The 71,259-nt window shown below is 52.0% G+C and overlaps 2 pseudogenes; both read left to right on the top strand.

The window, feature by feature from the left end:
- The first annotated feature begins 12,935 nt into the window (after window positions 1-12,935).
- Window positions 12,936-14,792, top strand: LOC132319396 (feather keratin Cos2-3-like; annotated as a pseudogene).
- Window positions 14,793-28,373: 13,581 nt separating this feature from the next.
- On the top strand, window positions 28,374-62,486 carry LOC132319395 (feather keratin Cos1-1/Cos1-3/Cos2-1-like; annotated as a pseudogene).
- The last annotated feature ends 8,773 nt before the right edge of the window (window positions 62,487-71,259 follow it).

Genomic DNA, 71,259 nt, shown 5'->3' with positions numbered 1-71,259 from the left:
ATATGGGGACAGTGCATTCCAGTACTTGTGAAGTTTCAGGGTCAAAAAAAAGTGAAAAGTAAAAAGAGATTCCTATATCTAAATAGAATTTCCCAGGTTCCAAATTGTCTATGTTGCCTCTCATCCTACTACAGTGCACTTTGTGAAGAGCCTGTATCCATCTTTTCCACATCCTCGGAGCACGCAGTTGTAGACACCCGTAATGTCTCCCTTGAGCTTTTTTTTCCTAAGGGCATGTTTCCTCAGGCTCTGAGTGTGTCATGTCCTCAAGCCCCCTGAATGCCTTGGGGGTGTCCGCTAGACTCACTCCCACATGTCAGTACCTTTCCTACATACCAAGGAGCCCCAAACTGAACACAGGACCCCAGGCATGCTCTCCAGAGTGCCAAATAGAGGAGAAGGAGCACTTCCCTGGGCATGCTGGCTACACTTCTGCTAAGACATCTCAGAGGGCACTAGGTCTGCTTTGCCACAAGGCCACGCTGCTGACTCACCTTCAGCCATTGGTCACCAGGCATCGCCTGCCTTCCCAGGTGCCTACAGCATGGTCCAAGCTACATCAAGAAGCTGAAAGGTGCCTGTCTTCAGAGGAACTGGTTGCTCTTGACTCAGGCCTTTGGAGAAAAATCCTCTTTTGTTGTGCCCTACCTGGATGGACGCTTCTGGTGGGTACTGCAACACAAACTCCTTCTGCACGTGATGTGTAAAGCCAGAAAGGTATTTCAGTTTTGCCTGCCTCCATATCCATCTATCACATCATCAGCTTTCTCACTGGGCTCATTCTCCATCTCACTTTCTATCAGCTACCAAATGCTCTTCCATGTATCTGAACAGTCTGCTATTGCAGGCTCAAGGTTCAGCCAATTGCTAGGTGCAAAGGCAAGGCATTTTCCCTCCTTGGGTTAATTTGACCAGGAAATAAATCACAGGAGCATCACGTCTCCTGCCAAGAGCCGTTCTCTCCAACAATGACCATCAGTGGATGCTGAGGGAAGCACAGGAGCAAGACAAGCAGGTAGGCTACTTCGGCTGAGTATCCATTCCTGGGTGCCAAGTCCCTGGGCCTGGACTTGGCTGAAAAAGTCACACCCATACATGTCTCAACAGCTTTCCTCACTGGCACACAGGCTGGGGACACTCAAACCCAGCCTAAGCATAGCCCACAGCATGATATTGCCTTCTGCTTTACAGACAGGTTTCTTCCATCCCTTCAGGTACCCACATGGAGAAGCCCTGGCTGCTTCTGCTGCCCTGGGAGCAAGGAGGACACCACCACTGAGGCAAATGTGCTGCCTGGCCAGTTGGAAGCCCATCCAAGGAATGCCTGGAGAAGGGATCCTTTGCCAGCTCAAAGACAAGGGCCGCTGCAGTTGCAGAAACCATGTTTCCTTCTCTGCTTCTGAAGGCTGAGAATATGGACTTTGAACAGCTGAGTGAGCTACTAAAGCCATCCAGGCTTCCCTGGAGACCAGCTGGACAGAAAACTCTCCTGTCAGGGGACGGCTTTCAGCTTCAGCAAACCTCAGACCTTCAAGCCCTTTCAGGTAACATAGAAATTCTCTTTCTGACTACCTATGGATAAAGTTGGAAGGTTTCAGTCATGTCTACATCATTGTCTCATGTGTGTGTTGAGCTCAAACTCCTGACTCTGCAGGATGGCTTCCAAGTACTGGAAGAGATTCTCTGGGAGGAAATGATGGAGAAGCTTGGAAGAATCCTGATGCAGATTCCGATGCCAGTGCTTGATGTCGATGCCAGTGCTGATACTGATTACAATGCCTGACAGCAGGGGAACTGTCCCGGGGCCCGTTTGCAGATGACACCAAGCTGAGAGGCGCAGCTGGTACTCTTGAGGGAAGGGATGCCCTCCAGAGGGACCTTGACAGGCTGGGGATGTGGACCCATATGAACCTCAGGAAGTCCAACAAGACCAAGACCACTCAAGGCAGAGATAACAAACTGTTCGTTATCATTAAGTTAACCTGACCTTGGTACGTACAGACCTCTGCTGTGCTGACCTGTATCTATCACTTGGCAAACTAGGCAAAGTTGCCATGAGCGTGTCCTTTTCTTGATCAAGGGTGAAGCACCGTGCTTTCCTATAAATGTCCTTTTGCTCAACAGTAGAAATGAGGAGTGGTTCATTTCCCAGACTATGCCATGAAAACTTAAAAGATGACAATGCCAGACAATCTCAGCATGGGCAGGATTTTGCACTATGTCTTAAACCCCAACTCAAGCTCCACCTCAGGCTCCATAACTCAGGGTTCCCAGCATCTGAAAGGGCATAACATCACCCGTGCTATCCCCGTTTATCTTCTTGTCTTATCTCCAACCAATGGTATTTTACTCAACACCCTGTGGAGCCAGAGTCTATCTATACCCATGCTTCACCCTCATCGTTAAAAACCGACAATTCCAAATTTCTAACAGGAATTTCCCCTGTTTGAGAACATGTCCATTGACTTTCGCTGTATCACTGTGCTCAAGAAGAGTTTGGCTCCACCTGGCCCTTCATCCTCCAGTCAAGTGCTAGAAGCATCAAAAAGCTCTCTCTTAAGCTTCTCTTTTGCAGGTTGAAGAAGGCCAGTTCTCTCAGCCTCTCCTCATGTCTCGTCTTACAGAAACACAAAATTGGTAAATTTGGAAGGGACCTCTGGAGGTCATTGGGTACAAATCCAGCCTCAGGAAGGGTGACCTAGAGCTGGTTACAAAGCACCATGTGCAGACGGATTTTGAGCACCTCCCAGGATGGAGACTCCACAACCTCTCTGGGCATCCTGTGCCAGTGCTCCCTCACCCTCCCAGTGAACAAGGGTTTCCTGGTGTTCAGAGAGAGCCTCCTTTGTTCCAGTTTGTGCCAAATGCCTCTTGTCACAAGCACACTGCTTATACACCAGTCCCTCCAGCTGCTGGCACAAGAGAGAAAGGCCTTGTAACCACCAGCCCCTTCTCCAGTTGCTGACACCAAGCCCTAAAATCCCTCTGGGCATTGGTTGTTTGCCCAGTTACTGGTACCCAGGTCTCTCTTTCACACCAGTCTCTCCAGTTATTGGCACTCAGACCTTGCAGCACTCACACATGGGAAAGGGAGTGAAGATACATGAAAGGGTGGTTAAGAAAGGATTTAATAAGAAGGCACAGGGAGCTGTAGTGATCAGGCGCAGGGCTCATACCAACAAGTGCACTGACCAGCCCCTGCTTACATGCGGCTGGCTCCTGTTTTCCTTCCTCTACTCGGTTGGCTCCCCTTGCTCCTCCCCAGTCCCCACTTGCCCTCACCTTTGAGCCTTCCCTTAAGCATGCCTTAATAAGTGCTGCCTAGTCCCACAGCACCCCCCTCAAACATCCCAAATCCTCATGTTCCTCTTGTCACTTCTTGTCACTTACAAAGCTCAGCCTCACCCACTGCCAAGCTACACCTGCAGTTTCCTAATGGCCCATCAATTAGAGGCTGCAGAGCTCTGGGCTCCCTCCTTGTCTCCCTTATCACTTCCTTAGAGATTGGTGGCATTGTGTGCTTTGGTTATCACTTTCCCTTTTACTTGTTCTTCCCTTGGAAAGGAAAAGGGACTTGATCTGACAGCCTTAGTGGACCAGCTGCTCTCACCTTCCACATTCCTTTACAGTGGCTTCTGCTGAACTTGCTCATGTGTGCGAGTCCCTCAAGACACTGCAAGGCTCCTGTCCCCAGAGAAAGCTGGGTCTTTTTAGTCTAGGCCCTGGGGGGAATCCCCAAGGTGATCTCAGTCATTGAAGTGTCTCCCAGCAACACCTGCAGCAACACTAAACCATGCTATTTGCTTTCCAGGGCGTCCAAGATGTTACAAACATGAAGGAAAAGGGAAAGATTGGCCAAAAAGCCTAACCAGTTTCAGATGGGTATAAGGCAGGTGTGAAAAAGCACTCAGGTCATGTGAAATGCCCCCATGTTCCAACATATTTCCTGTTTGCCCTCCCAGATGTCCTGCATTTCCTGCAAGATGCTGAAGCCTCTCTCACAGGTGTTTGTGTACAGCTGAGGATGAGGACAGACCTGAATTCCACCTCCAGGTGGGATCCAAACCATAGCTTTCTTAGCCATCCAGGTGGGAATGGGCCTTCTCAGCCACCTTCCAGTACCTCACAGAGACATTTTTCTCCAGGGGCAGACACTCAGCTTACTTTGTCACCACAGAATGCCTCAACGCAAACACCTGATGCCATGGCCTGCTGAGGTGACATCACGCCATTAATTAGACCATGTTGGCCTGCCACCATGGCTGCTTTTGCCAGCTTCCCCCACAGGTGCTTTCCAGGGCCAGCTCTTTGATTTTCCAAACAGACTTAGTAGAACAAGAGACGGGGGCACAGAGGGTTAAATTAGATCCCAGAAACACACAACTCAGCAATGCAGCCACCAGCAGATTTCTGCTGGGCAGAGACCCCACAGCACCTCAGGGACATGGGGACTCCTCCCAGCCCAGCACTGCTGTGTCCCCAGAGCTGGAGGAAAGACATGAAATGCAGGGGGACAGCTCAAGCGCTTGAACAGAGAATCTTGTCCAGTGCCTGGCTGATGGGTCTTGCTCACATCTTGAGGCTTTTGCTGATCCCCAGATGCAGGGCTAGGAGGACATTTTCCTTCCTTGGTCTTCTTTGGCTAGGAGGTTAAACCACAGGAAGGAGGGCCCTGGGAAAGGCCCCCAGGCACCCTCAAGATGGTACCAGACTGGGGACGGAGCACCAGCTTCTTCCTTCTAGAGGGGCTGAGCAACCCCAGCATCCCTTGCAAAATGATGGGGCCAGCCTGGGCTCTCCAAAAGCACGGCCCGTGCCTGCCTTTCCCCTCTCCCGCTCTCTCCTTTCCCTCGTGCATCCTTGATGTCTTGTGCTCCTCTGGGCTGTGAGCCCCACAAAGCCAGCCAAGAGAGGACGTGCTAGCCCTGCTCCCTCTGTGGGTCAGGCAGATGGACACCTGACAGGATCTCTGCCTCAGCTGTGGGGCATGGACTCCTGTCTGCCCCTGGTGCTCCCTGCTCTGGGGCCTCCACTCGGATCAACTTCATTTCCCTCTTTTGACCCATTAGAGTTCTGCTGCATCCCAGCCTGCTCTTCTGTCTCATGCTTTCCCCTGCAGACCCTCTCCCAAGATGCCCAGGGAGAAAGATGTTGCTCAGGGGTGGTTCTGGGAGGGGGTTGTTGGGGATGGCTGTGCAGTGACCATTAACGCAGGCTTGCTTTGAGTCCATTAGTCATGCATTGGGTGGGTGATCCTTTGCTTTCTGAATTTCTCTGCCCATCTGGTGCTGGATAGTATGACCCAACGCAGTTTAGTGACCATAGCTACTCCATAGATGATTTTGGGTCTCCCACCAAAGCATTCTCTTCTCCGCACTCAGCAAGCCCTGTGCCCTCAGCCTTCCCCCCGCAGGGAAGTGCTCCAGCCTCCTCAACATCCTGGCCACCCTCTGCTGAACGCACACCACTTGGTCCAGGCATGTCTTGCAGTACAGACCAAAACTGCACACAACATTCTAGATGCAGTCAGGTGAATTCTGAGCAGAGTGGGATCATCTCTCCAGCTGATGTTCTGGCTACCCTCCTGCTCTGATAGCCCAGGTTCTTGATGACAGTCCTTGGTGTCCGGGAACAGTCCTGGGAGTCACACCTCTTTTGATGGGGTTACTGCAAAAGCACCTATCCCTGGCTCTGCTTTTGGGCTGCGGCTTGCCAGGGGTGGAAGCAAGTGTGGAGAGGCAGGGCTGGTTGCTACCAAGACAGCTGCTGATCAGGGGTCTGGGTGGACATGTGTCATGTTGCCCAGCTGTGTCCTGCAGCAGTTCAGCAGCTCCTCTTCCTCAGCTGCAAGCTTCTCTGCAGCCTTTGCTGCTGGTCACCACACCGCTTTGGAAGGATCATGGACAGCCCTTTGGGACATTCAGCCTGCACCTGCTGCCCCTTTTCCTGCCCTGAGTCTCTCCCTGCCTCCCTCTCTTCAGAAATATTCCCAGGAAGCCCTGGGCACAGACAGGGAAGGAACAAGATGAGGAGGACATGCAATGCCTGTGGGTCTGTGTGGTGCGTTGACCCCGACCAACACTAAGCACCCACCAGCTGTTTTCTCGATCCGCTGTCCGAGTGGGATGGGGCACAAATTGGAAGAGAAAGAGTCCAAAAAATCCTGTGGGTCAAGATCAGGACAGTTGTATTGGGTCTGGCTGAGATGGACTTAATTTTCCCCATAGCAGCTCTCATAGTGCTGTGCTTTGTGTTTGTGGTTGGGAATGTGTTACTAACACACCAGTGTTTTGGCTGTTGCTGAGCAGTGCTCCACAACACCAAGGTTGTCTCTCCCACGTTCCCCCCTGACCAGTAGGCTGGGGGTGGACAAGAGCTTGGGAGGGGACATAGGCAGGACAGCTGACCCCAACTGACCAAAGGCATATTCCAAACCATGTGACATCTGCTCAGCAATAAAAGCTAAGAGAAAGGAGGAGGAGAGGGGCCATTTGCTACTTACGACGTTTGACTTCCAGAGCAACTGTTACACCTACTGAAGCCCTGCTTCCCAGGAAGTGGCTGGACATTGCCTGCTCATGTGAAGTAGAGAATATATCTTTTCTTTTCCTTTGTTTCCACGTGTGGCTTTTGCTTCTGCTTTAATAAATTGCCTTTATGTTGACCCACGAGTTTTTCCCATCTTATTTTCTCCCCTCCCTGTGCGGCTGAGGAGGGGAGTGATAGAGCAGCTTGGTGGGCACCTGGTGTCCAGCCAAGGTCAACCCACCACATGAGCCCAGGCATGGACTCCAAGGGGGACCTGGTAGTGGTGATGCCAGTCTTGATGCCGAAGCTGGTGCCAGTGCTCGGCAGGCTGGGGAACCAGCCCGGGGCCAGGCGGGGCCAGGCGGTCTCGGCGGGCGGAGCGGCAGCGCCCCCTAGCGGGCCCGGCCGGGGCTGTCCCCCTGCCCCTGACACACACGCCCGGCCCCGCCCGCGGCGGTTCCTGCCCGGCCGCAGCCCCGGCTCCTCTCCCCGGCTCTCCCAGGGCGCAGTAATACACCGCCGCTTCCCAGCGCCACCCCGGCGAGTCCCGCAGCTCTTTGGACCCTTTATGACCCCTCACAACGAGTTCGGAGCCTCGGCCTGGGAGCTGACGGTAGGAGCAGAAAACGAGTATAAAAAACTGTAACTGCATCTCATCCCAGGAACTACATCTGTATGCAGTTCCTGGGCTGAGAGACCTAGTCTGCATCTGGGAAGCCAGGTCACAAGGTGTGACGATGCCACAGGGCTCAGGCAGAACGAAACCGCTACGGCTGCACAGTCCAAGGCTCCCAGTGGCTCACTGCTGTTTGGTGGCAGTATCTATGGGTGACATTTTGCACGAGGCAGTTCTCACCTCTCACTACGTGCTCATGTCTCCAAACTACCCACCCAGTTAAATGAAGGTTACTTTTAATTTCAGCTGGTTTTCAGACCCAATTCCCCAGGCAATTCTGCTTGTCTCTGGGCAAAACTTCCATCAGTTTTGATTCAACAGCATAACAAAATTGAACAAAACCAACCCAAACTGAACAGCGAGCTTATGTCTCTGCTACAGGTAAGGGCACTTCAAGCTGCGACCGTGAACTGCAGCAGCTGAGGATTACCAACATACTCCCATTTGCCATCTCCGTTGCAGGTGGAAACAAGCAGCAGTGGTTTTGGGGAGGGCAGCTAAGAGCGTTAACCAAAAAAACGTCACTCTGTGGGGACAGACAATGCTGAGCTGTTGGAGCTTTTAGACAATTACAGATCAGGAATAATCCTCCTGTGCTGTACCACGCTTGAGAGTAAGGGGCTTGATGAGATGAGTTCAGGGGACATTAAGATTTTTCCTGTAGGATCACTTTTCCTTCCAGAAACCAGGACCCTCCACCTGGGTCTGCATTGTGACAGTTTGGCCTATATATTTTCAAGCGTACTACTCAGTCTCATACTATATCATCAAGAGAAACCCCCCACTTCCTCCAGTGATGCCAAATAGTGAATTTCAGAGCCTGGTGAGCACTTATCAGGAGCCCATAAAGGGATTCGATATGTTTATATACATATGATTCTAACACAGAAGCTAATCTGTAGGTAATCTGTACATTTAAGACATCCTCTGCTCTTTTACACCTTCCCTCATTACTTTTTCCATAAGAAGTGAAATGTTATTATAGAATTATGGGACAAAAATTTCTGAGACAGGAGTTAACTTCCAAGCTCTGAAAACCCTTCTGAAACTTTGAGGGGGAAAAAACCCCCACCATCTTTAGGATAAAAAGACGTGTAGACGTGACACTTCGGGACATGGTTTAGGGGCCATGGTGGTGTTAGGTTGATGGTTGGACTTGATGATCTTAAAGGTCTTTTCCAACCTTAATGTTTCTGTGATTCTGTGATTCTGTGAGTAGATGAACTCATTTGACTGTATGTTGGTGTGTGAGCAGTTGATGCTGATGCCGGTGCCCTCGGTAGTCTCTGCCAATGGCTCCTGCTGCACCTGGGCTCTGCCCACAGCCACTGCAGAGAAAGTAGAAGGAAAGGAAAAAGTTCACCAAAGGTCACCCAGCTCTGATTTTCCCAAAGAAATGGTTAGGAAGAGTGGCAGTGAGACAGAGCCGGACTGGAATGAATGGCAAGGTGTGCCCATGAAGAGGGGTGGAGACTGATAGTGGTGTGGATGTGTGGAGTGAGAGGAGAAGGCTGGGGGGAATTTGGAGTTGATGCATGCCAAAATGAGATGAAAGTCAGAATAATGGATGGATGGATGGATGGATGAAGAGGGGACGAGAAGACAGGAGAATGGGTGTGTTAGAGTGAAGTACGGAGGGCTGAATTGAGACCAAGTATAAATGCTGAATGCACAGAGGGATGAGTGGATGTATGGAATAATGGAGAGGTGCAGGAAAGCAAACTGCTGCCTACAGTTAGGAAGGAAGCAGGGGGAGAGATGAGAGAGGGGTCTCAGAGAGTAGGAAGAGGCATTAGAGCTGGTAGGGGCCTGGAGAGATGGGTAAAAAGAGGGGTGGATGGACAGATGAAGGCAGGACAAGCAGAGAGCAAGAGTGGGTGTTACAGTGAAAGAGGGCTGCAATGAGGGCAATACTAACTGCTGAATTCACAGAGAAGAATGGGTGCATGGAAAGGCAGGCGTACATGCAAGCAAACTTGTAATGGTAGAGATGATGGGAATGAAGGAGACTACCTGGAGGGGACTCAAGAGAGCTGGGAAAGGGGGACGAGAGATGGTAGAAAGAAAAAAGAGAGGGAAGAGTTTGTGGCAGGCCCACTGGAGAACACCCCGGGCACAGCCCGCCAGCGCCATGCAACCAGGAGCAGCGCAGCCAGCCCCGCCAGCCCTGCGCCCTGGCACTGCTGCATCCCACTGCTCCGCCGCCCCGGCCTCACTGCCCCCCCACCAGCGTCTGCTCCCTGTTCTGGCCGCGGTGCCTCTGCTCCGCTGCCTCCTCTCCCCTCTGCTGCTGCCAGCTCCACCCCGAGGCTGAGCCCTGCACTGGCGCCACTCAGGATCTCACCCGGGCTGAGAGGCTCTGCACGGGCAGAAGATTGTCTCCTGGCAAGTGGACTCTCCCCATCCTCCAGCAAGAATAAGCCTGCACAGCACCAGCTGCAGCCGGGATAGCTGCAGGGCCTCCACCCAGGAGATGGACCAGCTTCCCTGAGCTCTCTCTGAGCTCAGGGCCTAGAAACAGCAGCCACTGATTTCCTGTGGATGGGAGGGAGGAGGCTGAGAGCCTCCCTTCAGCTGCCTCTCTGCAGTCTGAGCACAATGCCTAAAAGTTGTGTTGAGGCAGAGGGGGTGTGAGGACAAATGTGCCCATGGGCGTGCAGGGGTCAGGGAGGGCAGGGGTGGTGGGGAATCACAGGGTGAGAATGCAGGTCAGAAGGGACCTCCACAAGTCATCTAGCTCAAGCCCCTGCTCAGAACAGATCCCACTAGATTAGGCCGCTCCAGGATGGAGGTTGCACAAACTCCCAGGGAAATCCATTCCAGTTCTCACTCTTTCTTTTAGCCTGTTGCTTAACTAGAACTCCCCACATTCCAGCAGCTGTTCATTGCCTCTACTCCTGTCGCAGAGCACTTCCACAGTCTAGTCCACCTTCTCTGTTTCCTTTGAACAAGTAGTTCCTGGACCTGCTGGGAACAATTTGGCTGACAGAGATCAGCATAGGCATATTCCCTGCGGTTGGGTGTCACCCCCAAACTTGCAGGACGTGCTGTCCTTCCCATTACTCGCGGCCTTCATGAAAACATTAAAGAGTATTGGTCCTACTGCTGAACCCTGAGAGACCCCACTATTGTCTGCCAGCTGGGCTTTGCACCACTGGTCACAACTCTTTGAGCCTGGTAGTCCAGCCAATTTTCCACTCACCTTATCATCGTCTTACGGAACCCATTTGTCACCGGTTTGGTCAGAAAGGAAGTATGAGAGAGGATGCCAGTCCAGGTGTGGCCCACCAGTGCTGAATAAAGGGGAGCAATCACCCCTCTTGACCTCTTGGCAACACTTTGTCTAAGGCAGCCCAGGATACCATTGGACCTCTTTTACGCAAGGGCACATCGCTGGCTTATGGCCAACTTGGTGTCTACCAGAACCCCTAGGCTTTTTTCTCCAAAGCTGCTTTCTAGCCGGGTGACCCCAAGCTGCCCTGGTGCATGGACTTGTTCTTCCCCAGGGGCAGGAATTTGCACTTCCCCTCGTCGAACTTCATGAGGTTCCTAGAAGCCCATTTCTCCAGCTTGGCGGGGTCCCTCTGGATGCTGGCCTGACCCTCCCGTGTATCAGCCACTCCTCCCAGTTTGCTGTCGTCCACAAACCTGCTGAGGGTATACTCTGTCCCATCATCCAGAACACTAATGAAGATGTTGAACAGGAGCCAGTATTGATCTATGGAGTGCACCATTAGTCACTGGCTTCCAACTAGGCTTTACACCACTGATCACCACCCTCTGGGCCTGGCCATTCAGACAGTTTTCAATCCACCTCACCGTCTGCTCATCCAGCCCTTACATCAACAGCTTCTCTATGAGAAACCTATGAGCGACAGCGTCAAAGGCCTTACCGAAGTTGAGCTAGACAAGATCTACTGCTCTCCCCTCATCTCCCAAGCCAGTCACTTCATCATCAAAGTTTATCGAGTTGATCAGGCCTGACTTCCCCTTGGTGAAGCCATACTGACTACTCCTGTTGCCTTTCTCATCCTTAACATGCCTGGATTAGGCAGGCTTTCCAGGATTAGCTGCTCCACCACCCTCCCAAGGTGAGGCTGAAAAGCTTGTACTTTCCTGGGCTCTCTTTCTTGCCCTGCTCAGGCACCTCTCCCAGTCACCATGATCAGTTGAAGATAATCATGAGTGACCTGGCAATGACAGGAGCCAGCTCCCTCAGCCCTTGTGGGTGCATCCCATCAGGGCCCATGCACTTACAGATGTGCGGTTTGCTTAAGTATTCCCTGACCTGGACTCCTTCCACCAAAGGTAGGTCTCCCTTGTTCCAGACTTTCCCCCTGGTCTGCAGTTGGGATTCCTGAAGGCCAGTCTTGCTAGTAAGGATGGAGGCAAAGAAGGCCTTCAGCACCTCAGCTTCTTCCATATCCTGTGTCACCAGGGCCTCCATCTCATTCAGCAGTGGTCCTACACTTTCCGTATTCTTCCTTTTGTCACCTGTGTCCTTACAGAAGCCCTTCTTACTGCCTTTGACACCCCTCACTGGACTTACTTCCAGCTGGATTTTATCTTTCCTAACCTCTTTGGACATTGCCTCTGTATTCCTCCCAGGTTACTTGTCCTTGTTTCCACCTTCTGTATGCTTCCTTTTTGTGTTTGAGTTTGACCAGGAGCTCCTTGTTTATTCATGTAGGCCTCCTGGCATGCTTTCTGGACTTCCTCCTCGTTGGCATGGGCTGCTCTTGAGCTTGGAGGAGGTGATCTTTGGCTATTAACCAGCTTTCCCGGGCCTCTGTTCCCTCTAGGGCCTTATCCCAGGGCACTCTTCCAAGCAGATCTTTGAAGAAGCCAAAGTGTGCTCTCCTGAATTCCAGGGTTGTGAGCTTGATATTCACCTTCCTCGCTGCCCTCAGGATCCTGAACTCCACCATCTCATGGTCATTGCAGACAAGGCTGCTCTTGCTCTTCACACCCGCAATGAGCTCTTCCTTCTTGGTGAGTATGAGGTCCAGCAGAGCACCTGTCCTCATGGGCTCCATGTTCCTTTTATTCAGTACGTATTCGGTCCAAGGTCTCAGCCTCTGCCTGACACAGCACCATGTACCCATGAGTACATTTGGCATTGGCTTGCACACAAGGCGGGTGTGTGTCCCACCCTAGACACCACTGACACTGCATTGGAAACAGATCCACTCAGGGATGGCCAGCACATGGTCGGCAGGATTCCTCAGCCTTTCTCTCTGCCTATCCTTTTGAACTCCGTAACACTGGGGAGAGCAGCTCTGTCCTGGCCTGGAGAGGTAGGAAGGGGCACTTCCAGCCATGCTGAGGCACTCCCAATGTTGTAACACTGCATTAAACTAAGGATCCCAACTGGTGTGAAACCATCCTTGTTGTGGCCTGAAGTCAGCAGTAAAACAGTGTGAGCTTTTCATCGGCGGGAAAAGGAAGGCTGAAGATACACAAGGTTGCATTTCAGTGCCTGTGCTGTGGGCAGTTCTCTGCCAGGTTTGTTCTGTTGTTGTTCAACTGCACTCAGGCTCCGTCTGGCCCTGGCTGCTGTGTGGAGCTCATGGACAGAGCAGTGGAGAGTGCTCCTGCCGTGACCTGCGCATGCCCTCGTGATGAGGGACACGCAAACACACACATGGAAGCATGCAAAACTTTACACCCAAAAACACTTGCAGAAATCCAGCATGCAGACAAGTGCAGACAAGAGGACACACGCAGAAACATGACCGACTTTGCACTCAACTGGGGATATCCTGGGGACAGCTCTGGCAGGGATTCTGAGGAGCATTCAGGGGAAGGACAAGGCCCTGTATGTGCTAATGGTGGTGTTTGGGTACCCAGGGAGACTGCACAGAGGGGAGGTGTACTGGGAGCTTTGAAGAAAACATTGTATTCAAGGAGTCAGTGATCTTGCGCAAGACATATCTGCTCTATTGGGCCTTGCACTAAAGGCTTGAGAGGCCTGTACATAAGCATGAGTAGCTGCTGCAAGGGAATCTGCTGGAGTGCCCTGTGTCAGCCTGTGCTGCATGTTGGTGGGTGTTATGGCAGAAATAACCTTTGAGTGTTCGAGAAGACGTACTTTTCTTTTTTTGTGTAACACAAAATAAAAGGCACCATGGCATGGGAGGGAAGCAGAAGCTCTCCCTGGACAGGATCTGCACAGTGTGTCTTGGGAAAATTTACCTGGGTCCATCTGATGCTGCACAAGCACAGGTTTCCCAGCATCTGAGGGGATGTAAGGTTTACTCACTAACTATATTCGTCTTTTTATTCTATCTTACAAAAACAGACGTTTTATTATGTCGTTTGCTGTCAGGTCTTTCTTTCTGAGATCTGAAAAGGATCCTGCACCACATCTTGCCCCATGCTGCCTCCCTGGTGTAGAACAGGAGCAGGCAAAACCAGCCAGCAGAATTTTCCTGGAAGCAGATTTAGGTGGGATACGGTCAAACCCAGGAGCCAGGCCGCTTCTTGGCAACAGGGTGATAAAGAGCCCCAAAGGAGTCACCCAGGCTGACATCATTTGCCTTTACAGGACTCCTCCAGCATGTGAGATGAGTCCTCTGCCCACGCTGACATGTTTTGCTCCAGAAATGCTTGGGCCTCTCATCCTGTCACAGAAAGGCTGCCTTCAGCGGGGAATGTGCCTGACATAAAGCAGGAAACGAGAAGACAGCAATTCAGGAAGCCAAAACACAGCCCATAGCATTAGCTGGGATGTTTTGCATTCAAGGTGAGCTTGTCAGAAAATAATCACCTCCACAAGGAATGCCTCTGGCAGCCTGGGGCAGTAAAGGGCCATGATAAAAGCCAGCCCAGCTCCTTGCTCTCTCATCCACTTCTCTTGCCTCCTTCTCCTTGGGAGTCAGGTGAGTCTGAAGCCCCTTCTCCTTCTGTGCTGTCTCTAAAAGGAGGTCTCACTCCAGTGGACCTCTCAGCTGATTCCAGGTTTGTTCTATGCCAGATCTTGGGGCTGCTTGTCATGGGAGAGGGAAGTGGGGAGAAGGTTAGACATGGAGGGAAGCTGGGACTGTACTGAGGTGGCTTCTGGACTCAGGGGCTAGGCAGTAGCTGCATAGGAGCTAGTAGACCTTTTGGGGCCCTGGTATGACAAGGCCAAGAAGCCCTCATACGTCTCTGCACAGCCTCCACCTCCCGGCCTGCACATTCTTTGGTTCCCTCATGGTGTGGTGACAGGCTGCTCCTCACGCATGCCCATGTTTTCCTCCCTCCCTGCCCTCTCTCCCAGGTGCACCTCAGGCCCCAAGACATGTCCTGCTACGACCAGTGCCGGCCCTGCCAGCCCTGCGGCCCAACCCCACTGGCCAACAGCTGCAATGAGCCCTGTGTCAGGCAGTGCCAGAACTCCACCGTCGTCATCCAGCCCTCTCCCGTGGTGGTGACCCTGCCTGGTCCCATCCTCAGCTCCTTCCCGCAGAACACTGTTGTGGGATCCTCTACCTCCGCTGCTGTTGGCAGCATCCTCAGCTGTGACGGAGTGCCCATCACCTCTGGCTGCTGTGACCTCTCCTGCATCACTAGCCGCTACTGCGGCAGGAGGTGCCCCCCCTGCTAAAGATAAGGACCCCCAGGAACTCAGAAAATGCTGCTTGACACAGGATCAAACTCTGTGCCATTGTTTTAGGAGCAGCTGACCATCTCTGGCTTGTCCTGCAAGGGCAGACTGGAAGGGGCAGCCTGGGCCTTCTGAAAACATGGCCAATGTCTAACTTTCCTGTCTTCCAATCACCCTTTTTCTCTCTTTTCTTTGTATTCTTGTGCTCCCCTCAGAGCTTGCTGTGAGGACCCCAGAAACCAGCCTGGAGTCACCTGCTAGCCTGTCTGCTTCTGTGAGGCAGGTCGATAGATGCCCTGTGGCAACTCTGCCACAGAAAAAGGGGAACAGAGTCTTGACTGCTCCTGCTCCTCACTCAGGGCCTCCACTTGGGCTGACCTCATTTCCCTCTTTCGACGCATTAAAAAGTTTTTGCAACCCTGCCTGTGTCCCTTAGGTGGTCTTTCCATCTGCACACTGACTGCTGAGGGAGAAAGACCTTGCTTTGGAGGGGCATTAGTTGGGGGCACAGGAGGACCCTTCATCACTCCTAGAGGCATTGGAGGGCGGGACAAACTGCAGCAAGTCCTCTTTCAGGGATTGCCTCTTGAGGCTGAGGAAGACATCCCTAGTTACTCTACTGCCCATGGCCATCAGTCCTTGCCTTGCTGCGTCTCTGCTCAGAAATAGCCCCCTGGCCCCAGAGCACATCATATGAACAGGAATCCTGACAACTGCTGTCTTCCAGAGAGGAACTGTGAGCATGTGGGAGGCCCCAGGGAGGTCAGCAGTCCCACAAGCCCTTGGGGAAGAGTGGTGCTCTTGCTTTGGCTGGATCTGTGCTGGGCAAGGAGGCTCAGAAAACTATGTTGCCAAAGGATGGCTGGATTTGAGAATGGGTGAATAGTTTTGGGGATGCCCCACAGTCCCTACTCCACCTGCCCCTCCCCTCCATCACCCGATTTTGGGGCCATGGTCTGCATGCCTGGGCATGGGCAGCAGGGACAGCTTCCCCATGCAGCCCTACCACCCTTCAGCACAGCATCTGGCATTGCCACCTGTTGATGACATGTGTAAGGCTGAGGTGTTCACAAATTAGTATTGGTATCAGCTACAGCAGGCCACACGCTGGAGTCCCCTGTCCCTTTGAACGCAACACCCCCTTGGGTGAAGGCATCCCTGGGACTGTGACTGGTGCCCAAACACACAACCCTGCTCTGTGCTGCCTTGTCTTCCCCAGGCACAGCTTTGCTGAGGCCCAGGACCTCTACAGCCCCACAAGTGCCACAACCCAACTCTGGTCCAGAAGAGTGCTGTGTGAAAGGAGATACCCCCAGCTCTGTGGAGACATTGCAGTGACACTGCACTCAGCAGGATCCATGAGCTGTCCCTGAATGGCACAGGGCATGCACCAGCCCAACCAGAGTGCACACGTTGGGGTGCCTTCCCCCAGGCACCAAGCTCCTTCAGAGCCCTGAGGCTGAAGAGGCCTTTGTGCTCCACACAGCACCATTGCTTCCCACAGACACGCCAGGGCCTTCCCACATCTGCAGACTCTGGGACCCTGTGGTGTGGGGGTTTTCCCTCACACTGACCCAACATGCGGTCAGCACTACAGGACCAGCATGGAGGACAGGGTCATTCCTGCATGGGGCGAGGATGGGGGTGCACTGCTCCCCAGGCCAGGTTCTGTGGGCGTCGATGCTGAGTCAGGTGGTAACACAGCAGCAATGAGCATTAGGACCAAGCCCACCTAGACCCAGTGCAACCATGGGTCCCAGCTCTGGCTTGCCGCCTGGCTCAGCGTCTCTATGAGAGCTCAGGCCTAGTGTAGGCCTGCCCCAGCTCTGCCCTATCTGTGCCTGTGTCTGGCCTGGGCTACTGTTGTCTTCCTGGCCTGGCCAGGCTCCTAGATAGTCCTGGTAGTCACTGGGTGGAGCCTTCACCTCATCCTCTCTTGAGTCCGGCCTTGGTCTGCACCACAGCCCCAGCTGTGACCCTGGCACTGACACCTCCCACACATCTGTTGCCTAGATTATGGCAATAATCAATAGATGCTTCTGGGGTGGAATTGTCTGCTCTCTAAGATAGAAGTCTGAGATGGACCAGCTCTCTTGTTTTTTCTAACCACAGCCTTACACCAGGGAAACATTTCTAGGCACTTACCCGGGCAACTAGGCTCCCTAGGGCCTATGTTTCCCCAAGACCGGTGAGCGTGGTGGTGAATACGCATCCACATCACCAGCCTGGAGAGCAACAGCTTGCAAGTTTCTTGGCACATCAGAAACACACAGAGTTTTTTGACTCCTGTGGATACCCTCCAAACAGTGCTCTCTTTCCTGAAGGCATCATGGCCCATTTAAAACACAATGCTATGGTTCTTGCTTTCCAGAGGAAGCAACTGCAGTATCCCCCCTCCATGGCCTGAGGATACCATGGTGTCTTTGTCATACATCACCATAACAAGGGATTAACTTTTGAACAGGTTTCAAAACTGTAGTCTAACAATCCAGTACAAAATGATCAGATGCAGATGCATTTTGTGAAATATGAAGATGGAGTTTTCCCCATGACCACAGCTACTCAAAATACATTTCAAAAGACCCAGACAGGCATCTCTTGCAGTAATTTTCATAAACGTATTCTGTAAATAAAGCTTACAGCTCAACTGTAAGGCTGAGTGTGTGCTCTTTAAGCTCAGTCCACCCCAACCCAACCAAACATGTTTTTTAAATGGACACTACACACAGTAAAGTTTAAAGACTGTATGAGTATAAATCCCCATGGCAGAGGGGGTTGGACTGGATGATCTTTTAAAGGTCCCTTCCAACCTAAACCATCCTATGATTCCATGATTCTATGAATATTTTCATTTCAACAGTAAACTTCACAGGAGTTTCATGGATCTTCCTCTTCCTAGCTGCTGTCTGTGCTGTCTCAGCCCTCCTCAGGCACTTCGAGCTGTTTCCAGAGACCCCGGTTGTTGTATGACCTGTGACAGAAGACAGGACATTCATCACAGACGTGGCTTTCAGAAAAACATTCCAGCCTTCAGGTCTTGTCAGGTGGGCCACAAGTCTGAAGGACACATTGGACTAAATCAAGAAAGCTGGACCCCTTTATGCCATCTCCTTTGTACACAAAACTTCCTTGGTTTTCCCAGCAAGAAATATGCTTGGGCTGCTCTAGTTTACCTAGGAGCATTTGTGCATTCTCCCAGTACCATGGATGCACATTATCCGGAGCTTTCTGATCAACAGAGTCCTCAGGAGTCTGCAGCGGCTTTTCCACCTCTGTCTTGTTTTCTGCTGGAAAAGAGGAGTTATTTTCCCCCGTTCCTGATCATGCTGCTTCTTGTGTACCAAGAATTTCTGAAGAGCAGCCGTACACCCCTTAGCTTTCTTGTAGGCCATCAAACCTGCTTTGTGGAGAATGTCCCTCATTTCAGCATCCAAAGAGTGGACCATATCAGCCCTCATGACTGCCCTGGGTAATGGCAGCACCTGTAGCAGCTTGAACTAATTTGTAGGCACCAGATACATCTTTTCCACATAGTCCATCCCTTCTTTAGCAAAAGCCCCATGCTGAGCAGAGGATCATGCTGCCATCCAGAGGGACCTCAAGAGGCTGCAGAAATGAGCTGACAGGACCCTCCTGCAACTCAACAAGGGGAAGGGCAAAGTCCTACTCCTGGGGATGAACAACCCCATGCATCAGTACATGGTGGGGACCGCCCAGCTGTAAAGCAGCTTTGCAGGAAATGACCTGGGTTGTCCTGCTGGACACCAAGTTGACAATGAGCCAGCAATGTGCCCTTGCCTCAAAGAAAGCCAACAGTGTTCTGGGCTGCACTGGGAGGAGTGCTGCCAGAAGGTTGAGGAAGATGATCGTTCCCCTCAACTCAGCACTGGTGAGGCCACTCCTGGAGTACTGGTTCCAGATCTAGACTCCCCAGTTCAAGGGAGCTATGAAAGTACTGGAGAGAATCCAATGAAGGGGCACTAAGATGATGAATGAACTGAAGCATCTCTCCTATGAGGAAAGGCTGAGAGATCTGGGACTCTTCAGCACAGAGAAGGGAGGGGGCGGGGCGAGGGTGGTGGGAGGAATCTTATCAGCATATATAAATACCTCAAGGGAGGGTGTGGTGGGTTGACTCTGGCTGGATGCCAAGTGCCCACCAAAGCTGCTCTATCACTCCCCCTCCTCAGCTGGACCCAGGAGAGAAAATATAATGAAAGGCTTGTGGGTCGAGATAAGTGACAGGGAGAGATCACTCACCAATTACCATCACGGGCAAACCAGACTCGACTTGGGGAAATCAGTTAAAATTTATTACCAATCATATCAGAGTAGGCTAATGAGAAATAAACCAAATCTTAAAACACCTTCCCCTCACCCCTCCCTTCCTCCGGGGCTCAACTTCACTCCCCATTTTCACTACTTCCTCCCCTCTAGTGGCACAGGGGTACAGGGAATGGGGGGTGCGGTCCGTGCATCACACGTTGTTTCTGCCGCTCCTTCCTCCTCATGCTCTTCCCCTGCTCCAGGGGTGGGGTCTCTCCCACTGGAGACAGTTCTCCACAAACTTCTCCAACATGAGTCCTTCCCATGGGCTGCAGTTCTTCATGAAATGCTCCAGCATGGGTCCTTTCCACGGAGTGCAGTCCTTCAGGAACAGAATGCTCCAGCATGGGTCCCCCATGGGGTCACAAGTCCTACCAGAAAACCTGCTCCAGTGTGGGCTCCAGTCCATGGGGTCACAGGTGCTACCAGGAGCCTGCTCCAGTGCGGGATCTCCACAGGATCACAGCCTCCTTTGGGACCATCCACCTGCTCTGGCGTGGGGTCCTCCATGGGCTGCAGGTGGATATCTGCTCCACCGTTATCCTGCATGGGCTGCAGGGGGATAGCCTGCCTCACCATGGTCTTCACCATGGGCTGCAGGGGAATCTCTGCTTGAGTGCCTGGAGCACCTTCTCCCCCTCTTTCTTCACTGACCTTGGTGGCTGCATAATTGTTTCGCTCACATATTCTCACTCCTCTCCTCCGGCTGTTTCTGTTCCCCTTTCTTAAATACCCCAGAGGCGTTACCACTGTTGCTGATTGGCTCAGCCTTGGCCAGTGGTGGGTCCATCTTGGAGCTGTCCGACATTGGCTCTATCGGACACAGGCTGAAACACAGCAGGCTCTGTCTGAAACATCAGGAAACACTTGTTTACTGGCTAGGGTGACCGCGCACTGACACGCTTTGCCCAGAGAGGTTGTGGCTTCTCCCTCCTTGGAGAGGTCCAAAAGGCATATGGACAGCTTTAGGAGGAAGAGAATTGAAACCCAGCAGTGCAGCCCACCTGACTGGGAAGCTGGCCACAATTGAACACTGGAGCAGGTTGGGAGGGATGGAGGGACACCTTCACACAGGGAAGCCCTTGCAGAGGGATCTGGACAGGCTGGATGGATGGGCCCAGGCCAATTGGATGAATTTCAACAAGGCCAAGTGCCGCGTTCTGCACTTTGGCCACAAGAACCCCAGGCAACACTACAGGTGGCCAAGAAGGCCAACGGCATCCTGGCCTGTATCAGAAATAGTGTGGCCAGCAGGAGTAGGGAGGTGATCATTCCTCTGGTGAGGCCGCACCTCGAATCCTGTGTTCAGTTTTGGGCCCCTCACTACAAGAAAGATATAGAGGTGCTGGAGCGCGTCCAGAGAAGGGCAACGAAGCTGGTGAGGGGTCTGGAGCACAAGTCTTATGAGGAGCAGCAGAGGGAACTGGGGTTGTTTAGCCTGGAGAAGAGGAGGCTGAGGGGAGACCTCATCGCTTTCTACAACTACCTGAAAGGGGGTTGCAGAGAGGTGGGTGTTGACCTCTTCTCCCAAGTGATGAGTGACAGGACAAGAGGAAATGGCCTCAAGTTGCGCCAGGGGAGATTCAGACTCGATATTAGGAAAAATTTCTTTACTGAGGGAGTGGTAACACACTGGAATAGACTGCCCTGGGTGGTGGTGAAGTCACCCTCCCTGGAGGTATTCAAGGAACATGTGGATGTGGCATTGTGGGACGTGTCTTGATGGGCATGGTGGTGTGGGGTGTGGTTTTTTGTTTTGGTTTGGGACTTTTTTTTTCTTTCTTTTTGTAATGGTTGGACTTGATGATCTTAGAGGTCTTTTCCAACCTTAGTTATTCTGTGATTCTGTGATTCTGTGACCAGCCAAGGATTGCAGGGCTGGGAGCGGCTGGGCCCCTTCCTGTCAATGCAGCCACAGGCAACCCCACCAATTTGCCTCAGGCCAACATCCCTTGCTTGCACTGCACCCATCCGGCACTTGAGCTGAGGCTTCTGCTGCCACTGACGCATTCCTGCCCCAGAAATCCTGGGGTCTCTCAATCCCAGCACTCAGAAGAAGCCTCCATGAGGGAATGGGTATGGCATTAGCCAGGAAATGAAAAGGTAGCGTCGAGGAAAACAGCCACCCATATCATGTCATTAGCTGGGATGTTTTCTGTTCATCATGAGCACCGTAGAAAATTGTCACTTCAGTCGAAGCTGCCTCTGGTCCAGGAGTAGGTCAGGGCCACCAAAAAAGCCAGCTCAATGCCTCACTCTCTCGTCCACATCTCTCGTCTCCTTCTCCTTGGAAACCACGTGAGTCTGAAGCTCTTTCCCCATGTCCTATTCTGGTCATTCAGATGTGTGGTCTTCCATCCTATGCTAGGTCATGGTGCTGCTTGTCATGAGCGGTTGAAGGCAGGTGAGGGTCTGACTCAGAGAGTGAGTTGGCTGAGCGAGCTCTTAATTGAAGAAATAGCCAGCAGCCTCATTGGGCCTGGTGACACTTTGCAGTAGCATGTCTGAATGAGGGCAAGAAACCCTTTTGCCTCACTGCCCAGTTTCTACCTCCTAGCTGAGCAGGTGCCTTTGAAACCCTCGTGGTGGGGTGATGGACTCATGGGAGATTGCTCCTCACATGTCCCTGTGCTCGGCTTCTCCTTTGCCCTCTCTCCCAAGTGCATGTCCAGCCTCAAGGCATGTCCTGCAATGACCAGTGCCTGCCATGCCAGACCTGCAGTCTGACCCCACTGGCCAACAGCTGCAATGAGCCCTGTGTCAGGCAGTGCCAGAACTCCACTCTTGTCATTGAGCCCCCTCCCGTGGTGGTGGCACTGTCTGGCCCCATCCTCAGCTCCTTCCCACGGAACACCATTGTGGGATCCTCCACCTCTGCTGCTGTTGGCAGCATCCTCAGCTGTGACAGGGTGCCCATCTCCTCTGGGTGCTGTGAGCTCTCCTGCATTACCAGCTGCTACTGCGGCAGCAGATGTCCCCCCTGCTAAAGCCACTGGTGACAGACAAGACCAGGATCCCCAGGAATCCAGACCTAGATTCTGGACTGAGGACAGAGCTCCTAGCCATCGATTTCAGCAGGCTGAGCATCCAGTGCTGCCCTTCCAAAAGAGGTGCAGCTGGGGCTCTCTGAAAACGGCCAAAGTTTAACTTCCTTGCCTCCACTCCCTCCCATCTCTTCCCTGTCTTCTGTTCTTCTGGCTCACTAGACCCTCAAAGACAACCTGGGGTATCTACTGATCCCTATCCCTCCATGGGACAGCCAGATGGATGCCCTGTGGGATCTCCACCATGGGCAATGGGCACAGACTTTGGGCAGCTGCCAGCGATCTCCCACCACCAGCAGCCTCCTCTAGGAGTGAACTCATTTCTCTCTTCAGAGTCATTAAAGTTTTCCACTTCCCAGCCTCTGCCTCCGTATACCCCTTTTATTGGTGGACATTGTCTTGTATTGCCAAGGAAGAAAGGCAGCACCTTGGCTGGCGGAGAGTGAGGTGGGGGAACAAGCAAACCTTTCACCATTCCCAGAGGAAGGGGAGGGTGGGACATAGGGCAGTGGGTCCCTTCCAGTCACCGTCTCTTGGAGCTGAGGAAAACATACTCAGCACCTCCACAGCCAGTGGGGATCAGGCCCTGTATTCCGGCATCTCTGCTCAGATACGCCCCCTTGGCCTCAGAGCACATCCTGCAGATGGGGAGCCCAACCACTGCTATCCCTCAGTGAGGAGCCCGGTGCTGCTGCTGGAGGCTCTGAGAGGTCAGCGGCTCACAAGCCTGTGAAGAAGGGAATTCCTTCTGCTTTGCATAGCCCTGTGCTGGGAAAAGAAGCTCAGTCAGAAGGTGGCCCCAAAGGATGCAGGAGTGGGGATAGAGTGAGAAAAAGCATTTACAACAGCCCAAGACCTTCTCCTCCTCATCTTCCCAACTGTTCCCAGCATGAAGGGGCATGGCCTGCACCCGAGGGCAAGCATAGCAGAGGCAGGTCCCCGATATACCATCTACCCCCCAACACAGTTCCCTGCACAGCACAGCAGTTACACACATGTGCAGAGCTAAGGTAACTCCCTGGTTGATGTTGAAATCAGCTTGGCCAGGCCACACATGAGGGCATCCAGTGGCCAAGCCCATGAGTTCTGTGAAAATAGTCACTTCAAATGTCTCAGCATTCCTCAACAGGCCAGAGTTGAGCCTCAAGGAGGAGATGGTTTTAGCCCAGGTCCCAGATGCCATCGCCAGCTCGGCGTGGTCCTCTAAAATGTCACAAACTGGAGAGTTCCCTTTGAGAGGTGCCCCACTCAGAGGGAGATGCTGGTTACAGCCCGCTGCAGTCCAGGAGAGCTCAAAGGGAGTACTCCAGGGCTGTTAGGGAATGATGGATCATCCCATTCTTCTTGCTCGCATTAACCGTCTCGGTCAGGTAACAGGAGGGCCTGGTACAGTCAGTGCCATTCCCTACCCTCATGATGTAAGAGTTCTTGGAATGGTCAAGGGATGCTTAATCGCCCAACTCATTACACAAAGGTCTGTGCCTAGCTGGAGTTTCTGAGGTCATAGAGTGGCCCAAGAGAGAGGGGAAAGGAATGCAGCACCACAAAGAGAGAGGCCTGCAGGACTATCTGATGAAGCAATATGCAGCAGGGAAATCCAGAAAGCAAAGAGCAGCAGCAAGGAACCATTGCACAAACAGCCCCAATCACGTGCATTGCCCATCACCTCACCAGAGCCATTAGGCAGAGTAACCACGTAACCCACAGTGAAAACAAGGGGACCTGAGAGTCTTTCACCACCTTCTCCTCCCTCTCAGGCCACTGACACTGACCCCTCCGGGAGGAGGATCTTGGCCTGCAGCACTCTGGGTGTACAGGGGAAGCAGAACTGCCAGGGGAGAGCTGAGGGCCCCATCCCCAATCTCAGCCTTGCACAGACAGATGCCCTCCCTCCCCTGGGTGTTTGCACAGCCAGGGAAGCTCCCTGCACCAGGCTGTCATGCACAGCACAGAGGTACAAGGCACTGTCAGAGACCTCGACTTCCTCCACCTCCACAAGGACAAGGACAAGCTACTCCTACTGTATGAGAAAGGTTGGGGGGGTCATCAGGGAACAGGATGAGGGATCACTGGGTCACCCCCTACTCCCAGGGAGCACATGGGGCACCCATTGGACTGCTGCACTGGGAGAGGTGGGGAAAGGGCAGCTCTGCACCCCCGAGCTGAAAGAGTGTGTGAAGGGGCAAGAAATTTGCAGGTGGGGACCCCTATTCCCACTCCCTTTCTGCATTAAGACCAGTGTGATTCCATGCACCACTCATGGCAGACATAACAAACTGTTCATTATCGTTAAGTTAATCTGACCTGAGCAGGCACAGACCTACAGCTGCAGGAGGCTGTATTTCCCTGTGGTGTTCAGCAACGTGGTGAAGACGGACGCTCCACCTGGGGCCGGCTACTGCCTGATATGAGATATGCTGTGGGGCTTGGCCTTTCTTCTACTGGTACCAGAACAAGCCATAAAATTAGAGCTCTCATAGGCACAGGTGGTCTCGAAGGTGTCTCTCTCCTCTACTGTGACTTGTCCTTCTTGGTGGGTGATGGCGGTCTGCCCCATGGTGCCTGGAAGAAAGCAAGGGTCAGCAACTATTCAGGGAAAGGCTCCAAGATGCAAAACAAGAGGGAATGCAAAGTGTCAGAGGAGAAGGCTCCCTCTGCCTTTCTCTGCAGCCAGAGCCCCATGGATGGGAACAGCAAGGTGGTGGGTGTCTTTGGGCAGGAGGTCTGAGACCTCAGCTCAGTATGGATCTCACAGCACAATTGTGCCAATTACCTCCCACAAGGTTAACACCAGAGGAGAGCTATGCTTTCACCCAGGTCTTCCATCTCCACTCTCGTGCTGCCCAGTCTCTCAGGGGAACAGCCTGTAGTGCCTGGCCCTCCTGTGACTGGTCCAGGACACCTCCTGCAGGGTGAGGGACCGTGGGAACGCCTGTGACATGTTTCACCCTGCGCCCCATTCCCTGTCATCTAGCATGACTCCAAGGCCATGGAAGGGAGGGAAGAGGAAGCCCTGGCAGTGCAGAAATGCACTGGAGGAATGGAAAGCCAGGGCATGTTGCATGACATGTGCCAGCCAGACGAGGGACTGGGACACCCTAAGAATGTGCGTGTGATGAGAGAGCTTTCATGTCCCTGCATCAACTTTCAAAAGCCCTGTGTATTCAGGTTGCCAGGTCAGAAAATGTGTCCTGCCGAGATAGAAAAGAGCTTCTGCAATGATTTGTCTGTGGAACACTGGGCCCAGACTGACCAGCGAAGAGAAGCAGAGAGAGGTGGATGGTTGGCAAGAGAAAAGGGAGGCAAGGGGTCTAAGACGATGAGGAGAGGAGGTGTTTCTTCTCAGTCTCATTTTCTCCTTCCCATCAGTAACAGCACCTTGAGAAAACAGATGCAAAACGACCCCTGTGATCTGATGTTTCCCAACATTTGTCCATAATTCAAGGCAGCTGCCTGCAGAGATCTGTTGAGTGGGTGAGGATCTCATGGGGAGAAGAGGAATCGTGCTTCCAGACAAAGCCAATCCTTACCCAGTGGCTGCCTCCGGAAAACAGCAATGACGAGAAACCCAAGGTGCATGCTGAGACCGATCCTCCTGCATGTGTGAGAGAGACTCAAAAAACCCACGCGTCCCCACCAAGAGCCCTGAGAGAGCAGAGCTGCTGGAAATGACTCTGCAAGGGGAACAAAGACTGAAATGGGGAGGACAAAATGCTCGATCCTAGCACACCTGAAACACCCGTGATGTGGTCCTCCCTCCTCCAGCAGTGACACATACTGCTCCTGCAGCTACAGCTTCTGCTTTTCCAAGGTGAAGGGTACAAGGGGAATAGGCCTGCACCTGGGGACCAACGCCTCTGACACATCCTCCTGTGCAACATCTTGGGAGTCTCTCTTTCCTTGATGCCTGTGCCTCCTCTCTCACCAACATCCATCCTATGGTGGAGTTGGCCTGGCCTAGCTCCTGCGCAGTGTCTAGTCCCAAACTCCTGTCAGCACGCCCCCAAGCCCTGCAGATGCTAACTGTACCACTCAGCCCCCTCAGGCACTGTGGTCTTTCTTCCCCTAGCCAAAAGAAGCTATCTTACGAATCAACAAATGAAGCTACCTGCCACACTGCCCATCCTATTTTATAAATCAGCTTCCGAAAGGCTCATTGGCAAAAAAACCCAAACAACAAAAAACAACAAAGAGCCTTTCCACTTGACCATACCCCTTCCATTTTCATTTTCCTCACAACCAGTTGGATATGCACTTGTCCTGTCCTTACTTCTACGTTCAACTAACAAACCAACCAAACTATTTTTACTCTTACTGTAGCATAATTTAGGTTGGACAGGCTGGTCAGGGTTGTGTCCAGTCAAGGCTGGAAAACTTCCGAGGCCAGAGCCCACACAACATCTCTGGAAGCTGTATTCCACTACTCGAGAATATTCTGCGTCCAAAAAAGGTGTAAAGTATAAAGAGTTTTTTATATCTAAATAGACTTTCCCAGGTTCAAAATTGTGTCCTTTGCCTCTTCTCCTACCACTGTGCACCTTAAAAAGAGCCTGGATCCATCTTTTCCACATCCCCAGAGCACGTAGTTGTAGACACCCATAAGGTCTCCCTTGAGCCTTCTTTTCCTAAGGCCCCATTCCCTCAGGCTCTCAGTGCATCATGTCCCCAAGCCCCCTGAGTGCCTTGGGGGCTTCTCCTGGACTTGCTCCCACATGTCAGTACCTTTCCTACATACCAAGGAGCCCCAAACTGAACACACCACCCCAGGCATGCTCTCAGGAGTGCCAAATAGAGGAGAAGGAGCATTTTCCTGGTGTAGAATCATAGAATTGTAGAATCGTTTAGTTTGAAAATGACCTTTAAGATCACCAACTCCAACCGTTAACCTAACACTGCCAAGTCCACCACTAAACCATGTCCCAAAGCACCTCACCCACAGGTCTTTTAAATACCTCCAGGGATGGTGACTCCACCACCTCCCTGGGCAGCCCGTTCCGAAGCTTGACAACCCTTTCAGAGAAGAAATTTTTCCTAATACCCAATCTAAACATCCCCTGGCACAACTTGAGGCCATGTCCTCTTGTCCTATCACTTGTCACTTGGGAGAAGAGACCAACACCCACCTTTCAGGTAGTGGTAGAGAGTGATAAAGTCTCCCCTGAGCCTCCTCTTCTCCAGGCTAAACAACCTCAGTATTCGAGGTGCGGCCTCACCAGTGCCAAGTACAAAGGGACAATCACTTCCCTAGTCCTGCTGGCCACACTGTTTCTGCTACAAGCCAGGATGCCACTGGCCTTCTTGGCCACCTGGGCACACTGCTGGCTCGTATTCATCCAGCTGTTGACCAACACCCCCCAGGTCCTTTTCTGCCAGGCAGCTTTCCAGCCACTCTTCCCCAAGCCTGCAGCATTGCATGGGGTTGTTGTGACCCAAGTGTAGGACTCAGCACTTGGCCTTGTTAAACCTCATACAATTGGCCTCAGCCCATCCATCCAGCCTGTCCAGATCCCTCTGGAGAGCCTTTCTAGCTCAATCAGATCAACACTCCCACCCTGCTTGGTGTCGCATGCAAACTTATAGAGGGTGCACTTGATCCCCTCCTCCAGATGAAGACATCTTTGATGAAGACATCTTTGATAAAGACATTAAACAAAACTGGTCTAGCATAAAAGTCTGCAAGCTACACTTTTGCTAAGACATCTCAGAGGGCAGTAGGTCTGCTTTGCCACAAGCGCGCACCGCTGACTCACCTTCAGCCATTGGCCACCAGGCATCCCCTGCCTTCCCAGGTGTCTGACCTATAAACTCTGCCTCCAGCACGGTCCGAGCTACATCAAGAAGCTGAAAGGTGCCTGTCTCCAGAGGAACTGGTTGCTCTTGACTCAGGCCTTTGGAGAAAAATCCTCTTTTGTTGTGCCCTACCTGGATGGTCACTTCTGGTGGGAACTGCAACACAAACTCCTTCCGCACGTGATCTGTAAAGCCAGAAAGGTATTTCAATTTTGTCTGCCTCCATATCCATCTATCTATCACGTCATCAGCTTTCTCACTGGGCTCATTCTCCATCTCACTTTCTATCAGCTACCAAATGCTCTTCCATGTATCTGAACAGTCTGCTATTGCAGGTTCAGCCAATTGCTAGGTGCAAGGCAAGAAAGGTATTTTCCCTCCTTGGGCTAATTTGACCAGGAAATAAATCACAAGAGCAATCATGTCTCCTGCCAACTATGTTGGTCAGTGGATGCTGAGGGAAGCACAGGAGCAAGACAAGCAGGTAGGCTACTTTGGCTGAGTATGCACTTCTGGGTCCCAAGTCCCTGGGCCCGGACTTGGCTGAAAAAGTCACACCCATACATGTCTCAACAGCTTTCCTCACTGGCACACAGGCTGTGGAAGCACAGAAGGCAGCCCAGATGATGTTGCCCTCTGCGTTACAGTCAGCCTTCCTCCATGCCTTCAGGTACCCACATGGAGAAGCCCTGGCGGCCTCTACTGCCCTGGCCTCTAGGACACCACCAATGAGGCAAGCATGCTGCCTGGCCAGTTGGAAGCCCATCCAAGGAATGCCTGGAGAAGGGATCCTTTGCCAGTTCAAGACAGGGGCCTCTGCCATTGCAGAAACCAGGTTTCCCTCTCTGCTTCTGAAGCCAAACAACTCGGACTTTGAACAGCTGAGTGAGCTACTAGAGCCATCCAGGCTTCCCCGGGGTGCAGGTGGACAGAGGACTCTCCTCTCAGGGCCCTAAATGGGCCTTTACAAAGGGGGTCCAAGCTTTCATCCTATGTCTAGTACTTCGCTTGCACACCAAAGGCTCTGCATTTGGTGTGGAGGGAAATCCCCTACAAAAGCCTCATGATCTGGAACCTATGGAGAAAGCCTGAAGGTTTTAGTCCCCTCTACATCTTTTCCTCATGTCTGTGTTGAGCTCAAACTCCTGACATTGTGGGATGACCTTCTAGAACCCGAACAGCCCCCCTGAGGGCTAATGATGGAGGAGCTTGGGAGAAGTCTGATGCCTATGCTGATGCCGATGCAGGTGCCTAGATGCTGATGCCGATGCTTATGACAGGCAGTGGGGAAAGCCCCCCTGGGACGGTGGTCAGGTGGGGCTGGGCAGGGCGAGGTGGCTCCGGCAGGCAGAGCGGCAGCGCCCCCTGTTGGGCCTGGTCAGGGCTGTCATAGAGTCATGGAATCACAGAATCATAGAATCATAAAATGGTTTGGTTTGGAAGGGACTTAAAGATCATCCAGTCCAACCCCCCGGCCATGGGCAGGGACATCTCTCACTACATCAGCTTGTCCCAAGCCCCGTCCAACCTGACCTTGAACACTTCCAATGCTGGGGCATCCACAACTTCTTTGGACAACTTCTTCCAGTGTCCTGACAACCTAATCATAAAGCATTTCTTACTTATGAACAATCTACATCTACTCTCTTTCAGTTTAAACCATTACCCCTTGTCCTGTCACTACAGGCCCTGGTAAAATGTCTCTCTCCGTCTTTCTTTTAAGCTCCCTTGAAATAATATTTCTTTGTCTTTTGAAGAGAGGGTATTTATCTGAAGGCAACTTCATCAGGCCAGCTTCCTGAACAGAGATGTCCCAGCCTCAGCATTTGCAGCTGCAGGCCATCTGGCTCACCCCAGACACACAGCCCTTTGCTGTTATGTGAGCATGTCAGGGCAGCACCTCTCTCTCCCTGCAATGAAGCTGGAACTGGTCACCAGACATCTGCAAACATCCTATGGCAATCAACAGATCAGATCTTGTAAAACTCTGGGACTATTTTGACTTCTAAAGTGGGGAACCCCTGGAGCTGCAGCAATAGGGATTGTCTCTAGTTTTGACTTTGTCTCTCATGCACACCCTTTGCACGACAACAGGCTGAATGTTCAAACAAGACTGTGGCTTGGACCCCAATACACTTTCTGCCTTTCCTGTAATGAGAACAGAGTTGATTGAACTACTTCTGTCCAACCCACAAAAGCCCAAAAGCCCTCTGCTGTCATTCAATCCAACAGGGATGGCTGGTGCCTGATTGACCTTCTTAGCAGTGGGCTTTCAAGGACTTGCCTCAAGTTGTCAGGGGCACAGAGGCAGAGAGCTGGCTGGTGGAGTCCTGGTTCTCAGAGTGTGTGGAGAGAGGCTGTGTTTCCTCATGTGCATATGCATCTGCCTGTGCCTGTGGGCGTATTTGTTGCTGTGTGTTTGCATTTGTATGTTCATTTGCAAATGCACATGTGAGGGTGAGTGTCTGCCAATGTGTGTGTGAACAAGTGCATTTCTGTGTGTCTCTGTGCATGTGTTTGTGTAGACGCACGATTTTGCAGATGTGTGGTGTGAGTGTATGTGTGTGGGCATATGCGTGTGCAGATGGCCACATACATAGCTGTGTGTGTACACGAGCCTGCATATATATCTATATGCAAGCATGAGTGTGCAAGTGCATATTAGCACATGCCAACACTTACCTGATGAGAATTCTGGGGCGTGACTGTGTATGAGCACACGCAGGGGTTCCTGTGGAACTGGGTGTGCATGCTCGTGTGTTTTTATGTGTGCTGACGTGTGAGTGAAGGGAGGATGGAGCTCCTGGCCAGTTTCTTTCAGAGAGATTGAGCATCTCTGGTTCTTTGCAATGTAAGGCTGGAAGGGATCAGCGTGAAAGCATGGCCCATGTCGGCCTTTCTCTCCTTCTGCTCTCTCCTTGCCCTCTCCTCTCCTTGTTGGCTTCTGATCCCCTTTGGTCTACCCAGACCAGTCTAGGGAAGACCTGCAGGACACCTCCCTCCTCAGTGCAAGCCGAGGGACACCCTGCAGGAGCTCTGCTACAGCCAAAGGGCACCAAATCTCAGCTGTCCCTGGTGCTCTCTTCACAGTGGCACTCCACTCGCAGTAACTTCGTTTTCGTCTGTTGTGGCATGAAAGGTCTGCTGCATGCCAGCCTCTTTCTCAGTATCTTCCTTCCCTGTGTGGACACTCTCCCAAGTGCTCAGTGAGCAAGGTGTTAGTCTGGGGTGATGAGAGTGGAGGCAAAAGGGGACTCTTCACGGATCCAGGAGGAAGGGGAGTGTGGGACACCCACAGAGGGGTTGTAGAGCATCTTCCCACTGTGGAAGGGCCCTACTGAACTGCTGCAGCAAAGTGCTGGACTTGCTGAAACACCTCTGCCCAAGGGTTGGTTTGGCAACACAGACTCAACCCACTCTCCGACCCAGCATTTCTTCAAACTCCTCACAAGCAAAGCCCAAGAGGGGAGGGAGGAAAAGCTACCGAGAGGGGAGGCAACTAGTTCAACACCGACATGTGAACTGAAACGCAGATATGCTCATACAAAATCTCCTCTTGCTGTCAGCTGCTATTCAGGGGTGGGGTTTTTGGCTTTTGAAGAGAATGCATTTACCTGCAGATAAACCTGGGAGCAACTTCATTACTTCAACCCCATTTCTGTGTGCAGACCTCAGCATTGGCAGCCTGCAGGAAGCTGGGCTGGTAGCAGACACACAGTCCTCTGCTGAGGCATTCCTTCTTGCATAGGTTTTCCTATAAATGTCCTTTTGCTCAACAGCAGAAATAAGGAGTGGTTCATTTCCCAGACTATGCCATGAAAACTTAAAAGATGACAATGCCAGACAATCTCAGCATGGGCAGGATTTTGCACTATGTCTTAAACCCCAACTCAAGCTCCACCTCAGGCTCCATAACTCAGGGTTCCCAGCATCTGAAAGGGCATAACATCACCCGTGCTATCCCCGTTTATCTTCTTGTCTTATCTCCAACCAATGGTATTTTACTCAACACCCTGTGGAGCCAGAGTCTGTCTACACCCATGCTTCACCCTCATCGTTAAAAAACGACAATTCCAAATTTCTAACAGGAATTTCCCCTGTTCAAGAACATGTCCATTGACTTTCGCTGTATCACTGTGCTCAAGAAGAGTTTGGCTCCACCTGGCCCTTCATCCTCCAGTCAAGTGCTAGAAGCATCAAAAAGCTTTCTCTTAAGCTTCTCTTTTGCAGGTTGAAGAAGGCCAGTTCTCTCAGCCTCTCCTCATGTCTCGTCTTACAGAAACACAAAATTGGTAAATTTGGAAGGGACCTCTGGAGGTCATTGGGTCCAAATCCAGCCTCATGGCTGGGTTGGACGGGTGACCTAGAGTGCGTTGCTAAGGACCATGTGCAGACGGATTTTGAGTACCTCCCAGGATGGAGACTCCACAACCTCTCTGGGCATCCTGTGCCAGTGCTCCCTCACCCTCACAGTGAACAAGGGTTTCCTGGTGTTCAGAGAGAGCCTCCTTTGTTCCAGTTTGTGCCAAATGCCTCTTGTCACAAGGACACTGCTTATACACCAGTCCCTCCAGCTGCTGGCACAAGAGAGAAAGGCCTTGTAACCACCAGCCCCTTCTCCAGTTGCTGGCACCAAGCCCTAAAATCCCTCTGGGCATTGGTTGTTTGCCCAGTTACTGGCACCCAGGTCTCTCTTTCACACCAGTCTCTCCAGTTACTGGCACTCAGACCTTGCAGCACTCACACATGGGAAAGGGAGTGAAGATACACAGAAGGATGGTTAAGAAAGGATTTAATAAGAAGGCACAGGGAGCTGTAGTGATCAGGTGCAGGGCTCATACCAACAAGTGCACTGACCAGCCCCTGCTTACATGCGGCTGGCTCCTGTTTTCCTTCCTCTACTCTGTTGCCTCCCCTTGCTCCTCCCCAGTCCCCTCTTGCCCTCACCTTTGAGCCTTCCCTTAAGCATGCCTTAATAAGTGCTGCCTAGTCCCACAGCATCCCCCTCAAACATCCCAAATCCTCATGTTCCTCTTGTCACTTCTTGTCACTTGCAAAGCTCAGCCTCACCCACTGCCAAGCTACACCTGCAGTTTCCTAATGGCCCATCAATTAGAGGCTGCAGAGCTCTGGGCTCCCTCCTTGTCTCCCTTATCACTTCCTTAGAGATTGGTGGCATTGTGTGCTTTGGTTATCACTTTCCCTTTTACTTGTTCTTCCCTTGGAAAGGAAAAGGGACTTGATCTGACAGCCTTAGTGGACCAGCTGCTCTCACCTTCCACATTCCTTTACAGTGGCTTCTGCTGAACTTGCTCATGTGTGCGAGTCCCTCAAGACACTGCAAGGCTCCTGTCCCCAGAGAAAGCTGGGTCTTTTTAGTCTAGGCCCTGGGGGGAATCCCCAAGGTGCTCTCAGTCATTGCAGTGTCTCCCTGCAACACCTGCAGCAACACTAAACCATGGTATTCAATTTCCAGGGCGCCCGAGATGTTACCTATGTGAAGGAAAAGGGAAAGATTGGCCAAAATCCCAGCCAGTTTCAGAGAAAAACAAAAGCAGTCAGATCACATAAAATGTCATTCTGGAATGAACTGGTTTGCATCCTCAGTTTCCAACATATTTACTGTTTGTTTTCCCAGCTATCCTTTGTTTCTTGCAAGATGTTGAATCCACCCTCACAGATATTTATGTAGAGCTGAGGAGGAGGAGGACAGACCTGAATTCCACCTCCAGGTGGGATCCGAACCATAGCTTTCTTAGCCATCCAGGTGGGAATGGGCCTTCTCAGCCACCTTCCAGTACCTCACAGAGACATTTTTCTCCAGGGGCAGACACTCAGCTTTCTTAGTCACCTCAGAAGGCCTCAGTGCAAACACCTGATGCCATGGCCTACTGAAATGATGTCATCTCATTAATTAGAGCATGCTGGTCTGCAACCATGACTGCTTTTGTCAGCTTCCACCACAGGTGCTCTTGAGGGCCAGCTCTTTGCTTTCCAAAATATAACAAGACTTGCTGTGTTGGGTTGACTCTCGCCAGATGCCAGGTGCACACCAAAGCCACTCTATCACTCCCCCTCCTCAGCTTGACCCAGGAGAGAAAATACAACAAAAGGCTCGTGGGTTGAGATAAGGGTAGGGAGAACACTCAACAGTTACTGTCCCAGGCAAAACAGACTCGACTTGGGGAAATTAGTTTAATTTAGTACCAATCAAATCAGAGGAAGCTAATGAGAAATAAAACCAAATCTTAAAACACCTTCGCCCCACCCCTCCCTTCTTCGCGGGCTCAACTTCACTCCCCATTTTCTCTACCTCCTCCGCCCGAGTGGCACAGGGGAAGGGGGAATGGGGGAATGGGGGTTGTGGTCAGTTCATTACACTTTGTCTCTGCTGCTCCTTTCTCTTCAGGGGGAGGACTCCTCCTGCTCTTCCCCTTGTCCAGTGTGGGGTCCCTCCCATGGGAGACAGTTCTCCATGAACTTCTCCAACATGAGTCCTTCCCACGGGCTGCAGTTCTTCATGAAATGCTCCAGCATGGGTCCTTTCCATGGAGTGCAGTCCTTCAGGAACAGACTGCGCCAGAGTGGGTCCCCCACGGGGTCACAATCCTACCCAGAAAACCTGCTCCAGCTTGGGCTCCTCTCTCTAGCATGGGGGCCTCCATGGGCTGCAGGTGGATATCTGCTCCACCATTAACCTCCATGGGCTGCAGGGGGACAGCCTGCCTCACCATGGTCTCCACCCAGGGTTGCAGGGGCATCTCTGCTTGGGCGCCTGGAGCACCTCCTCCCCCTCCTTCTTCACTGACATTGGTGTCTCAGAGTGGTTTCACTCACATATTGAAGAATCATGAATCACTAGGGTTGGAAAAGACCTGCAAGATCGTCAAGTCCAGCCATCAACCCAACACCAGCATGCCCACTAAAGCATGGCTTGCAATGCCTCGTCCCACACATTCCTTAAACACCTCCAGGGATGGTGACTCCACCACTTCCCTGGGCAGCCTGTTCCAGTGCTTCACCACTCTCTCCGTAAAGAAATTTTTCCCAATGTTCAGCTTAAACCTCCCCTGGTGCAACTTGAGGCCATTTCCTCTTGTCCTGTCGCTAGTCACTTGGGAGAAGAGACCAACACCCACCTCTCTGCAACCCCCTTTCAGGTAATTGTAGAGAGCGGTATGATCCCCCCTCAGCCTCCTCTTCTCCAGACTGAACAACCCCTGTTCCCTCAACCGCTCCTCATAAGACTTGTGCTCCAGACCCCTCACCAGCTTTGTTGCCCTTCTCTGGACACACTCCAGCACCTCAATGTCCTACTTGTAGTGAGGGGCCCAAAACTGAACACAGTATTCAAGGTGCGGCCTCACCAGCGCCAAGTACAGGGGCACTATCACTTCCCTAGTCCTGCTGGCCGCACTGTTTCTGATACAGGCCAGGAATTTCTGATACAGGCCATATTCTCACTCGTCTCCTCTGGCTGCCATTGCACAGGGCTTTTTTTCCCCTTCTTAAATATGTTATCACAGAGTTGCTACCACCGTCGCTGATGAGCTCAACCTTGGCCAGTGGTGGGTCAATATTGGAGCATTGGCTCTATCAGACATGGGGGAAGCTTCTAACAGCTTCTCACAGAAGCCACCCCTGTAGCCCCTCAGCTACCAAAACCTTGCTGTGCAAACCCAATACACCTGTGCACAGAAGGAAAAATTAAATCCCAGAAACGCATCCACCAGCAGTTTTCTGTTGGGCATAGAAATCACAGGGACTCAGGGACACAGGAACTCCCCCCATCCAAGCACTCGTCAGTCCCCAGAGCTGGAGGAGAGACATGAAATGCAGGGGGACAGCTCAAGCGCTTGAACAGAGACTCTTGTCCAGTGCCTGGCTGATGCGTCTTGCTCATGTGTTGTGGCTTTCACCGATCCCCTGATGTAGGGCTGGGAGGGCATTCTGCTGCCTTGGTCTTCTTTGGCTAGGAGGTTAAACCACAGGAGCAGGCATGTCTCCTACCAAGAGCCCCCTTCTCCAACAGTGGTCATTGGTGGATGCTGAGGGAAGAGGAAGAGCTGGACAAGCCGCTGGCATACTTCTCCTGAATACTCACTGTTGTGTCCCATTCAGTTTCAGTGGCTCGGGGTGTTCCTAAGTCTGCTGTGTCAATGCACCTCGTGGCAAGGAAGGGCAACAGCATCCTGGTTGCAGTAGGAAGAGCATTAAAGTTGCTCAGCCAAAGGAAAGACACCAAACTGTGACCCTTACTGTGTGCCAGGTTTGCAAGGGCCTAGCAGAGGTTTTTCAGCACTGGGAGGTTCTTGTTTGGGCAGTAACATCACAGTTGGGCTTTTCCTGGCCCTCCAAGTCAGAAGGTGCTTGAGCATCCTCTCAGGCAGGCATAACCTGGTGTAGAAGCGCTGCCTCTCAGCTCCAGGTCACATTGCCAAAGGGGCCTGGGGCACCTCATAATTCCTTTAGGAGCCTGAAGGAAGAGATCAAGCAGTCTGCTGTCAGGCAGTGGAAGGCTGCAGGCTGCTTTCCTGCTTTTTGCTCCTCCTGGAGATCACAACCAGCCCAACCAGCCCCCAGCAAGGGAGGAGTGTCCATGGTGAACTTCTCCTGCCATCCAGTGCCCAGCCAGAGACAGGGGCCTGCACCCACCTCTCACGGGGCTGGAGACAGGCCCCTTTGCAGCCACTCATGTGCTCCTTGCCCCTCGGTAGTGTCTGAAAGGAGGCAGAAGCAGGAGCAGCCAAAGGCACCAGCAAAGAGGTTTCTGAGTCCCTATCCCCACAGGGGCTTTCTCTCCCTTCTCCCCAGGCCACGGATGAGGCCCTTCAAGGGAAACTTCTCTGGGAACAGCACCTGCTGTAATCAGCCCACCCAGAGTCAGGCACACCACCTCACTCTGGCAGGAGGATATCCAGCCCAATCCTCTTCATCGCAGACATCTACTGCCCACCCATTCAGGCATCCTGGTCAGCCCCTTTGTCTGGGGATGACACCCTCCATAAGCGGGAGAAGAGAGGATTGCCTTATAAACTCAGGATTGTTTCTACCTACAGTGGCATCAGAACTCCTTCTGGGATGCAGTGGAAAAAGTATTTTAGGATGGTGCCAGACATGGGATGCTTAGGAGAAGCAGCAGAGACAGGGAAAGGGAAGGATGAAGGCAGTTTGGCCTGGAGCAAGCATGGGAAGACAGATGGAGGCAGGAATGAGAGCAGCTAATCCCCTGTGAACATGGGACTGATCCATGTGATCTCCTGGCCATGCCTGTTGCCCTGCCTTGTTTGTCCACCTGCCAGTAGTTCCCTGGAAACACAGTTATGGAGTCCAGCTGTGAGAGGGAGCAGGGCTGATCCTTCACTCTGTGCCTCTGAAGCCTCTGACCATGGGCTTTGAACAGCTGTGTCAGCTACTCAGGCCACACAGAGTTCCCTGGGGACTGGCTGGAGCCCACAGTCCCTTCCCAGAGGCCTCCTTCCAGCTCTCACTCACCTCAGACCTCCAGCCCCTTGGGGCAACTTAGCAAATCTGTTTCTGACTCACTCATCCAGTAAGAACCTGGCATCCCTTGAGGCTGCAGTCAGCATGTCCAGTCCAGGCTTTTACACTGTCTCCTGGGCCTTGACTCCAAAGGGTCTGAGTCCTGTAAAAGAATCTCATTATCTCAACACTAAGCCACTGTGGGGAGTGCTTGAAAGTGCCCATGACCTCGACCCACCAACCTCCTGCCAGTGTGGAGCTTGAACTCCTCACTCCGTAGCATGACTTTGTAACACTAGCAAGATTATTTTGAAAGCTCCATGAAATTCTGTAGCTGGAGGAGGCAGATTTTAATTGCATCTCTGAGCTTTAACAAAGTAACAAACTGTGAAACCCGTTCTGGTTTTTCTTTTCTAAGGCAAGTTTTGCATTAGCAACTTTCAATTGGAGTCCCTGTGTGGAGGAAAGCACCTGCTCAGGGTTCCCTTGGCTATCCTAGGGGGGAAAGTCAGAAGCCTGAGAAGAGGCCCTGTATGTTCCATGCCAGCAGTGGCCAGTCCCTGCGGCAGGACTGAGGGCTGTCCAGCTGCCGGTGGCCAGGAGGATCTCTGCCGCCCGGCTCCCTGCACAGAGCAGAAAGTTGCTGGTCCTCACGGGGAGCCAGCGGGGCCAGCGGCTGCAATCGCTCCTTCCTGGGCAACACCGGACACCACCACCACTCTCGCCATGATTGCTCCCCTGCTGCCGCTGCCACCAGTGTCACGGGGAATTTCTGTCTGCGTCCCGGTGGGAGTGCAGGGGTGATCAGGGGGCGAGGGGAGGGACAAGGTTTCTGCCCAGTGGGAGGCTGTGGAGCTGCATCATGGAGACCTCCAGAGGCTGCGGTACACAGGAGCTGTGGGGCCCTCCATGCCAATGCCAATGCCAAAGCCAAAGGTGGTGCCGGTGCGGATGCCAGTACTGGGCAAGCAGGGCCTGAAATTGACAGCAGTGGAGCGTGAGCTTTGGAGCTGCAGGAAAAGAGGGTTCAGGAGGCAGGGGCTGATTTTCAGTGCTTCTTCCCGGAAAGATCTCTAGCAGTTTTGGGCCACCACCACTCAGCTGCACTCAGGTTCCTTCTGACGCTGGGAATGTGCTGCTCTGTGGTGCTCATGAACAGAGCAGTGGAGAGTGTCCCTGCCACGAGCAGCACATGCCCTCATGATGAGGGACACACAAGGACATACACACACAGGCTCATTCACATCAGTGTGGAATTACACCCAAATTTGTGCTCCCAGGTGAATTCACAAGAACCAGGCTACACACAGGAGCACACAGGACAGGAACACATATAGGAACACAACCAACCATGGACTCAGCTGAAGACAACTGGGGACAACTGCGGCAGGCCTAGACCATTCTGGGGAAGGAGAAGCACCCAGGCAAGCAGTGGCATTTTTTGTATACTCACAGACTGCACATAGTGGGGATGAGTCAAAAACAGCCACAATTTTTTTCTGAGGGCAGTGATAGGCAGGGTGGGATCAAAATCAGCAGCACAACCCAAAACCCACAAACATGGGGAGGCAACAACAAGTGACCACTGAGGTGAGCTGAGGAGGGAGAAGGTTCCAGTATGTGCTCGTGAACGGGAGCCTTTGGGCATCCAGCTGAGGATGGCTGGAGCTTCTTCCTGAGAACGACTCTCCCAATAACCCCACCAAAGTGACCCAGGCTGATGTCACTTGCCTGCTCTGGACCCGTCCAGCACTTGAGCTGACTCTTCCGCCAGCACTGCTGCATTCGTGCCCTAGAAATCCTGGGGCCTTTCATCCCAGAGCTCAGAAGAAGCCTTCACTGGGGATGGGCATGGCACAAATGTGGAAATGAAAAGGCAGCAGTGTTGGAAACCAAAGCACAGCCCATATCATTAGCCATGAAGGTTTGCATTCAAGATGAGCTTGTCAGAAAATTGTTACCTCTGCAAAGGGTGCCTCTGGTCCTGCGGCAATGAAGGGCAGATATAAAAGCCAGCCCGAGTCCCTGCTCTCTCATCCCCTGCTCTTGCCTCCTTCTCCTTGGGAACAGGTGAGTCTGAAGCCCCTTCTCCTCCTCTGCCAAAGTGAGGTCTCTGCTTGACGGACATCTCAGCTAATATTGGTTCTGTAGTATGTTGGGACATGGAGGCCCTTGTCATGACAGAGGGAAGTGGGGAGAAGGTCTGCTTAGAGAGAGGCTGGGATGTGGCTGTGGTGGCTTTTGCTTTTTGAACTAGGAAAGAGTCTCCCTGGGCCAGGCTACTCTTTGTAGGACCCTGGCAGGATGAGCCGATGAAGACCATGTGTCTCCTGGCACAGCCTCTGGCTCCCCACTCAATAGCGGCCTTGGCTGCTTTGTGATGGGATAACCAGGCTGCTCCTCACCTATGCTTGTGCTCTGCTTTCTCCCTGTCCTCTCTCTCAGGCGCACGTCTGACTTTGAGACATGTCCTGCTACGACCAGTGCCTGCCATGCCGACCCTGCGGCCCGACCCCGCTGGCCAACAGCTGCAATGAGCCCTGTGTCAGGCAGTGCCAGAACTCCACTGTTGTCATCCAGCCCTCCCCCGTGGTGGTGACCCTGCCTGGACCCATCCTCAGCTCCTTCCCGCAGAACACCGTTGTGGGATCCTCCACCTCTGCTGCTGTTGGCAGCATCCTCAGCTGTGATGGAGTGCCCATCACCTCTGGCTGCTGTGACCTCTCTGGCATTTCCAGCCGCTACAGTGGCAGAAGGTGTCTCCCCTGCTAAAGCTACTGGGCATAGCTCTTGGGAAGGCATCCCAGGAACTACAGACATGGTGCTGGACAAAGGATGAACCTTCAGGCCATTGCTTTCACAGCAACTGAGCATCCTTAACTCGTCCTGCAATCGATGTCAGGAATGTGTGAGCCTAGGCTCTCCAAAAACTTGGCCCATGTCTCACCATATGTTTTTCCACCTACCTCTTCCTTTCTCTTCTTGTTCTTTTCCTCTGCTCCCCTGGGCTGCAAGGCTCTCCAAAGCCAGCCTTCACTCTGAGTGAAAGACAGATGCCCTGCATGGACTTCAACATGGCAAAGGGGTGCAGTCTGTTGCTTGCTCCTCGTGATCCCTTCAACGAGAGCCTCTGCTTGGAGTAACTTCGTTTCCCTCTTTAGACTCATTAAAGATTTCTGCATCCCAGCCTGGGCCCCCGAGTGGTCCTTTCCTCTATGTGTGCCCTCCCAGCCTGCTCAGGGAAAATGGCTTTGCTCTTGGCAGGGCATAGGATGGGGGTATTGAGACACTTTATAACTCCCAGAAGAGTGGGAGGTTGGGACACCCTGCAAAGGGTCCTCCTTGGGGCACAATCCCTTGGCAGTATGCCAAAAACCCCTAGCTAGCCCAGAGCAAGTGGCATTCAGCCCTTGCCTTGCAGTGTCTCTGCCCAGATATACCCCCACAGGTCCTGCAAACAGGGAGCACAACCTCTGCTGTCCTTGAGTGAGAGGCTAGGACTCTGTGCACAGCCACGGAGTCAAGCCACCCTCTGCAGGCTCTAGGGAACAGGGTGCCTCTTGTTCTGGTCAGTGCTATGCTGGGGAAGGAAGAGGACAGAAGATGTCCCCAAAGGATGGCAGACGTGCAGATGGATGGGTGGAATAGCCTCAGGGATGGCCCATGGCCTCACCTCCACCTTCTCCTCCCCACCATTGATTGATCTAGGGCCATGGACAGCCCACATGGGCACGGGCTGAAGGGATAGGTCCCCTGTGCAGCCCTACCACCACTCCTGCAGCACTTGGCAGGGCCCAGGGTTTGGCAAGTATGCAGGGCTGACATTGTTCACAAGTCAGTATTGGGATTAACCACACCAGGCCACACACTGGGGCCCCTGGGAACCCAACAACCCCATGGGCCAGGGCAGTCCGAGGACAGTAACCAGTGCCCACAGGCCCATCACTGCTCTGTGGTGCTGGGGTGGTGCATTCCTTCCCCCCTCCGCCCTTTTCCCTGGGCCGCTCTCAGGAATTCCAGCTAGGCCTTGGCCTTTGCACAATGAGTTGGGAGGTTAAGCGTCCCTTGACGGTACCAGGAGCTCTTGCATGGCTAAGGTGGGGAGTAGCACTGACCATACCAGGCATTCCTGTTACCCAGCTCAAGGTGGGTAACGAGAGCGGGAATAATCAGTCATCCCCTGACAGCCCTGCAACATCCCTTACCTGGACCGTAGCCCACGTGGAACAGTACCAGTGTTACCAGAATTCCAGTAACTTTCCCATAACTTGCTGATGACTGAAGCCAATCATCTTACGAACCTATAAACAGCGGTCCCAGGTGAGACCCTTTCAGCTCTCCTGGACCGCAGAGGGCTGCGATCAGCATCTCCCTCTGAGTGGGACGCCTCTCAGAGTCTCACAAGCTCTCCAGTTTGTGAAATTTGGAGGACCGCTGCCGAAAGATGGCAACGGGACCTGGGCTGAAACCCACTCCTCCTCAAGGATCAACCCTCGTCCATCGAGAAATACTGAGACATTTGAAGCGAATATTTCACAGAACTCGAGGGGAATTTTTAACAGGCATACCTTTATACCTTTATCTCTATATATACCTATATCTATATCTTTGTGTCTGTGTGTGTGTGAATCAATTTACGTACTCAACGGCAAGTATATTACTTTCATTCCAAATCTGTAATCAAACCACTGTTTTGATTGTAGTAAATTCTATCAATTCACTTTGCAATCGTTAAACTAATCTATGATTGAGTGCTGCTAAGATTTTATGACTTACCTTAAACTGTGAATAAACCGTAGATTGCTACTAAAATACACGTAATCCTTTAGACACGCCCAGTGGTATCTGTGAGGTGTCTATGGCAGGCAAATTTTGTTCGCGAGGGTCCCTCTTGCTTTGACTGATGCTCTCGGGCACTGGTTTGATCAAAAGTACCTCAGAGACCTCAGCCAGGAAGAGCCTGATGAACAGAACACATCCATCCATCCATCCATCCATCCATCCATCCATCCATCCACAAAGGGGCCTGTGGAAATTGCTCTTTCCCCAGCTGGGAATTAGAGGTCCTTTTCTTCTGGAGGCTCAGGCTGTGAAGTCCTTCGTTGACATCCCCTCCTCTTGCCTGACTGCCCAACAGTGAAGCAGGGCGACAGAGGTGTCGAGGCACTGATCCTGTCTCCCTTGCAAACAAGATTGATGAGGGCTCTGTGAGCCAAGCTCTGCAGGCCTCAGTGCCACAAAACTTCTGTCCCCTGCGCATCCCTGCAGCAAATCCACAGTTTTCTGCCTACCCTCCACAGTTTACAGATGGTGTCCCTACAGAAAGGTGGCTCTCCAGGGTGCCACAGCTTGCTGAGCTCAAAAACAGGGGCTCAGGCACACAGGGCCCAGCAGATCAGGCAAAGTTCCCAGCACTTTCCTCCTGCTTGAGACGTGGGCCAGAGCCACTGATCCCCTCCATCTCTTTGGCCACTGGACACGTTCTTGCCATGCCCAGAGAACAAAGCCTCACCTCCTCCCACACAAGACCTGCACCACTGCCACTGCAGTGAATTGCCAATATCTGGGTAATCCAGTTCCTCACCCTGCCTGGGACTCCCAGAGCCCTCCACGCTCTCCCTGCCCCACGGGCAGCCCCAGGGCACAAACACCAGTCCTGCCCTGGGAACGCAGTGGCACATGCAGACACCAGCCCAACCACAGAGCATGCGCTGGGGCATCCCCCACTGGCACCCAGCTGCCCAGTGCCCCCAGCACCTCTGAGCCAGGCCGGGCTATAGGTCTGCTTGCGGCACGCTTGTCCAGGCACAGGTGCGGTGGGTTGGCAGAAACCACTTGGCTCTTAGCAGAGGATCTGCTAAGCACCCTGACCCTGCCCAAACAAAACCCCTACATACTGTGGGAGGAGAGAAGGTCCCCATAGAGCACATAGGGAAGCGGCTGGGACCAGGAAGAAGGGAGGGGTGGGGGGAAGGTGTTTTTAGATTTATTCTTGCTTCTCATTATCCTACTCTGATTTGATTGGCAATGAATTAAATTCATTTCCCCAAGTCGAGGCTGGTTTGCCCGTGACGGTAATTGATGAGTGATCTCCCTGTCCTTTTCTCGACCCACGATTTTTTTGTAGTATTTTCTCCTCATCCTGTTGATGGTGAGGGAGTGATAGGGCAGCTTGGTGGGCACCTGGCATTCAGCAAGGTCACCTGCTCAGAACAGATCCCATTAGATCAGGTTGCTCCAGGTCACATTCAGTCCATCCTTGAATACCTCCCAGGATGGAGATTGCACAGCCTCCATGGGGAACACCTTCCTTTTCTCATTATTTCTTTTAGCCTATTGCTTAATCAGAACTCACCATTTTCTACCTCCTGGGCGCTTCCAGAGACTAGGTCCACCTTCTCTGTCTCCTCTGAAAAAGCAGTTGTAGAAAGCAAGAAGGTCTCCCCTGAGACATCTCTTCTTCAAGATGGGCAGGTCCTGTTCTCTCAGCCTGTCCTCGCATGTCGTGTTTGTGAGCCCGCTAATCGACTTGGTAGCCTTTGTTGGTCTTGCTTCAGTATGTCAATATCCTTCTTGGACCAGGGAGCCCCGGCCTGGACACAGTACTCCAGCTGTGGTCTCACAAGGGCTGGAGGGGCAGGGACATTTTCCTGGACCTGCTGGCCACACTTTGACTACACACTAATAAGCATCTGCCAGCTGGGCTTTGCACCAAAAGATCACAACTCTCTGAGCCTGGTAGTCCAGCTAATTTGCCAATCACCTTATCACTGAACCCATTTGTCACTAATAGGGTCATAAAGGAAGTATGAGAAAGGCTGTGAAAGGTCTTGCCAAATTCTAGGTACACACCTCTCCTGCCCTTCCCTTGTGCGCCGTGCCTGTTACTTCATGAGAAAGCAATGAGCTTGGCCCTTGACTACACTGGAGCCTCAGCTCAGAAGCAGCTCCATGGAGAGGGGAATAGGCCCTGGTTGAGCTCTCCCAGAAGAGCTCCCTGGCACTGACTTCACTAAGGTCACTAAAGGGAAGGGGTAAATCCCTCAGCTGCTCTGCCTGCAAGTTGGTCCTAAGCTCAGGCTGACAAACGTTCAAGAGGGGAGATGGGATTTACCCACTGTGCACAGCCCTTCTTGGAAAGAGGGTCTCTTCTGGATGTGAATGGGGGAGAGCAGCTGGCTTTGGGGAATATGGCCTGGAATCCCACATCTCCTCCCTCCCAGAGACAGGTGCTGGGCACTCAGACTGAAATTCCAATGGAGAGCATGAAGGTCCTTGTGAGCTGAAGTCCAAAGCAGTCGTCAGTTCTTTGGCTTTCCTGTGCAAGCCATAGGGTCTGTTGTTCCACCCACAGAACAGTGAGACCAGGCTTCATGCTCCTTTCATTCAGTACCTGTTTGATCCAAGGTCTCAGCCCCTGCCTGACACAGCATCACACTGGTCAACCGCGCAAGTACATTTGGCATTGACATGGACATGAGAGAGGGCTGTGCCCCACCCCAGGCACCACCACCACTGCACTGGAACCAGATCCACTCAGGGATGGCCAGCACATGGTCAGCAGGATTCCTCAGCCTTTCTCCTTGCCCATAAAACAAACCCCATCCTTTTGAACTCTCTAGCACTGGAGAGAGCAGCTGTGTCCTGGCCCGGAGAGGCAGGGAGGGGGCACTTCCAGCCATGCTGAGGCACTCCCACTATTGTTACACTGAACTAAACAAAGGATCCAAGCTGGAGTTAAGCTGTTCTTGTTGTGGCTTGAGATTGGCAGCAGCAGAGCATGAGCTTTGGAGGGGCAGGAGAAGTGGGGCTTGGGAGACGGGGGCTGCATTTCAGTGCCTCTTCCCTAGACAGACCTCTAACAGGCTGGTACCACTACCACTCAGCTGCACTCAGGCTCCTTCTGACCCTGGGAATCTGCTGCTCTGTGGTGCTCATGGAGAGAGCACTGGAGAGTGTCCCTGCCATGAGCAGCACATGCCCTCATGAAGAGGGACACACAAGGAGGCACACACACACACACAAGCTCATGCACACCAGCATGGAATTATACACAAATTTGTCCTCCCACGTGCACCCACACAAACCTGGCTGCTTACAAGCACAAGAAAAGAACACACATAGGAACACAACGGACCATGGACTCTGCTGAGGACCCTTGGGGACTGGGCAGTGTTAGGCAGGATGGGGTCAAAACAGAGGAGCACGATGCACACACCTAGGGAGGCAACAACAAGTGACCACTGAGGTGAGCTGAGGAGGGAGAAGGATCCAGTATGTCCTCATGAACGGGAGCCTTTGGGCATCCAGCTGAGGATGGCTGGAGCTTCTTCCTGAGAACAGCACTTCAAACGGTCCGATGACAGTGACCCAGGCTGACGTCACTTGCCTGCTCTGGACCCGTCCAGCACTTGAGCGGAGTCTTCCGCCAGCGCTGCTGCATTCGTGCCCTAGAAATCCTGGGGCCTTTCATCCCAGAGCTCAGAAGAAGCCTTCACTGGGGATGGGCATGGCGCAAATGTGGAAATGAAAAGGCAGCAGTGTTGGAAACCAAAGCACAGCCCATATCATTAGCCGTGATGGTTTGCATTCAAGATGAGCTTGTCAGAAAATTGTTACCTCTGCAAAGGGTGCCTCTGGTCCTGCGGCAATGAAGGGCAGGTATAAAAGCCAGCCCGAGTCCCTGCTCTCTCATCCCCTGCTCTTGCCTCCTTCTCCTTGGGAACAGGTGAGTCTGAAGGCCCTTCTTCTCCTCTTCCAAAGTGAGATCTCTGCTCGACGGACATCTCAGCCAATATTGGCTCTGTCCTATCCTGTGCTGGGGCTTGGAGCATCTTGCCACTGGAGAAATAAGCAGGGAGGAGGGGTGTTTAGAGAGAGGCTGGGATGTGGTTGAGGGGGCTTTTTTTGGTTTACAAATTACAAGAGAGCCTCCCTGGGCCAGACTGCTCCTTGTAGGATGATGAAGACCCTGTGTCTCCTGGCACAGCCTCCAGCTGCCCATTCAGCAGTGGCCTTGGTTCCTTTGTGACAGGGAACCACGCTGCTCCTCACCCACCCTTGTGCTCTGTTTCCTCCCTGCTTCTCCCCTCCAGCCCCAAGACATGTCCTGCTACAACCCGTGCCTGCCATGCCGGCCCTGTGGCCCGACCCCACTGGCCAACAGCTGCAATGAGCCCTGTGTCAGGCAGTGCCAGAACTCCACCGTCGTCATCGAGCCCCCTCCCGTGGTGGTGACCCTGCCTGGACCCATCCTCAGCTCCTTCCCGCAGAACACCGTTGTGGGATCCTCCACCTCCGCTGCTGTTGGCAGCATCCTCAGCTGTGATGGAGTGCCCATCACCTCTGGCTGCTGTGATCTCTCTGGCATTTCCAGATGCTACGGTGGCAGAAGGTGCCTCCTCTGACACATATCCTGCGAAAGACCCAGGGAGACACCTCGAGGAACTCAGAACATGCTATTGGGCAGAAGATTGACATTTTGGATGTGTTTGCAGTATAGCTGAACAGCTTTGCCGTTCTTTCTCCCTTGTTTCCTTTGGTTCTCCTTGACAACAAGGTTCTCTGAAGGCCAGCCTGGTGGGGACCATCTGTCTCCTCTCCCTCTATGGGGCAGGCAGGCAGGCAGACATCATGCAGGAACTTCTCCACAGCCAAGGACCGCAGACTCTTGCTTCCCCCAGGGCTCCCTGCATTGCTCTCCTCCACTCGGAGTAATTTTCTTCCCCTCTTTTGACTCATTAAAGTTCTGCTGCATTCTAGCCTGGCCTCCGTGTGGTCCTTCCCTGTGTGGACACTTCCCAAGCTGACAAAGGAGAAAGCTGTTGCTCAGGGTTGGAAAGGGGTGCGGGCACAAGGAGACCCTTCTCCATTTACAGAGGAATGGGAGGTTGGGACACTCTGCAGCGGCTCCTCCTTTAAGCAAGATCCTTGGGAGCTAGGGAAGACATCCTTGGCTACTCTGCTGCCAGGGACCATCAGGCCTTGTCTTACTGTGGCTCTGCCCACAAATGACCAGAAAGGCAGGAGGCCCTGAGGGTTCATCAGCCTTATGATCTCTAGAGGAAGGGCATTGCTCTTGCTATGGCTAGAGCTTCGCTCGGGTGGCAGGGCGTGGGTGTGAGGCTCTGGAAGGTGATTTCCTTTGCAGAATGGCAAGAGTGGTAAAGCAGGGAACGGCCTTTGGGATGGTCCGTAGCTGCTACTCCACCTTCTTGTTCCCTCCACCATCCCATCTGGGGCCCACAGCCAGCAGCCATGGGCCAGAGTAGCAGGGAAAAGTCGCCTACGCTGCTGAATGTGTTGAGGCTGGAAATTGGAGCTGAGCATGCGGGAGCTGAGGGCAGTCAGCACAGACATGGGGACAGTGAAACAGTGTGTTTCTGAGGGAGAGCAAATTGCTCTGATACAGAGCACGCAGGAGAACATGAAGATCAGCAAGGACGAGGGTACTGGATGTACGTCCCAAGAGAGCTGCGGGAGGGTGCAGAGCTCTTGACTGCTTCATTGGTCCCCCCAGAGAGTTTGTGCTCAGGAATTGGCTGCTGTTCTGGGGGAAGAGGATTGTTTTTCAGAGGATTTTTCTCATCCCTTCTCATGGGTGGAAATGTCTCTTGGCAGCTACTACAGTCTCATAGCCTATTTCCTGCATGAAAATCCAGATGTCTTGACAAAAGTGTACAAGTGGAAGGATTGAAATCGCCACACCCATGTCCTCCATCAAGAGGGAATTAGGGCTCATGAAGCATATCTCAGAATGACTGAAGGCCAAAAGCTTTATAAGGGCGTTTCACTTGCATGTCTCTTTTCCCTAGTCATTCTATTAATAACCCTCAACAAAAGCAGCACAGTTGGACTTCTTAACCCTACTGCACTAAACTTTGTAATAAGCAGAAGGTACTCAGGTCCTTCTCAATGGTAATACCATCTGTAGTTTCCTTGTAGAAGAGGGAGGGATGGCATTTCTTCTGACAGATGAGTAGCCCTTTGGCCAAAGCACTGGTTCTTGGCATGACCTCTAGTTTGGCTGCCCAGCTGAAGAGATCTTAGAAAGCTAGGAAAAGGGCACGGGCTCTATGCCAATTTTACACTTCAAACTAAAGGGTATTGTTGCTAGAGCATGTTTGCTTTTCATGGTGATTTAAATCCGCTGTGCAGAAGGCAGGCACTGAGCTGTCTCAACCCATGCTTCCCATTTCACTGCTGTGGCCGGTTTCCATGGCCCAGGTGTCTTCACCTGCATGGCAGCCCCCTCAAAAGGGTCACTAAGCAGAGCAGTGGCTGTTCTTTAAATCGTTGTTACTCCCATGCTCAGCCCCTTGATTTACACCTTAAGAAACAAGGATGCAAAAGCTGCTCTGAGCAGGTTCAAGAGCTGGTATTTGTTCACATGAAGGAAACTACTGGCAGGGTGCCATGATCCTAACCTGTGCTGGTTTTGGCTGGGATGGGGTTAACTTTCTTCATAGCAGCTAGTATGGGGCTGTGTTTTGGATTGTATGGGGCTGTGTTTTGGATTTGGGCTGGAAACAATGTTGATAAAGCAGGAATGTTTTAGTTACGGCTGAGCAGGGCTCACACAGCACCAATGCCTTTTCTGCTCCTCACACCACCCCACCGGTGAGTGGGCTGGGGGTGCACGGGAAGTTGGGAGGGGACACAGCCGGGACAGCTGACCGCAACTGACCAAAGGGATATTCCATACCATATGACATCATGCTCAGTATATAAAGCCGGGGGAGGAAGAAGGAAGGTGGGGACATTCGGAGTAATGGCGTTTGTCTTCCCGAGCAACCGCTACGCGTGATAGAGCCCTGCTTCCCTGCAGATAGCTGAACACCTGCCTGCCGATGGGAAGTGGTGAATGAATTCCTTCTTTCGCTTTGCTTCTCCGCGCGGTGTTCTTTGCTCTACCTATTAAACTGTTTTTATCTCAGCCCACGAGTTTTCTCACTTTTACTCTTCTGGTTCTCTCCCCCACCCCACCTGGGGGGAGTGAGTGAGCGGCTGTGTGGTGCTTAGTTGCCAGCTGGGCTTAAACCACGACAGTCCTTTTTGGCGCCCAACGTGGGGCACGAAGGGTTCGAGATAATAACAGATTCAACAGAACTTCTATCCTTTAAAAGTTATAGGTCAACATTAGTCTGTTTAATTTGCACCATGGTCTTCTTTTTGCTGTATCTGTTAAAGATTGGCCTGCGCTTTTTCAGTATGCTGTGCTCTGCAGTTATTAGTGACATTTTGCCTGGAAGATTTGTTTTTAAAACGTTGACCTTGAGCTGGGTAATCTGGTGTTTGGTCTCTGTGCTGAAGCCATTACTGTATTTTGGGTACCATCTCGTGGAGATACTTAACAATTATACTCCTTCTTCTGAGAGTTTTTTTGTGGAAGAAATACAGAACAGCACCCTTGCTTCCTTCTTCTGTGATGTTGTCTCCCACATGACAATGACCTCTCAGTACCTTGAACATCCTTGGGCAGTTAAAAGACTTCTATTGATATTCCTTAGACATATTGCTTCAGTTTTCTCTAAGGTCAACAAGCAATTTAGGAATATGACCCAGGTTCCACGAGAGTATGGTCATGGGTGGCACGGCATGTGGGAGAATATGGGCAGGTATCTAAAGAACTTCTCACCTCCAATGATCTGGACTTTCACCCCTGAACAATTACAGGATCCTGATGAAGTGGTAGAATGTTTGAAAAAAAAATGCCATGGCTACTCCAGAGAGGCACAACTTACCGCGCTGTGCTGGGCCCTGGCCAACATCTACCAAACACTGCTTGATACTATGCAGCACCCTCAGGGAGAAGAGAGGGGAAATAAATCAGGCACTGTATCCGTCGCCCCTGTAACTAAAAAGAAACAGTGGAAGCCGAAATCAGCTCGTTTAGTAAGGGATGAAGAAGCTTCTCCTAAGAGGGAAAAAGAATAAGAAGAGGCAGCCTCTTCTGCAGCAGAGCAGCCACAGGAACAGGACCAAGATACTGAGAAAATCAATGAAACGGAAACCACCCGCTCCCTATCCCTAAGTGAGCTACGAGATATGCGAAAAGATTTCAGCCGTCAACCAGGTGAGCTAATTCTCAGCTGGTTACTTCGATGCTGGGATATTGGGGCCAGTAGTCAGGAATTGGAGGGTAAGGAAGCCCGGCAGCTGGGATCGCTTGCTAAGGACAAGGCCATTGACAAAGGTATTGGAAAAAAGGCAGGAGTCCTCAGTCTTTGGCAGCGACTCCTCTCAAGTGTGAAGGACAGGTATCCTTTCAAGGAAGAACTCGCAAACTCTCGAAGGAAATGGACCAACATTGAGGGGGGCATCCAGTATCTAAGGGAATTAGCCGTGTTGGAGGTAATCTATAATGACCAGGCATGCAAAGACCCGGATGAAATCCAATGCACACGGTCCATGTGGCGCAAGTTTGTGAGAAATGCAGCAACGTCTTACACCCACACCCTGGCGATAATGAACTGGACAGACATTGAGGCACCAACTATAGATGAACTGGCCAGGCAACTCCGAGAATACGAAGATAACCTTGCTCCCTCCATGTGTGCTTGTGTCTCGGCTGTGGACAGACACAGACTGACTCAAAACATGTTTGAGCAAGCTGGGAAGGGTAGGTTTTCCTCATCCACTCCAACCAAAGCCTCGGCTATTAAGAGTCAGCTTTTCCCTGTTCAGGCGAAAGGTTACCGGTGGCGCACACCACGTGCAACCCTGTGGTTCTTCCTGCGTGACCAGGGGGAGGACATGAGGAAGTGGGATGGTCAACCTACCTGGAGACTAGAAGCTCGGGTGCAGGAATTGCAAGGAAAAACAACAGCTAAAAAGCATCTGTCCAGAAAAATGACTGCTCCAGTGTCTGTTGGACAAAGTAGAAGGGCTGACGGTACTTTTGATCCTGATGAAGGGACTTCTGTTATGCATGTACAAAAAACAAGTAATGAAGACTCAGACCAGGAATAGAGGGGCCCTGCCTTCGGCCAGGCGGAGGAAAGGGACAACCGAGTTTACTGGACTGTGTGGATTCGATGGCCTGGCACATCAGCCCCACAGGAGTATAAAGCTCTAGTGGATACCGGTGCACAGTGTACTCTAATTCCATCAGATTACAAGGGGGCGGAATCCATCTGTATTTCTGGAGTGACAGGGGGATCCCAAGAACTGTCTGTGTTGGAGGCTGAATTAAGCCTAACTGGGAATGAGTGGCAAAAGCACCCTATTGTGACTGGTCCAGAGGCTCCATGCATCCTTGGCATAGACTATCTCAAGAGAGGGTACTTCAGAGACCCAAAAGGGTATCGATGGGCTTTTGGTATAGCTGCTTTGAATACAGAGGAAATTAAACAGCTGTCTAGCTTGCCTGGTCTCTCAGAGGATCCTTCTGTGGTGGGGTTGCTGCAAGTTAAAGAACAGCAGGTGCCAATTGCTACCATGACAGTGCATCAGCAACAATATCGCACCAATCGAGACTCCCTGGTTCCCATCCACAACTTGATCCGTCAACTGGAAAGTCAAGGAGTGATCAGTAAGACTCATTCACCCTTTAATAGTCCCATATGGCCTGTGCAAAAATCTAACGGAGAGTGGCGGTTAACAGTGGACTATCGAGGCCTGAATGAAGTCACAACGCCACTGAGTGCTGCCGTACCAGACATGCTAGAACTTCAGTATGAACTGGAGTCAAAGGCTGCCAAATGGTATGCAACAATAGATATCGCCAATGCGTTTTTCTCGATCCCTCTGGCAGCAGAGTGCAGGCCACAGTTTGCTTTCACATGGAGGGGTATCCAGTACATCTGGAATCGACTGCCCCAGGGGTGGAAACATAGTCCTACCATTTGTCATGGGTTGATACAGAGTGCACTGGAACAAGGCGAAGCTCCCGAACACCTGCAGTATATTGATGACATCATTGTGTGGGGCAACACAGCGGAGGAAGTGTTTGAGAAGGGGAGAAGAATAATCCAGATTCTCCTGAAAGCTGGTTTTGCTATAAAACGAAGTAAGGTCAAAGGGCCTGCACAGGAAATTCCGTTTTTAGGAATAAAATGGCAGGATGGGCGTCGTCATATCCCAATGGATGTGATCAATAAAATAACAGCCATGTCTCCACCAACTAACAAAAAGGAAACACAAGCTTTCTTAGGTGTTGTGGGTTTCTGGAGAATGCATATTCCAGGTTATAGTCTGATCGTAAGCCCTCTCTATCGAGTGATCCGGAAGAAGAACGACTTTGAATGGGGCCCTGAGCAGCAGCAAGCCTTTGAACAAATTAAACAGGAGATAGTTCGTGCAGTAGCGCTTGGGCCAGTCCGGACAGGACAAGATGTGAAAAATGTACTTTACACCTCAGCTGGGGATAACGGCCGCACCTGGAGCCTCTGGCAGAAAGCACCTGGGGAGACTCGAGGTCGACCTCTAGGGTTTTGGAGCCGGGGATATAGGGGATCTGAAGCCCGTTACACTCCAACTGAAAAAGAAATATTAGCAGCATATGAAGGAATTCGAGCTGCTTCGGAAGTAGTTGGTACTGAAGCACAGCTCCTTTTGGCCCCTCGATTGCCTGTGCTGGGCTGGATGTTCAAAGGGAAGATCCCCTCTACGCATCACGCAACTGATGCTACATGGAGTAAGTGGGTTACACTGATAACGCAACGAGCTCGGATGGGAAACCCCGACCGCCCGGGAATCCTGGAAATGATAGTGGACTGGCCAGAGGGCCGAAACTTTGGAGTGTCACCAGAGGAGGTGACTCGTGCTGAAGAGGCCCCTCTGTATAATGAATTATCAGAGACTGAGAAGCAATATGCCCTGAGTACAGATGGATCCTGTCGTATTGTGGGAAAACATCGAAGGTGGAAAGCTGCTGTGTGGAGTCCTACGCGACAAGTTGCAGAAACTGCTGAAGGACAAGGTGAATCAAGTCAGTTTGCAGAGGTGAAAGCCATTCAGCTGGCTTTAGATATTGCTGAACGAAGGAAATGGCCAGTCCTTTATCTCTATACTGACTCATGGATGGTGGCAAATGCCCTGTGGGGGTGGCTACAGCAATGGAAACAGAGCAACTGGCAGCGCAGAGGTAAGCCCATCTGGGCTGCTGAATTATGGCAAGATATTGCTGGTCGGCTAGAGAACCTGGTTGTAAAAGTATGTCATGTAGATGCTCACATACCCAAGAGTCGTGCCACTGAAGAACATCGAAACAATGAGCGGGTGGACCAAGCTGCTAGAATTGAAGTGGCTCAGGTGGATCTGGATTGGGAACATAAGGGTGAGCTATTTATAGCTCGATGGGCCCATGACACATCAGGACATTTAGGAAGGGATGCAACATACAAATGGGCTCGCGATCGAGGGGTGGACTTGACTATTGATGCCATTGCACAGGTTATCCATGAATGTGAAACATGTGCCATAATCAAACAAGCTAAGCGGCTGAAGCCTTTTTGGTATAGAGGACGATGGCTGAAATATCAATACGGGGAAGCCTGGCAGGTTGATTATATCACACTACCACGAACCCGCCACGGGAAGCAGCATGTGCTTACAATGGTGGAAGCAACTACCAGATGGATGGAAACATACCCCGTGACCCATGCCACTGCCCGGAACACTATCTTGGGCCTTGAAAAGCAAATTTTATGGCGACACGGCACCCCTGAAAGAATTGAATCAGACAACGGGACTCATTTCCGAAACAACCTCATTAACACCTGGGCCAAGGAGCATGGCATTGACTGGGTGTATCACATCCCCTACCATGCACCAGCCTCCGGGAAAATTGAACGATACAACGCAATATTAAAAACTACACTGAAAGCAATGGGTGCTGGGACATTCAAGCATTGGGATACACATTTAGCAGAAGCCACTTGGCTAGTTAACACTAGAGGCTCTGCCAGTCGACCTGGCCCTGCCCAATCAAAGCCCCTGCACACTGTGGAAGGAGATAAGATTCCCGTAGTACATATAAGGAACTTGCTGGGAAAAACAGTCTGGGTTATTCCTTCCTCAGGAAAAGGTAAACCTATTCACAGGGTTGTTTTTGCTCAAGGACCTGGTTGCACTTGGTGGGTAATGCAGAAGAATGGGGAAGTCCAGTGTGTACCGCAAGGTAATTAAATTCTGGGTGAAACTAATCCATAATTTGAGTTATATGTTACAGGAATTACTATAGCAGGAACCACCTGAACCAATGGAGAACAAGCCTTACAAGAAGCAGTGCAAGTGCAGCAGTGACCCGACCTGAGCTAGCTGTGGTGCCCAATAACTCCATGCAATACAACACCTCTTCTCTCCTGAGTGACCACCATAACAGATGGAGCCCGAAGTTATGGACTACATGAACTCAATGGACATTTATGGACATTTTACAAATATTTCACCGGGGTGGTCCATAGACTAAGGGAAGGATATCTGTGTACTATATCAAAGGATGGGAAGGGTGATGATAGGGAATGAGAACATTTTGGATGGTGTGAGACCTGAACATGATGTAAATGGTATGGAATAAAGGGTGGAGAATGTGCTGGTTTTGGCTAGGATGGGGTTAACTTTCTTCATAGCAGCTAGTATGGGGCTGTGTTTTGGATTGTATGGGGCTGTGTTTTGGATTTGGGCTGGAAACAATGTTGATAAAGCAGGAATGTTTTAGTTACGGCTGAGCAGGGCTCACACAGCACCAATGCCTTTTCTGCTCCTCACACCACCCCACCGGTGAGTGGGCTGGGGGTGCACGGGAAGATGGGAGGGGACACAGCCGGGACAGCTGACCCCAACTGACCAAAGGGATATTCCATACCATATGACATCATGCTCAGTATATAAAGCCGGGGGAGGAAGAAGGAAGGTGGGGACATTCGGAGTAATGGCGTTTGTCTTCCCGAGCAACCGCTACGTGTGATAGAGCCCTGCTTCCCTGCAGATAGCTGAACACCTGCCTGCCGATGGGAAGTGGTGAATGAATTCCTTCTTTCGCTTTGCTTCTCCGCGCGGTGTTCTTTGCTCTACCTATTAAACTGTTTTTATCTCAGCCCATGAGTTTTCTCACTTTTACTCTTCTGGTTCTCTCCCCCACCCCACCTGGGGGGAGTGAGTGAGCGGCTGTGTGGTGCTTAGTTGCCAGCTGGGCTTAAACCACGACATAACCCAAAGATGACAATACATCAAAGAGTTAGTGATCCATGTGACAGATAACCTGAAGAGGCCCTGGCCTCTGCTGTGCTGTGCTACATGCAGAGCTTGGCCTTCAGGCCTGTGTTGTGCTGCGCAAACCCCTTGGCCAGAGGCCAAACTCAGAGGGCTGATTGTAACCAATGAGGCTGTAGGCAGCTCCTGCTCGGTGCCAGTGATTACACTACCTGGGTGTCCCTGCCTGTGTCTAAAGTGCACTAAGAAGCTGTCATGTGAATGGCATTTCTGCTTGACAGGAGAAATGATGAATAGAGCTGCTTTATTTTATGAAAATCCTCTGAAAGCTTGGCTGACCAAAACGGGGCAACACTTTCATGGGCAGGATCTACGTGGTGTGCTGTGCCCTGATTGGAGCAGCCTTCCCCAAAGCCTTCCCTTCCCCTGGGCTCAGCTTCACTCCCAACTTCTCTACCTCCTCCCTGCCGAGCGAGCGGCACAAGGGGAAAGGGTACCTCAGGTCCTTCTCAATGGTAATACCATCTGCAATTTCCTTGTAGAAGAGGAGCGAGCGGGACAAGGGGAAAGCAAGTGGGGATTGCGGTCAGTTCATTGCACGTTTTCTCTGCTCCTCCTTCCTCCTCAGGCTCTTCCCTTGCTTCAGCGTGGGGTTCATCCCACAGGCTGCAGTTCTTCACAAACTGCTCCAGCATGGGTCCTTTCCATGGGCTGCAGTCCTTCAAGAGCGCACTGCTCCAGCATGGGTGCCCCGTGGGGCCAGAGGTCCTGCTAGAAAACCTGCTCCAGCATCGGCTTCTCTCCATGGGCCACAGTTTCTGTCAGGAGATTGGTCCAGCTCGGCTTCTCCATGGGTTGCAGCTTCCTTCAGGGCATCTCCACCTGCTGCAGCATGAGGTCCTCCATGGGCTGCAGAGTGGATATCTGCTCCATCGTGGACCTCCGTGGGCTGCAAGGGGACGACCTCTGTCACCATTGTCTTCTCCATGGCTGCAGAGGAATCTCTGCTCTGGTACTTAAAGCGCCTCCTCCCACTCCTTCTTCACGGACCTTGGTGGCTGCAGAGTTGTTTTGCTCACATTTTCTCACTCCTCTCTTGCAGCTGCTGCACACCAGTTTTCACCCCTTCTTAAATGTGTTATCACAGAGGCACTACCAATGTTGCTGCTTGGCTCAGCTTTGGCCAGCGACGGGTCCATCTTGGAGCCAACTGTTGCTGGCTCTGTCGGACATGAGGGCAGCTTCTGGCATCTCCTCACAGAAGCCAGCCCTGCAGCCCCTCCACTACCAAAACCTTGCCAGGTCAACCTAATACACTGTCGTTATGCTCGTAGTATTATGTGCAGAAAATGTTTTGTGTATAGGAACCTACGCTGCAAGACAAACTCAACCAGCTCATGGTGACAGAGGAGGCTGCAGGCAGCTCCCTCTCTCTGCAGGCAATTACACCAGCTGCACCTGCATGCAAAACACAGGAAGAAAAAAGGCCAGCCCATCAATTAAAACCAGGGGGAAAAAGAAACCATGAACATTCACAGGGTAGCCAACCCCTTTTTTCAGCTGCTCCCTAAATTAATGTTGTTTCTGCATTTCTCTGCCTTTGGAAGAGAGGGTGTTTACCATAAAGTGAGTCTAGGGACAGGTTCACTACTACATCACTTCTGATGTCCCAGCCTCAGTGTCTGTAGCCTGAGGGGAGTCTGGCTTGTCCCAGACAGACAACCTTCTGCTGCCACATGAGTGTGTCACTGTGGCACTGCTCCCTTTGCAAGGGCAGGGGCTGGTCCCAGACCCTTGAGGAGATCACTAAGACAGGTGGGATCTTCTAACACTGCAGGATTTTTTCTCTTTCACTTGGAATATGGGAATTCTTGGAGGGGCTTCAGCAATGGGGACGTTCTCTAGTTTTTATATTATCCTTCACAGACAGACTTGAGACGTGGAGAGGCTCAATGTCTGGAAAGGCCATGACAGCTCTGACTCTGCTGTGGTTTCTCTCTGTCTTACAGTGCGAAAACAGCTGTCTGAGCCACTACCAAACCCTTGAGTTCACTAAAGCTGATGGGTGTGGCCAGTGACTGATTCATTGCCTTAACTGCAGGGTCTGAAGGACTTGCCTAGAATCATGTAGAGGGGCTGAGAGCTGGTGTCGCGAGTCCTGGTTCTCTGTGGTGCGTGTGCATGAGCGTGCTCACGTACATGTTCATCTGGCTGTGCTCATGTGTGCATTTGCGTAGGCCTATGGTAATACCCGTGCAAACGTGAGTGTGCCCAAATGTTCTCTGTGTGTGTGTGTTTGGGCAATTGCATCCATGAGTGTGTATGTGTTTAACACATGCACGTGCCTTCATGCAGGAGGGCATGAGTATGTGTGACCGGTCTGCATATACGTAATTGTGTGGGCATAGGTGTGTGTAGATGTGTGCTTTTGTGTGTGTACTTCTGTGTAGAGGAGCATGCATGTATATCAGTATGCAAATGCATGTGTGCAGGAGCAAGCATATGTGTAAGCAGGTCCGAATAACTGTGCGTACATGTTGGTATGGGGGGTGGCTGAGCATGTTGGTACGCACATGGGCTCCTTTGGAAATGTGTGTGCACACATCTCTTTACAAGTACACACGTATGAGTTGCTCTTTGGGTGCGTGTAAGCTCACGTGTGTGGTTGTGCCCGTGTGTGTGTGACTCTGTGTGTGCACTGAAGGGGAAATTCAAATTGGAACTGCTCTGCAGTGGTCATTTGTGACCAAGGAATGATGTGCCACAGAGGGCAAGAAGGCCCAAATGCAGAAGGGGTTAAAGTGGCTGGCAGTAGGGATGCCAGAGACAGAAGGACTCCCTGTAAGGGAGTGCAGTTTCCCTTGGTGAGGAGATAAGAAAGAGCTGCAGCATTGTCTTGCAGCAATCCTGCAATGTGAATGCTCAGTGGCCACCTTTGGGCAGCAGAGCTGGTGCTGGGGGATAGACCCAATGCCAGGCTGAGGTGCCCCATGCAACTGCTCACAGGACTGGTGCTGGTGCCAGTGTATATAAGGAATTGGCTCCTGACACATCTTCCAGACTTCCTGTAGAACTGCTTATGGTGGTAGGACTCTGTCCCATACATTGATCATTTAGTGTTTGGGTTCCTTGTTGTATCTAAGGAAAAGCATGTGTTTAATTTGCCTCAAGGGGTGCAATAAAAATTCCCCCCCAGCACATATATCTGTGAGTGTGCATATCTCTGTGTGCGTATAGCTGTGCATATGTGTGCACCCATGAGGGTACGCCAAAGACCTTGCTAAAGTCAAGGTACATCACAGCCAGTGCCCCTCCCCTTCCTTACAGTGCCAGTCACCTCCTCATAGAAAGCAATGAGGTTGGTGAGGCATGATTTGCCCTCAGTAAGCCCAGGTGAGCTGCTCCCAATCCCCTTCTTGCCTTTCCTGAGTTTAGGAAAGGCTTTTGAGAGTATTTGCTACGTCTTCTTTCCAGAGACTGAATAGAGGCTGTCTAGTCAGCTCCTTAAACACTCTTGGATGCATCCCAAGTGATCCCATAAACTTGTGCCTGTCCAAATAGTAGTAAGAGCTCCTTGGTTCTTCTTCTTCTCCTTTTGCTGCTAATAGGCTCACAGATACCTTTCTTGATTCCCTTCACCTCCCTTGCTAGTTTCCACTCCACCTGTGCTATATTCTTCACATTGCAGAAGACCATCTTTGTGCTCTCCTGGGACTCTGCACTCCAGGCCATTTTCCCATGGCATCTTGCCAAGCAGGTAGGTCCCTGAAGAGACTAAGATCTGCTCTTCTGAAGTCCGGGGCAGTAGTCATCCTGTTTGTCTTGGTCAGTCCTCTGAGGATCTTAAGCTCTGCAGTCTCCTGGTCACGGCAGGCAAGGCTGCCCCTGAATTTTACATCATCCAATAGTTCTTCCTCATCTGTGTGTAGCAGGTCCAAGAGAGCCTCTCTCCTAGTCTGTTCATGGATTGCCTGCATCAAAAATTTGTCTTCCATATGCCCCAGGCATGTCCTGATTTGCTTGTGCCCAGCCATTTTGGTCCTGCAGCAGACACTGTGGTGGTCAAAGTCACCCACGAGTACCAGGGCCTGTGACTGTGAGGCTTTCCCCGGGTGCCTGAAGAAGGCATCATCTGCTTCCTGTTCTTGAGCAGGAGGTGCATAGCACACTTGTAACTACACCACCACCTGTGCCATGGGGGAAGTGTGAGAGCCTCCCCTGCCATGCTGTCCCCTGGGCGTACCTCTTCTACCCCTTGTGCCAAACCTCCTCTTCAGCCTATGGTAGACCTCCCCCTCCCTCCCTCCTTTAAACTCCTCCTCCCTAGTTAAGACACTCTTGCCTCCCCTTGACAATCACCTTCCACTCCTGAGCAGCAGTCCTCACTCTTCCAAGAGGGCACACTGGGGACAGAAGCCAAAGCTGCCAGTGCTGCCACACCCTCTCCTGCCATGCACGCTGTCCAAATGAGCTCTGGAAGGAGAGGGATTCTCTTCTGACTTCCGTGCCATGCTTTGCATCTCAGTCTTAGTAAATATAGGTAATTAAGGGGTTGTGAGTGAAATGGATCAAGATCCCTTCAGCAGATAGGTCCTTCCAGCCCTGTGGGACCAACTCAGATTCCAAAGACATCCTCGTGTAGAGGTTCTTTCAGCCCAAACTCACTGTGCTGGAGGGAAGGAACTCACAGAGTCATCTTTGTTCTCAGCAAAATACCCATAATCGTAGAATCATAGAATCACATAGAATTGTTTGGGTTGGAAGGGTCCTTGAAAGACCATCTAGTCCAATCCCCCTGCTGTGAGCAGGGACATCTCTCACAACCAGATCAGGTTTCTCAAAGCCCCATCTAACCTGACCTTGAACACTTCCCACGATGGGGTATCCACAATGTCTATGGGCAACATCTTCCAGTGTCTCACCACCGTCATGGGAAAAAAATTCTTCCTTATGTCCACCCTAAATCTACCCACTTTCAGTTTAAAGCCATTGCCCCTTTTCCTGCCACTACAGGCCCTGGTAAAATGTCTTTCTCTGCCTTTCTTATAAGCCCCCTTGAAGTATTGAAAGGCCTCAAGAAGGCCTCCTCAGAGCCTTCTCCTCTCCAGGCTGAACAACCCTACCTCTCTCAGCCTTTCTTCATAGGAGAGGTGTTCCAGCCCTCTGAGCATTTTCCTGGCCCCCCTCTGGACCCGCTCTGACAGACTCTACAGGCTCCTCCCACAGTCAGTGAAGGGACATCAGCTCACACATGGGACTTAGCCCATCCTAAAGCAGACGTGCACGGCAAATCGGACGAATCATCTTTCTGGAGGCACTGATTCCGCAATTGAGCAATGGTGGCCTCTGAACTCCCCAGCTAGCATAAGCTCACTGCAGGGCCTGCACACCTGGTCACGTGTGCATGGCTTCCTTCATAATGTGATCAGAAGTGAACCCACAGGCTGTGCTACCAGAGCCTACAAACACCTCTATCCCATGGCTAAGGCCCATATCCATGTCCACGGTACTCAGGGATGGACAGAGAGCAGGGAAAGGGCTTTTGTGGGGGTGAATGGGCTCAAGCTGGGCATGTTACTGTCATCAGCTGCATCTCCCGCTCTCTCCGAGCGCAGATAAGTCTTCCCTCAGCCATGCTGAACCCTTGGACAAAGGACATGCAGAAGATAACTCCGTCAAGCCCAACACCTGTGCAGTATCCCTGGTCAGTGTAGACAGACTCTCTTTAGGTGTCTTGAGGCTTCTCAATTAACTCTAGGTGACTAGAGGTCTAGATTTTTGTGTGCGTGTGTGTATGTGAGTCATCTACACCAGATATTTAGTCTATCTTGAATGTCCTTTACTGGACTCCTCCAGCATGTGAGACGAGACCTGTGCCCACGCTGACATGTTTTGCTCCAGAAAGGCTTGGGCCTCTCATCCTGTCACGGAAAAGCTGCCTTCAGCAGGGAATGTGCCTGGCATAAAGCAGGAAATGAGAAGACAGCAATTCAGGAAGCCAAAACACAGCCCATAGCATTAGCTGGGATGTTTTGCATTCAAGGTGAGCTTGTCAGGAAATAATCACCTCCACAAGGGATGCCTCTGGCAGCCTGGGGCAGTAAAGGGCCATGATAAAAGCCAGCCCAGCTCCTTGCTCTCTCATCCACTTCTCTTGCCTCCTTCTCCTTGGGAGTCAGGTGAGTCTGAAGCCCCGTCTCCTTCTCTGCTGTCTCTAAAAGGAGGTCTCACTTCAGTGGACCTCTCAGCTGATTCCAGGTTTGTTCTATGCCAGATCTTGGGGCTGCTTGTCAAGGGAGAGGGAAGTGGGGAGAAGGTTAGACATGGAAGGAAGCTGGGACTATACTGAGGTGGCTTCTGGACTCAGGGACTAGGCAGTAGCTGCATAGGAGCTAGTAGACCTTTTGGGGCCCTGGTATGACAAGGCCAAGAAGCCCTCATATGTCTCTGCACAGCCTCCACCTCCCGGCCTGCATGTTCTTTGGTTCCCTCATGGTGTGGTGACAGGCTGCTCCTCATGCATGCCCATGTTTTCCTTCCTTCCTGCCTTCTCTCCCAGGTGCACCTCAGGCCCCAAGACATGTCCTGCTACGACCAGTGCCAGCCCTGCCAGCCCTGCCAGCCCTGCGGCCCAACCCCGCTGGCCAACAGCTGCAATGAGCCCTGTGTCAGGCAGTGCCAGAACTCCACCGTCGTCATCCAGCCCTCTCCCGTGGTGGTGACCCTGCCTGGTCCCATCCTCAGCTCCTTCCCGCAGAACACCGTTGTGGGATCCTCCACCTCCGCTGCTGTTGGCAGCATCCTCAGCTGTGATGGAGTGCCCATCACCTCTGGCTGCTGTGACCTCTCCTGCATCACTAGCCGCTACTGCGGCAGGAGGTGCCCCCCCTGCTAAAGATGCTGGCAACGGCCTCAGATAAGGACCCCCAGGAACTCAGAAAATGCTGCTTGACACAGGATCAAACTCTGTGCCATTGTTTTAGGAGCAGCTGACCATCTCTGGCTTGTCCTGCAAGGGCAGACTGGAAGGGGCAGCCTGGGCCTTCTGAAAACATGGCCAATGTCTAACTTTCCTGTCTTCCAATCACCCTTTTTCTCTCTTTTCTTTGTATTCTTGTGCTCCCCTCAGAGCTTGCTGTGAGGACCCCAGAAACCAGCCTGGAGTCACCTGCTAGCCTGTCTCCTTCTGTGAGGCAGGTCAACAGGAAAAGGGGAACAGAGTCTTGGCTGCTCCTCCTCCTCCCTGCATTGGGGACCGTCACTTGGAGTGACTTCATTTCCCTCTTTCGACTCATTAAAAAATTGCTGCAACCCTGCCTGTGTCCCTTAGGTGGTCTTTCCATCTGCGCACTGACTGCTGAGGGAGAAAGACCTTGCTTTGGAGGGGCATTAGTTGGGGGCACAGGAGGACCCTTCATCACTCCTAGAGGCATTGGAGGGCGGGACAAACTGCAGCAAGTCCTCTTTCAGGGATTGCCTCTTGAGGCTGAGGAAGACATCCCTAGTTACTCCACAGCCAATGGCCATTAGTCCTTGCCTTGCTGCGTCTCTGCTCAGAAATAGCCCCCTGGCCCTGGAGCACACCATATGAACAGGAATCCTGACAACTGCTGTCTTCCAGAGAGGAACTGTGAGCATGTGGGAGGCCCCAGGGAGGTCAGCAGTCCCACAAGCCCTTGGGGAAGAGTGGTGCTCTTGCTTTGGCTGGAGCTGTGAAGATGATGTGAGAATATGCGAGAGTATGTTGCCAAAGGATGGCTGGATTTGAGAATGGGTGAATAGTTTTGGGGATGGCCCACAGTCCCTACTCCACCTGCCCCTCTCCTCCATCACCCGATTTTGGGGCCATGGTCTGCATGCCTGGGCATAGGCAGCAGGGACCCTTTCCCCATGCAGCCCTATCACCCTTCAGCACAGCACCCGTACCCGCTCCAGCTGATTTGCAGGCACCAGATACATTTTTTCCACATAGTCCATCTCTGTTTTACCAAAAGCCAAGCAGAAGAGCAAAACTTAAGTCCTCCACAAATTTGCTAAACGGGTATTTCCAGAGCACTTCCTGATACAGCGGTTGCCAGCAACTGTAACACCACAGAATATTCTCAGGCATAACAGACAGCAAGCAGCTGGCATTTGTCAGTCAGCAAGCAGTTGCAAGTGAGCCTGCTGCACAGCATCAGAGCAGGTGAAAGGGAGGTAGGATTATCCCTGAGACACAGCAGCTTGATGAGCCCCAGACCCCAAATGCAGTGGAGAAGCTGGCAGTGTCTCCCCATAACATTAAGGTAAGTGCAACCTCTGGGCAAGGGGAAGGGAAGGAAGAGAAAAGAATATTTCAGTTGCAAGGGACCTACAATGGTCTTCTAGCCCAACCGCCTGACCACTTCAGGGCTGACCAAAAGTTAAAGCATGTTATTAAGGGCTTTGTCCAAATGCCTCTTAAACACTGACAGCCATGGGACAACGACCACCTCTCTACGAAGCCTGTTCCAGTGTTTGACCACTCTCTTGGTAAAGAAGTGCTTCCTAATGACAAATTTGAACCTCCCATGATGCAGCTTTGAACCATTCCCATGTGTCCGGTCATTGGATACCAGGGAGTAGTGATCGGCACCTCCCACTCCACTTCCCCTCCTTAGGAAGCTGTAGAGAGCCATGAGGTTGTCCCTCAGCCTCCTTTTGCCAAACTAGACAAACCCAGTGTCCTTAGCTGCTCCTTATAGGACATACCTTCCAGTCCTCTCACCAGCTTTGGTGCCCTCCTCTGGATGCATTCAAGTACCTTCACGTTCTTATTAAATTGTGAGGCCCAGCACTGCACACAGTATTCAAGATGAGGCCACACCAGCACTAAATACAGCATGATAATCACCGCTCTTGACTGGCTGCTTATACTGTTTTTGACGCACCCCAGGATGCGGTTTGCCCTCTTGGGTGCCAGGACACCCTGCTGACTCCTATTGAGCCTACTGTCAACTAGCACCCACAGATCCCTTTCTGCAGGGCTGCTCTCCAGCCACTCCTCTCCCAGGTTATACTTGTGTCCGGTGTTAGTCCATCCAACATGCAATATCTGTCATTTGGTCTTATTACATTTCATGCCATTGATGATTGCCCGGTGTTCCAAACTATCTAGATCCCTCTGCAAGGCCTCTTGTCCCTCAACAGATTCAGCAGCACCTCCCACTCTGGTATCATCAGCAAAATTGCTCATGGTGACTTCAACTCCTGCTTCCAGATCAGTGATAAAATTATTGAACAGACCTGGCCCTAGAATTGAGCCCTGAGGAACACAGCTGGTGACTGGTCACCAGCCAGAAGTAGCCTCATTTACTACAACCCTTTGAGCCCTGCCCTTTAGCCAGTTCTTCACCCAGCGCACCGTGTACCTGCTCATCCAACAGTTGGACAACTTGTCCAGAAGGATGCTGTGAGGGACACTATCAAAAGCCTCACTAAAATCCAGAAAACCTACATCCACCACCTTCCCTTCATCCACTACGTGGGTGACCTTATCATAGAAGGCTATCAAATTAGTTCAACAGCACTTTCCCTTTGTGAGATCATGTTGTCTGTGCCTGATGATTGCATTGTTCTTTAAATGCCTTTCAGTAGCACCCAGTATGATCTTCTCCATAATTTTTGCAGGAACTGAGGTGAGACTAACTGGTCTGTAGCTTCCTGGGTCTTCCCTCATGCCCTTCTTGTAAACTGGAATAACGTTGGCTAGCTTCCAGTCAGCAGGGACCTCCCAGACTCCATAGACCCTTGGCAGATAATCGAGAGGGGTCCTGCTGTAACATCCACCAGCTGATGCAGTACTCGGGCATGAACCCCATCTGGCCCCATGGACTTATGAACATTCAGCTGATACAACTGATACTGGGCAGCCCAAGGTCTGCCAGTATTATTAAAGAATGAGGCAAAAAAAGCACTGAATGCCTCCGCTATTTCTCCATCCCTGTTAGTTAGGTGACCATCTTCGTCAAGTATCAGTCCAATGTTTTCTTTAGACCTCCTCTTGCTATTAACACTCTTCAAAAAGCCTTTCTTGTTGTCTGACACAATACTGGCTGATTTCAACTCTAATTGAGCTTTGGCCTTTCCTGTCATCTCCCTGCATATGCAAACGACAGCTCTGTAATCTTCCTGCGAAGCCTGACCTTCCTTCCAGAGACCGTACAATTTCTTTTTCCTCTTGAGTTCCAAGAGGAGTTTCCTGTTCAGCCGCACTGGTCATCTGCCCCACTTGCTGAACTTGAGACACAATGGAATGCCTGCTCCTGTGCTTTTAGAAGGTTGTTCTTCAAAACTGAACACCACTCGTGGATTCCCAAGCCCTCCAAAGCAGATTCCAGGGGACAACCCCAGGATGGAAGCTGGTGACTACTGGCACCAAGCGGAAGGCTCCTGCCCCACCTAAGGGCTTACTACTCCAAAACAGGTTCACTGCCCTCAAAGTTAAAGAGGAACCAGATATGCCTTGAAGCAAAGGATGTGGCCCACCTGACCCTAAACCACGCACGGCCACCAGGAAGAAGCAGTGAGTGATCCTTGTGCGTGACTCTCTGCTGCAGGGGACAGAGGCACCGATCTGCCAACCTGGCCTATCATCTAGAGAGGTTTGCTGCCTGCCAGGGGCCTGGATCCCAGATGTTGTGGAGGGACTGCTAAAGCTCACTTTTCTCGCTGACTACTACCCCCCACAGTTATTCCTTGTGGGCACAGGGGAAACCTGGACAATACCAAAAGTGATTACAGAGCTCTGCAGGAGGGTAGTCAAGGGCATGGGGCCCCAGGGGCTGTTGTCCTCAGCAGTGGTGGTGAGGGGAAAGGGTGTGAGGAGGAGGACACTGATAATGCAGGTCAACAATTGGCTGTGGAAGTGGAGCTGGCGACAGGGGTTTAGGTCCTACAACCATGGGACCGTTTGCCAATCAGCATCTGCTCAGGAGAGGTGGGATCCACCTCACCGGGTGGGGCAAAGTTACCTTTGCAGTAGTATGGCTGACCTGGTAAGGAGGGCTTCAAGCTCAGAATGACGGGGGAGGGAGAGAGTAACCTGCAGCCCTGTGAGGGAGTGATGGACACAGTTGATGAGCAAAGGGCCTGGGGTGATGTGCCAGGAAGGGATCACCAGAACAAGAAAACAGGGCTGAAGTGGGGTCACCTCTAGCAGTTGCATGTAAGCAGGGAAGTGCCTACAAGGCCTCACTGTGGAGAAGTCCCCAAAACCCTTTCTAGGAAGTCAACACGCTGGGGTGCCTCAGTCAAGTGCCTGTACACTAATGCACGCAGTATGGGGAATAAAGACGAGGAGTTAGAGATCTGTGTGCAGTTGCAGGGCTACAGTCACGTTGGGGTCACGGAGACAGGGTGGGATGGCTCCCGTGTCCGGAGTGTTGCAATGGAGGGATACAGGCCCTTTTTGAAGGACAGGCTGGGAAGACGAGGAGTGGGACTTCCCCTTCTGTGAGGGAGCAGTTGAATTGCATGGAGCTCTGCCTGGGGATGGGTGATGTGCCAACGGAGAGCCTTTGTGTAAGCATTACAGAGAAGAAAGGTAATGGTGACATTGTGGTGGGTGTCTGCCACAGGCCGCCTGGCCAGAAAGTACCAGTGGATGAGGCCTTCTAGAGGCAGATAGGAGCAGCCTCACATTCACAGGACTTGGTCCTCATGGGGAACGTCAACCACCCCAATATCTGCTGGAGGGACAACACAGCAGGACGTAAGCAAGCCAGGAGGTTCCTGGAGTGCACGAATGACAACTTCATCACCCGAGTGATAGAGGATCTGATGTGAACAGATCTTCTGCTGGACCTCATATGCACCAAGCAGGAAGGGCTTGTTGGGGATGTGCAGATCAAAGTCAGCCTGGGCTGCAGTGACCACGAAATGGTGGAGTTCAGGATCCTGAGAAGAGCAAGGAGGCTAACTACAAGCTCACAACCCTGGACTGTAGGAGAGCACACTTCCTTCTCTTTAAATGGCTGCTTGGAAGAGTGCCCTGAGATATGGCCCTGGAGGCCAGAGGGGCCCAGGAAAGCTGTTTAATATCCAAGGGCCACCTCCTCCAAGCTCAAGAGCAGTCCATCCCAATGAGCAGAAAGTCAGGCAAGCATGCCAGGAGGCCTGCATGGATGAACAAGGAGATCCTGGCAAAACCAAAACACAAGAAGGAAGCGTACAAGAGGTGGAAGCATGGACGGGTAAAGTGGAGTACAGAGACACTCTCTAAGCATGCAGGGATGAGGTTAGGAAAGCCAAAGCGCCACTGGAACTGAATCTGGCAATGGATGTCAAAGGCAACAAGAAGGGCTTCTGCAAGGACACAGGTAACAAAAGGAAGGCTGGGGGAAATGTGGTCCCACAGCTGAATGATTGGGCCTTCTCTGCTGCTGCACAGCCTGACAACACAGGACATGGAAAGGGTGAGGCACTGAATGCTGCCTTTGCCTCAGTCTAGAAGAGCAAGATCAATCTTTAGGAAACCCAGGTCCTTGAAACCAGGGAGGAAGTCTAGAGCAAGGGAGATGTACTCTTGCAGGGAGAGGATCAGGTTGGCAACACTTAAGCAAACTAGAGATCTCCCTCAAAATTTTTACATCTTGTAGGCAATGGTAACTCAGGTGTTTTGCAAGGCAAAAGTCTTCCCCTGATTATCTGTGTGCCATGCCAAGAAGTGATTTTTCTCTTCAGGCATCATGCTGTCCACCCCATAATTTCCCAGCGGTAGAAGAGGGCTGACATAACTTTGGTTTTCAGCAGTGTTGAAAAATGGGGGAAAATAGCCTTTGCAGTCCTCGATATCCAAAGTTTGGGGACGGTTGCTTAGTTTCATGAGTAAAAGATGAGGAGTCTATGAAACCCAGCAGTGCAGTCCACCTGCACTGTACAAGTAATCAATGGAGTGACTGTGTTGGTTAGGGAGGGAAAGAGAAAGACATGGCATGTCCTCAGAGAAAGAAGCCTTTGGGTGACCATGCAAGGACTGCAGGGCCCCTTCCTGTCAACGTGTCCACAGGCAACCCCACCAGTTTGCCCCAGGTCAACACCCCTTGCCTGTACTGCACCCATCCGGCACTTGAGCTGAGGCTTCTGTGGGTACTGACGCATTCCTGCCCCTGAAATCCTGGGGCCTCTCAATCCCAGCACTCAGAAGAAGCCTCCATGAAGGAATGGGTACGGCATAAGCCAGGAAATGAAAAGGTGGCATCGGGAAAACAACCACTCAGCACATGTCATTAGCTGGGATGTTTTTCGTTCATCATGAGCACCTTAGAAAATTGCCACTTCCATAGAAGCTACCTCTGGGCCTGGGGTGGGTCAGGGCCATCATAAAAGCCAGCCCAACTCCTCACTGCCTCATTCACTTCTCTCACCTCCTCCTTGGGAACCAGATGAGTATGAAGCCCTCTCCCCATGCCCGTTTTCTGCTTTTGTGTGTTCCTCCATCCTATGCTGGGTCGTGGTAGTGCTTGAGAGGGGGAAGAAGGGTGAAAACCTGACTCAGAGAGTGTCCGGAACTTGGCTGAGGGGGCTTTCTTTAAAGAGGTAATCAGCAGCCTCGTTGAGCCTGGCAACACTTTGCAGTAGTGTGTCAGGATGAGGCCAAGAAACCCTTTTGCTTTTCTGCCCAGGTTCTACCTCCTGGCTCAGCAGGTGCCTTTCTAACACTCATGGCTAGGTGACAGACTTGTGGTGGGCTGCTGCTCACATGTCCCTGTGCTCTGATTCCTCCCAACCCTCTCTCCCAGGTGCACCTCCAGCCTCGAGACATGTCCTGCTACGACCAGTGCCTGCCATGCCGGCCCTGTGGCCCGACCCCACTGGCCAACAGCTGCAATGAGCCCTGTGTCAGGCAGTGCCAGAACTCCACCGTTGTCATCCAGCCCTCTCCCGTGGTGGTGGCCCTGCCTGGCCCCATCCTCAGCTCCTTTCCACAGAACACCATTGTAGGATCCTCCACCTCCGCTGCTGTTGGCAGCATCCTCAGCTGTGATGGAGTGCCCATCACCTCTGGCTGCTGTGACCTCTCTGGCATTTCCAGCCGCTACTGTGGCAGAAGGTGTCCCCCCTGCTAAAGCCACTGGTGGCAGCCCAGACAAGGATCCCCAGGAATCTAGAAGCTAATACTGGACTGAGGACAGAACTGCTGGCCATTGATTTCAGAGAAGCTGAGCATTCAGTGCTGCCCTTTCAAAGGAGGGCTGCTGAGGCTCTCTGAAAACATGGCCAAAGTCTAACTACCTTGCCTTCCACTTTATCCCATCTCTTTCTTGCCCTAAGAACCCCAGAGCCAACCTGAGGCATCTGCTGGCCCCCTCCCTCCATGGGGCAGGCAGCTGGATGCCCAGTGGGATCTGCACCATGGGTGATGGGCAGACTTTCTGCAGCTGCTGGTGCTCTCCCTGCACTGGCCGCCTCCTCTACAGGTGAACTCGTTTCCCACCTCAGAGTCATTAAAGTTTTCTGCATCCCAGCTTCTGCCTCCACATAATCCTTTTCTTGGTGGACATTGTCTCATATTGTCAACAAAGAAAGGCATTGCCTTGGGTGGTGGGGCGTAAGGGGTGCAAGCGAACCTTTCATCATTCCCAGAGGAAGGGGAGGATGGGACACAGAGCAGTGGGTCCCTTCCAGTTACTGTCCCTTGGAGCTGAGGAAGACATCCTCAGCTCCTCCAAAGCCAGTGGGCATCAGGCTCTCTATTCTGGCATATCTGCTCAGATACAGCCCCTGGGCCTCAGAGCATGTCCTGCAGAAGGGAAGCGTGACCACTGCTGTCCCCTAGAGAGGAGCCAAGTGATGTTGGAGGCTCTGAGAGGTCAGCAGCTCACAAGCTTGTGCTGAAGGGACTTCCTCGTGCTTTGGACAGCCCTGTTCTGGGAAAAGAGGCTCCATCAGAAGTTGGATGGAATGGTGTTGCGTGGGAAGGAGCTGAGCATGGGGCCAGGAAGGGTCACCACCATGGGAGGGAGCTCGATGCCAACAGTGGAATTATGGCATTGCCTGGCACAGGGCTCATTGCAGCTGTTGGCCAGCGGGGTCAGGCCACAGGGCTGGCATGGCAGGCATGGCAGGCACTGGTCATAGCAGGACATGTCTTGAGGCTGGAGGTGCACCTGGGAGAGAGGGTTGGGAGGAATCAGAGCACAGGGACATGTGAGGAGCAGCCAGCCATGAGTCTGTCACCTGGCCATGAGTGTTTCAAAGGCACCTGCTGAGCCAGGAGGTAGAAACTGGGCAGAGGCAAAAGGGTTTCTTGGCCTCGTCCTGACACAGTACTCCACAGGATGCCCAGGTGGGAGTGATGTGAGGAAAAGCCTTCAAAACAGCCCCAGACCTTCTCCCCCTCATCCTCCTACTCATCCCCAGAATGAGGGGGCATGGCCTGCACCCAACGGCAAGGGTAGCAAGGGCAGGTCACCTGTACAACCTCCACCCCCCAAAACAGTTCCCTGCACAGCCCAGCAGTTACACAGCTGTGCAGGGCTAAGGCGACTCACAGGCTGATGTTGAATTCAGCCTGGCCAGGCCACGCACCAGGGCCCTCACACACTCCCAGTTCCCATCAGACAGGACACCCAAAGGACAGCGGTCAGTGCCGATGCCCCAGTGGCTGCTCTGTGGTGCCTGGCCTTCCCCCAGGCATGAAGCAGCTT

This window comes from Gavia stellata, chromosome 28 (genome assembly GCF_030936135.1).
Source record: "Gavia stellata isolate bGavSte3 chromosome 28, bGavSte3.hap2, whole genome shotgun sequence".
In the NCBI taxonomy this organism is placed as follows: domain Eukaryota; kingdom Metazoa; phylum Chordata; class Aves; order Gaviiformes; family Gaviidae; genus Gavia; species Gavia stellata.
The sequence above is the reverse complement of the archived record's forward strand: the minus strand, read 5'-3'. Positions and strand labels throughout refer to the sequence as shown.